We start from the raw sequence: 66,810 nt of genomic DNA, 5'->3' as shown, positions 1-66,810 counted from the left end.
CCAAAAGATACACCCAGTCCTGTGTCACATCTCTGACAAAAGCAGCAAAAGATAACTGTTCACGTGCGTAATTTATCTTTCACGGGAAGTAATACTTGAAGATATGCTGATGTTTATTAAAAGAAGACAACGAGTTCTGGGAAATGCCTGAAAATGACCTTCTTACCAAGTTCGCCTGCGAAGACTAATATGAATTCAAAATCGAAAGTGCTTAGCTCTTACCAGAGATAACCAAGTAAATTATGATGTAATATTTGTGGTGGAACAATTATATTTTAACCTTTCTGGAGAGAAGAGGAAGCAAATGAATCCACCATGAATCTGCTTTACTTTAGAAAGAGAATCCAAGACAACACTGAATATTAGTTAGAAAAAAGGGAGCAATTTAAAACGTTCACTAGAAGACAATTTTGAATTATTCCTTCTATTAAGCACCTACCATGTTTCAAGAAATTTTCATAAATGATTCCATTTAATCTTACAACAATCCTATGATGTTTTTAATCTTCTTCTCAAAAAAGATTAAGTAACACTTGCCAAAAAATTTACAAACAATAAGTGGCTGAGCCAGGATCTGAATCATACATGTGCTTTCCACTCTAACCCAGTACTTTTAAAATAATGTATATAACTGTCAAAAAATAGATAACTAGATAGAGACAAAAAAGGTATTAAAATGAGGCTAAGATCTAGAAAGCAGAAGGCTCTTTCTTCCAAATAGTGAAAGGACATAATCAAGAGCTTACTGAATAAATGAATACTGACATTGACAGAATCCACTGATCTTATTCAAATTTTTATACTGGTGTGTACACTTGTGAGTGCACTCAGTTCTGTATAGTTTTATCACATGTGTAGTTTTGTGTATCCACCACCACAGTCAAGATACAGAACGGTTCCATTTCCACAAGGATCCCTTGTGTCACCTTTTTATAACCACTCCCACCTACGTCCTACCCATCTCCCCATCCCTAACCCCTGGCAACCACTAATGTGGTTTCCATTTCTAAAATTTTGTCACTTCAAAAGTGTTCTATACATAGAATTATACAGTATGTAAGCTTTGGGATTAGATTTTTTTTCACTCAGCATAATTGCTTCCATATCCATTCAAGTTTTTGTACATGTCAACAGTCTAGGCCTTTTAATTGCAGAATAGTATTCCACGGTATGTACGTACCACAGTGAGTTTAACCATTCACCTATTGAGGGAAATCTGGACTATTTATCATTTTTAAGTAGTATGAATAAAAGTGATATGAACATTCATGTACAGGTTTTTGTGTGAATACAAGTTTTCATGCCTCTGGGATAAGCAACAGGAATGCAATTGGTAGGTCATGTGACAGTTGCATATTTACATTTTTAAGAAACCACCAAATGATTTCCAGACAGGCTGTACCATTTTACATTAGTACTAGCATGTATAAATAACTCAGTTTCTCCACATCCTTACCAGCATTTGATGATGTCACTATGTTTTTATTTTAGCCATTCTAATAGGTGTGTAGTGATATCTCACAGTTTGAATTTGCATTTCCTTAATGGTTAATGATGTTCAACATCTTGTCATGTGCTTATTTACCATTTGTATATTCTCTTCAGTAAAATATCTGTTCATGATTTTTGCCCATTTTCTAACTGGATTGTTTTGTTACTGTTGATTTTGGAGAGTTCTTTATTCTAGATATTAGTATTTTGTTTGATGTATGGTTTGAAAATATTTTCTCCCAGACCATAGCTTATCTTTTATCCTCTTCATGGGGAATTTTGCAGAGAAAAATTTTTAGCTTTAATGAGGTTCAACTTATCGATTTTTTATGAATTGTGTTTTTGGTGTCAAGTCTAAAACCCTTCACCTAGGGCTATGTCCCAAGGTCTTCTCCTATGTTTTGTTTCTAAAAGTATTATAGTTTTACACTTTACATCTAAGTCTTAGGTCCCATAAAGTTTCTCCTGTGCTTCTTTCTAGAAGTGTTTTGATTTTATGTTTTGCATTTAAGTCCAGGATTCATTTTGAGTTAATTTTTATATGAGATGTGAGGTTTAGATCAAGATTCATTTTTTTGCCTGTAGATGTCCAGTTGTTCCAGCACTATTTGTCAAAAAGGTTACCCTTTCTCCAGTGATTTGCTTTTTCTTTCATTAAAGATCAGTTGAACATATTTGTATGTAGAAGTATTTTAACCATCTAGCGTGAGCTCCCAATTCAACAAGTATTTATTGAGCCCCTACTATGAGCCAAGCACTATTCTAGGTGCTGAGGATGCAGCACTTCCCAAAGCAGACAAAATTTCCCATACGCATAAAGCTTATAGTCTAGTGAGGAAGAAACATACAAGCAAAAAAATATAAATTGATGCATAAGGTCAGAAATAGAAGTACTATGAAAATAAAATAATGCAGAGCAAAGTGGTAGACAGTAATGTGTGAGCTGGGGTAGGCCCTATTAAGTAATAGGGTCAAGGAAGTCCTTTCTGAATGATTGACATTTGAGCAAAGATTTGAATTAAGTATGGGAGTAAACCATGCAAATATCCGGGAGAAACTTTCCCTGAAGAGAGAACATGTCCTGCAGGCTTAGAAGACTGAACAGTGGGGCCGGCCCCGTGGCTGAGTGGTTAAGTTCGCGCACTCTGCTTCAGTGGCCCAGGGTTTCACCGGTTCGGATCGTGGGCACGGACATGGCATCACTCATCAGGCCATGCTGAGGCGGCGTCCCACATGGCACAACCAGAGGCACTCACAACTAGAATATACAACTATGTACTGGGGGGGTCAGGGGCCGCTTTGGGGAGAAGAATTTTAAAAAGTAGGGTTGGCAACAGTTGTTAGCTCAGGTGCCAATCTTTAAAAAATAATTTAAAAAAAGACTGAACATGAGTAAGAGTATGGAGAGTTCTGTTTTCAGTATAGCTGTGTAAGTTTCTATGGTCCTATCTTCCCACATATAATAATTATAAACTCTGGACAAGATATAGGGAGGTCTACCTGAAGGGAACAGAGAGTGAACCAAAACAGATACGTTCTAGAATAGCAATAACTCTTGGAAGAAAGGAACACCAATGAGTAAATTTCTCATTTGTTATGACTGTTAATCTGAGAGAAAATTAATAGTTGGCGTGGTGTGGGATGATTAAAACTTTAGTAGAAAACCAGCAGTCTTTCTGGCCTGAAGCAATAGAAATGGAGTTTGGGGCAACAACAGTGACCGGAAGATGAAGGAGTACCTGGAAATTGAAGAGCCAGAGAGAAAGGGAGCCCATGTTATGTATAAACTCTGCCCAGATCTGTGGCTCATCTCAGAATCACTCATTTGTGGGACAGACTAAAAGCAGCCCAGCTAAGGATAAAAGAACTGAACTCAGATTTGAGCTAAGACAGAATTTTCAGTTTGAGTCTAAGTTTATTGCATGCTTAAACAAACAAACAAAAACCTTCTGTTTTGACGGAATACAACAGAACCCACTCAAAATATCCAGGATATAATCCAAAATTACTCGACATATGAAGAAACTATAACACCCGAACCATTCTTAAGGAGAAAGAAAATCAACAGATTATCCTCAAGATGATCCAAACGTAGGAATTCGCAGACAGGGATTTTAAAACAGCTATTATAACTATGCTCAGTGATTCAGAGGAATATACGCTTATTAATGAATGGAAATATAAGAAAGTTCAGTAGAAAAATAAGAACTATAAAAAAAAAAAAACACCAAAAGGAAATTCTAAAACTCAAACATACAGTCTCTGAAATAAAAATATCACTGGAGAAACTTAACAGCAGAATGGAAACGACAAAGGAAAGAGTCAATAAACTTGAGGATAAATTAATAGAAATTATCCAATCTTAAGAAGAGAGAGAAAAAAATATTTATATAAAAAAACAGAACCTCAGGGCCTTATGGAATAATATCAAAAGATTTAAATATACATGTAATTGGAGTCCCATAAAGATAGAAAAGAAAAATGGGTTGGAAAAATTGCTTGAAAAAACAATGATCAAAAATTTCTCAAATTTGAGGAAAGAGGTGCATTTCCAGATTCAAGATATTTGGTGAGACTGAAGCAGGATGAATATGAAGAAAATCATTCCTAGGCACATGATATTTAAACCACTGAAAACCAAAGATAAAAAGAAAATCTTGAAAGCATCTAGAGAAGAACATTGTTTGCATACAGAGAATACTTTGAATGACTGCTAACTTCTCATGAGAAATAACATAAATCAGAAGACAATATAGCAAGATCTTTCAAGTGCTGAAAGAGAGTGAGCATAGAAGAAAAAAACACATAAGCCCAGCATGGCTAGCACTGTGTGAGCAGTGCCAAGAATGGTAGATGATGTTGGAGTGATAAGCAGAGATTAGATCACGTAGGGCTTTGCAGGCCCTGATAAGGACTTTGGAATTTAGTCTGTGAGGGGAAACTAATGAAGACTTTGAGCAGAGGAATGACCACGTAACATCTGTGCCAATCTTCCTTTATTTTGTATGTGGCACTCAGCCAAGCCTGGCTTGACGAGCAATGTGTGGGTCCACGCCCAGGATCTGAACCCACAAATCCCTGGCCACCGAAGCAGAGCATGTGAACCCAACCACTACACCACCAGGCTGGCCCCTCTTTACTCTTTCTTGAACATACTTGTTTGAAAAGACTTCCAACCTTGCTAAGTCAAAAAGGAGGCGGAGAATGACGGTAAGTAAAACAGTAAAAAACTGGAGATCCATTTGAGATCAAAGAACTGTTGGAATTGGAGTAACAAATAAAAGATAGATCCATATTATAGACAAATTCTCATAATTCAAACAAATATTTTTTCCATTCTCTCGAAAACTTTTCAAATTTAGAAGCAACTGAATTACATGATTGATTAGATGGAGAGTGCAAAGGAAAAGGAAGAGGTGAAGAAAACTGTGATCCTCAGTCTCAGAGAGAATGATACTGTTTAAGAGAAATGCAATGACTCAGGTGGAGAGAGTAATTGTAGAATAGGCCTTAATGACCTATTAGTTTGATTTCAAGAGATGTCTGAGTAATTAACCCTTGTTCCGTCTCAGGAATGAATTAGGGGTTGGCTGTGTTAGCTAGGCAGGATGAGTCTTTATACCTGTAGCCATTTTGTCTATTGATGAGGTACACCTGGCCCAAATGCAGGCTCAGTATATATCAAAAGTAGCCAGTGCGTAGAACTTCTCCAATGGTATAAGGCAAGTTTGGACACTTGACTTCTACCTAATCTGGAAAATGTGACTGATCTCTCTGCCCTGTGTCCAGACCTTGATGACTTCCTGTAGTATTTCTGTATCTTTTACATAAGCAAATGATTTGATTTACCCAAGCATTTGATCTTCTCATCAATCTGAGCTTCCTCTTGACATTTATCTATACTGTAAATACTATTGTTGAGTAGATGAGTGATAACAGTGGGGTTGATGCAAAGTCTCATACCCGTTATGTCTATATCTCTGTGAGGAAAAAGTTGGGATAATGAAGGGGAGAGGTATGATGTTTGTGAAGTCCAGGCTTTCTTACCGTCCATAGTTTGAGATACCTAAAGCCCTGAGATATATAATAGGAGGTAGAACTTACCAGCGGGCCATAAAAGCCGCACCCTTAACTCCCCAGGATTTGGTCTAGTGGAACAATCTGGAGAACAACAGGGACAAAATCTAATACCCTGGCTATTTTTTAGCGCACTGGTGAAAATCATGAGCCAGTAGAGGGAGCCAAAACAGCACAGATGAAACTTCCGGATGCTGGGACTTATTCACAGCATCCCACAAAACTGATAACATAGTAACCTCGGGGATATCAGGTGTAGCTGTAAAAGGGTGAAAAGTGGCAGCCAATAAAAACGTTGAAAAGGTGAATTCTATTGTGAGAAAAATAGAAATTTCTCCTGATCTGATTATTGGTAAGAATATTCCAAGTAACTGGGAAAATCTGCCGTTAACCTCCGGATCACTAGGGTATGGAAGAGCCACTCTCTTTCCAATTTATTTAGTTTTTCTTTCTTTCTTTTTTTTTTTTTTTTTTGAGGAAGATTAGCCTTGAGCTAACATCTGCTGCCAATCCTCCTCTTTTTGCTGAGGAAGACGGGCCCTGAGCTCACATCCATGTCCATCTTCTTCTACTTTATATGTGGGACGCCTAAAACAGCATGGCGTGCCAAGTGGTACCATGTCCGCACCTGGGATCTGAACCGGCGAATCCCAGGCTACCGAAGTTGAACATGCAAACTTTAACTGCTGCGCCACCGGGCCGGCCCTTTATTTAGTTTTTATTGAAATATATTATACATCCAAAAAAGTGAAGAATCTTAAATATAGAGCTAGTTGACTTTTCACACACTGAATCACACCCATGTAACATCACCCAGATGAAGAAACAAAATATTACCAGAACCTGCATAGCCCTCCTCATGCCCCCTTCCCCAAAGAGGTTGCTCTTCTGACTTTGAACACTATGGATTCGTTTAGCCTGTTTTTGTACGTTACATAAATGAAATAAAGCTGTACGTACTATTCTGTGTCTGGCATCTTTCACTAAACATTTTATGTTTTGCATTATCCATACAAACATTCATACCATTGTTGTGGTATATTTCATCGTGTGATATACCACAGTTAATTTATCCCCCCTACTGCATATGAGCATTTTGGCAGTTTCCAGTTTTGAGCTAATGCAGATAGGGCTGCTACAAACATTCTAACACATGTCTATTGTTGAACAGATGGATACATTTCCGAGGGGTAACACCTTGGGGTGGAATGGTTAGATCATAGAGTATGCATACGCTCAGCCTTAGTAGTTACTGCCAAAGAATTTTCCAAGGCAGTTGGATGAATGGACACTTTCACCAGCAGTTTTGCAGAGTTACGGTTGCAATACCTTCTTACTAACACTCGGTATTTTATCATTTTAGCAGTTCTTCTGGGTATGTAGTGAAATTGCACTGTTTGTTTCTATTATAGTTCCTCTTTTATTGCTGCTAGTACAAGACCAATTTACCTTCTCAGTACATAAGGACTATATCTATACTTGAAATTTCTTATGAAAGAGACAGCCTGATCCCTTGTGTATTTGTGAACGGTCTGTGTGTTTCCTTGACCCACTTTAACTTTCAGGAAAATCAACAACCACTTAAAATATCCGATCAAGTTTTTCTTTCCAACTTTCCCCTCTCAGAAACAAAATTCAGCTGCTGCTACTTCACTTCCGCAACGTTCTGTTATACTTAAAATTCATAGTTGAATGGGCAAATGCATTTCTAGAAAGAGCTAACTTGTCTTCTGGAATTTTTGTGCAATATAGTACACTGAAATATTATTCTTTTGCTGTACGCATACATATTTATAAGGAAAACATTTCATCAATTTAGATGAAATATAGCATACACTTTCATATTAAAGGAATTTTAAAAATTGTTTTATTTTATTTTATTTATTTTTAATTTATTCAATTTATTTAAACTACAAGAAAAGCAAAAACACCTTTCCCACCCTCTCCCTCTGGCAACCACTAATCTGTTCTCTGTATCTATGAGCTTAGTTATATATATATATATATATATATATATACACACACATGTATTTTTAGATTCCCCATGTAAGAGAGATCATATCGTGTTTATCTTTCTCTGTCTGATTCATTGCACTTAACATAATGCCTTCAGGGTCCATCCATGTTGTGGTCCAACCATGCACTGTGGTTTTAATTTTAATTTCCCTGATGACTAATGAAGTTGATCATCTTTTCATATGTCTATAGGCCAGTTGGATATCCTTTTTTTGTGAAGGCTCTTCAGGTCTTTTGTCCATTTGTTTGGTGGGTTGATTATATTTTTCTTATTTATTTGTAAGAGTTCTTTATGTATTTTAGATATGAGTCCTTACATAGATATTGCAAATATCACTTCTCAGCTTGCCATTTCACTCCCTTAATGGTGTCTATATTAGTGTAGAAAGGCTGCCATAACAAAATATCACAGATTGGGTAGCTTAAACAACAGAGATTTATTTTTTCACAGTTTTGGGGACTGGAAGTCTGAGATCAAAGTGTCAGCAGGTTTAGTTTCTTATGAGGGCTGGGAGGGAGAATCCATTCCAGGTCTCTCCTTGGCTTTCAGATGGCTCTCTTCTCACTGTGTCTTTGCATGGCCATCCCTCTGCACACGCATGTGTCTGATACTGCTCTCTCTTTGTGTCCAAATTTCCTCTTCCTATAAGGACACCCGTCAAATTGGATTAGGGCTCACCCTAAAGGCCTCATTTTAACTTAATCACCTTTTTAAAGACCTTATCTCCAAATATAGTTACTTGAACATAGAAATTTGTGGGGGACAAAATTCAGCCTAATTCAGTGACTTTTTTTTGAGAGATAATTGATGTACCACAGAGTTCACCATTTTACAGTGTACAATTCATAAAGTTGTGCAATCATCAGCACTATCTAATTCCAGAACCTTTTTGTCATCCCCAAAAGAAACCCTATACCCTTTAGCAGTCACTCTTCATTCCTTCTCTCCCTCTATTCCCTGGAAACTGCTAATTTATTTTCCGTCTCTATAGATTTGCCTATTCTGGACATTTCATATAAATTAGATCCTATAGTATGTGGTCTTTTGTCTCTGGCTTCTGTCACTTAGCACAATGTTTTCTAGGTTCATTCATGTTGTAGCATGTATCAGTACTTCATCCCTTTTTATGGCTGAATAATATTCCATTGTATGGATACACCACATTTTGTTTATCCATTGATCATTGGGTTGTTTCTACTTTTTGGCTATTATGAATAATGCCACTGTGAACATTCACATGCATGTGTTTGTATGAAGGTGTGTTTTCAATTCTCTCAGGTGTACAGCTAGGAGTGAACTGCTGTATCATATGGTAACTCTAATTTTTCACAGCAGCTACAGCATTTTGCATTCCTACCAGCAATGTATGAATGTTCCAATTTTTCCACATCCTCCCCAACATTGGTTATTTTCAATTTTTTAAAAAATATATAGTCATCCTAGTGTGTGGGAAGTGGTATGCCATTGTGGTTTTGATTTGTGCTACCCTAATGACTAATGATGTTGAGAATCTTTTCATGTGCTTATTGACCATTTGTAAATCTTCAATGGATAATCTTAATGATGTCTTTAAATGAACAGAGTCCTTATTTTAATATTAAACAATTTATAAGTTTCTTCACAATGCTTTTTATGTTGTTGTATATAAGAAATATTTGCCTACTTCAAGATCATGAACATATTCCCCTATGTGTGTTATTTATTTTTTTTGTCTTTCACATATAGGTCTATAATCCACTTTGGATTTCTTTTGGGTAGATGTAAATTAAGGGTCAAGATATAATTTTTCCATGTAGCTCTATGATTGACCTGGGACATATATATATCGCAAAAAATATCCTTCCTTTACATTGAAGAGTCAAATTTGTCACAATTAAGATAAATATATTAAGCTAAATATAAATTATATATATTCTGGATTCTATATTCAGCTGCATAGTCAGCTTCATACTAATTATACCAATACCACACTGTCTTAATTAATATAGATTTGTAATCAGTCTTGAAACCTAGGAGGATTAGTCCTCCAGCTTTGTTCTGTTTCAAGATTATCTTGGCTATTCCTAGCCTTTCTCATGGCCCTGGGATCTCCATTAAATGCAGAAAAGGAACAGATCACTTGTTTTTGGTTTGTGGCATCATAGAAGGAATTACATTCAGCAGAGAGTTTTAAAAATTGATCTTTCGTACAAAGTTTTAGCTCATGGAACTTCAAATTCCTTTTATGAATGATTATTGAACACATTGTGAACCAAGCCCACAAATGAAATGGTAAGTGTAGTATACAGCAAAGGTTAGTTCTTCCTTCAGTGGGTAGTGGTCAAAGATACTGAATAGAATCAAAGTACTATAAATGATGTAATATAAAAATAATAGTATGTAGATAGAGGTTGACAGCTGGAAAGGGCAGTGAAGTAGAACATAAACTTAGAAGCACTCATTTATTCATTTTACATAGTCCATATAAGTAGTAGAAACTCAAGATAAATACTAAGGTTGATAGATCAATAGGGAGGGGATTCCAGAAATCTTCTCAGGAGGCATCGAGCACCCTCAGAGAAAAGACTTGGAGATATATGTCCCATTTAAAAATAAAACAAACATAAAAACAGTTAACTGTGTTGATCCCCATCATTCCACAAAGAAGTTCACCATTAGAGAAACCTTGCTCATACGTATAGATATGTCAATCAATATTTTAGGGTCCCATTCCTTCATATGAGCAGAGACCAAGGAATGTTTCCCAAACCCCACCCTATAATTAATATTTTCAGAGACAGAAAAAATGATATTGCATCAATGAAGAAAGAACAGGATACTACTTAAAAGGAACATATAGAGAACAAGAACAAGCTATTGGAAATTAAAATATGATGAATGCATTTTAAACTTCGATAAAAATCTTAAAATACAAAGTCAAGAAAATCTCCTAAAAAGCAAAACACAAAGAACAAGATATGGTAAGTAGGACAGAAAAGAGAGGTTAGTTAAAACAATATCTTACTAAAGAGAGTTCCTAGGGAAAACAAAACAAATATGACAAAACAAAACAAAAACAGAAAGTAACAAAAAAAAAAATTCTAAAAATTTTCCCTGATCTGAAACACATGCATTTCCAGATAAAAAGTCCCAGCAAGTACCCAGGTCAATGCATGAAAAACATCCTACAGCAGGGCGGCAAGGATAAAGACAAGATACTAAAATCTCCCAGAGAGAAAGAGAGAAAAAAACAGATCAATAACTTTGTATCGATGATTGGAATATTGTGCATTATTCCATAGCAGCACTGGAAAGCACATGGCAATGAAGGAATGGCTTCAAAATTTTGAGAGTCCAGACTTCTACATATGAGCAGTCTATCAATTAACTGTAAGGGTAGCCAAAAAATATATTTTGAGACATGTAAAGGCTCAAAAATTTACTTCCCAGGCACCCTGTCTTAGGCACCTTCTGAAGGATCTGCTCCAGCAGAAATGAGGAAATAAACCAAAACTCATGAAGATTTGGAATCAAAGTAATAAAAAGAACAGCGAAGGGAAGACCTAAGATTTAAAAGTAAACAGTTCATTTCAGAACCAGTGAACAGAGGGCCTGGGAAAGAAGTCTGTTGGAGTGGTGGTGGGGAAGTGTGTGGAGTTAAAACAGGATGTGACGTGTCTGAGCATTAGGAAATATATTGCTAGTTTATGATAGATCTTTGGAGCATGTAGCAAGAATCAGCAAGAGGAACATAGAAAACTAAACCAAAAAACAAGAGAAGTTATTAATGCCATAAAAGTTAAAGAGTTGTCTTATAAGGAAACGTGTTCATAGATACTGCTTGGCTTACCTTGGCTTAGCAAAGATCAAGATTTGCATATCATAATAATGTGAATGTTGAATACTAATTTAACAAGGAGCAGGATATAACAACACTGTGAGGAAACATGATGCTGTAAAGGACCTAAACTCTTATTCTCTCTTAAAGCAGGTCAGTATATAATTAAAAATAGTAAATAAACATAAATGGCATGAAAATATTATTTGGAAATATATAGATAAAACTGATAAGAAAGAGCTAAAGGAGTTGAAAGTGGTTATTTTGGGGGAATAAGACCAAAGGGTGGGATTGAGTGGGTCAGAATACCAGAATTTTCACTATAAATCTTTTGGGATTGTATGACTTTTTAATTATCTACTTGTATTACTTTAATAAAATAGTAAGTTATTAAAAATAAAGTTGTGTAAGTAAAAGAAGTTAAGTACATTATTTAAAGCCATAAAGATAGGTAATTAATAAAAGAATATAAAACTGACTGAGGGAGAGTGGAGGGGGAAAGTAGGAGCTAGACTGATTATTTGTAGCAAGAAATCAAAACATATGGTTTAGAAATAAAATGTCAAATGATATATTGTGTGCATCCTCTTTAGAGTGATTAAGGTCATTAGCAGAAAAACTCAAGTTAGAGTAGGACTGAGGCAGAGACGATAATTTTATTTTTAGTTTTTATAAATCCCTTTGTAAGGTTTGAATTCTTGTTTTCATATGCATACATTACTTCCATAATTATAATTATGTGTAATTAATTTAGAATTAACAAATAAAAAGATCATGACATGATTCACTTAAGTGCGAAAATGTCTGCACACTGTGCCCCATAGAGACCACAGGGAAGGAAATACGGAAAGACTCATATTTCAGAGATTCTCCTGAATCTTCTCTATAGCTTGGTGCCCACACCTGGAATGGATGGCCCTTTATTTATCTAAGTACATTCATGAATTTTTGGACATAAAAGCCCCGAGACTAGAGAAAGACAGGGAGCTAAAATGCTTTCCCTAATAAAGTGAAGGGAAATGGTTGAGGGGCAGTAGGGGCAAGAATGGGTGAAGTGTGACAAGGGGAGATTTGAGAAGGGAAAGTGTCAGACCAGAAAAGCCTAGAGGCTGGTAGTGTCTTGCAGAGAAAGTCAGCTAGAAGATGTTCCTGGTGGCAGGGAAAGGCAATGGTCTTTTAAGATCACAGTTACATAACATTCAATGTGAAAGTCCAGTCTTGCGTCAGATAAGCCCTGAGGAGCTCTGGCCAGCCCCCTCAGATCCTTTTGCCGTTTCTGTGCAGCCCTCTGCAGGCTTATGTGTGCTTTGTTTTCTCATGGTCATATCTTCTAATCTCTTGGGAGGACTCCCCTCCAGCTTCTAGACAGCTTTGCCCTCACACACAGATAACTGGATGCCCTGAGGGCTCGTGTGCCCCCAGAGTGGCCCCTCACCAATAATTGTTGGTACAGCAGAAGGAAAGACCGGTTCCTTTACCTGGAATTGGGGCGAAATTTAAACAAATTCATAATCCAGACTTCCCTCTTAGGACAAAGCTATGCCACCCTCCGTAGGACTTTGCTTGATGGCCCCGCTAGGTTCCTTCCCTGTCCTGTCATGCTCACCCTACTCCTTTTCCCATTTCTCCTTGGAACACTTCCTTAATAAATTACTTGCATGTGGATCTTTTTCTCAGGGTCTGCTTCTGAGGAATCTGATCTAAGAGAGACACTAAAGCCGTTTCAATTGAAATATTAAAGAAAAGAGTGATCAGATTGAATTGGAAGACTTTGCATGTTCGGGAGGAATACCCGGGTTATACACAGATCAGGCTTTCAAAGACTTTCAGGCTGGTTATTATTGGGTGGAAGAGATGTCAAGCAAAGTCAAATGTACCTTAAAAAGAAAGAGGAAGTGAGAAGTTGTTCTAGAGAAACACTGGTGATCAAATAGAGAGAGAAAGGAGAAGACTTGGAGGAAGATGTGATGTTTGACCCGGGCACTGAAGGAGGTGAAAATAAAGGGCAAAGACACTTCAGACAAGGCACAACTATGCATTTTCCAGGACCACATATACCTTCCGATACAGTAAAACAGAAAGTTAATCAGAGAAACATTAGGAAGTGATTTATATAGGGCTCTAAGTTTTCATTACACAGGAATCAAAGTGGAAACAAAGACACTGGATTTTTGACTGGTGGTTATTTATATTTGTCATTCCACCAAACCCTGGAAAGCAGAAGCTTAAGCTGAGCTAAGATGTAACTCATCAATAATTCCACATTATCAGTAGCACTATGAATATCAACAGATTCACCTAAAACATAATTTTTTTCAGTAAATAATAGTATTTAAGGAACAGTAAAGTTGCTAATAAGAGAAATGTACCTAATTCGCTATTTTGGGGGAAAAGAAGGAAGAGAAAAATAGATGTATTGATTTCTAACTGGGGTTCCTCTTCAAGTCTCTTGCTCCATCTGTTGAATCTCCAGAGATAGCTTATAGAACTCCAGGGCCATTTTCACATCCTCTGGCCTTGAGAGGCACTGCATGAGTTTACTGCCTGTTAGCACTTGCTGACAGCCCCGAGGGACTTCCTAAAAGAGATAAAAAGATGGATTTTGAGAGGCTTCTCTCCAAACTGTGAAGGCATGAGATTCCTTCAGGATGCCTCCCTGACAGCAAAATTGGAGTATCAAGACCCTCCTCAGGACCGATGGAAGAAATCAAAACATATTTCGTGTTTCAGCAAGGTGTTCACCCTGGGGCCCAGACCCATGCTGCTCTCAGGCAGCAATGAATAACTGTCAAAGCAGGGAGAGAACAGTGCTGCAGAGACCCCAGGGGGCCTCTTCAGAGACAATTGGAGGGATCATTCTGATGGCTATGCAAAAGCATAGCATTAATTGTAGAAAATACAGAGCTGGGGGCCAGGTCACCTGGATCTATGGAACTCTCCTACCCAGTGGCTTGGTCCTTCTTGCTATAAAGTGAGAGAATAAGAACTTGCCTTAACAAGCTCACAAAGTGCTGTGAGGGGAAAGTTGCTGATTCCAAAAGTGATTGAAACAACTCAGAAATGAGTCCTGACAAAAGTCAGGTCTCGTCAATGTTGGCTGACAGTGCTCTAGAGCAGGCTACCACTTTTAGAATGTGATAGAACACCCTGAAATGCATGCCACTTACCCACTCACACTTGGGCACCTCTGGGTACCAGGTGCCCTTCGCTGAGCAGGTGATACTTTGAGAACCAAACACAACATAACCAGAGTCACACTGGACAGCGACATTTTCAGGCTCCACATACTGATCCTTGTCCACAGACAGATTTCCATTTTCTATCTCTGGTTTCCGGCACCGAGCTGTAATGGAAACACAATTTTGATCATCCTGTGATTCTCAGAATAAGATCTTACAATAGTGAAGAATACTGAAGGGGTAAGAAACACTGATAATAAACTATACCTGCATGCTGAGTGTTGTTCTTTATGTCCATTGATTGTATGATTATACCAATAAAATTAATAATAATAATGTTATTGTATATACTACAATAAAACACTATTATGCTGTCCATTTTTCTAGAGAGAAAAATTAGGTATGGATAATTTGTATGACTTTTCTAAGGTTGCATAGCCTTCAGGTGGCATGATTATGATATGAACCTAGGTATTCAGGTCCTAGAATCTGAGTTTTCGAAACTACTATATCTCAAAACCTCATTATTTTCATGATCCTAAGTATGTAATTTTTACTCTCATACCCTTACTACCTTCCTGTGTTAAATGGACTTAATGGTGGGAAATTAGCCCCTTGAGTTGCTATTATCAGTGTGATAAAAAGGCACACCTAATCTTGGTGGTCAACTAGAAATCTACCAGGTCAACTTCATTATAAGAAGGTGGTGGCATGTCTGAGGCTCCAACAGAGGTATCAGTTGCTTCAAGGAGTTTGGAATTTATCCATAAGAGTCTTCATTCAAACTTAAGCAGATATTCACTAAAATTTTCTAAATCCTCACTGATTCTCTCAAATTAAAAATTTTTATCTGTAAGTGCAGAAACAGAACCATACGTACACGAACACTTGAATTATGATGAGGGTAGCACTGCACAGCAGTGTGGAAACTATGGTCCGTTTAATAAGTGGTACATGGTTCACTGAATATCCGTTGGGGAAAAACAAAGTTTGACCCCTACTATCCACCATAAACATATAAGAATTCCAAGTAGATTGGAGATATCAATGTGAAAGGGAAAATAATAAAGCTCTTAGAGATAACATAGGAGAATATTTTTGTGAAATGTAGGCAAATATTTCTTCAATAGGACACAAAAGCCTCCAAAATGAAGGAAAAGGTTGATAAATTGAACTAAATTGAAATTTAGAACTTCTGTTTATCAAGACTAGAACATTCATACATTACTGGTGCAAATCTAAATTGTTACCATCACTTTTGAACAAAAGTTGGCATCATCTACTAAAGGTGAGCATGTGTATGCTCTATGGAACAGCAACTCTACTCCTAAGCTTATTCCTTACAGAAATGTTTACATATTTGTACCAAGAGACATGCAAAAGAATGTTCATAAGAACGTTATTCATAGTAGCCTAAAACATGAAAAGCTCAAACTTCTATAAGATATGTAAACTATGGTATATTCATCCAAAGGAATATTATAAAGCAATGAAAATAAATAAACTATCTCTACATAAAAGAAGACAAATGATTTTCCAAAACATAATGTTGAGGAAAGAAGCCAGGTGCAAAAGAGTATATGCATGATTTCCTTTACACAAAGTTAAAAAGTTGGCAAAACTAAATCCATGGAGTTAGACTAGTGACCTCCTTCGAGGAGGAGAGTCAGGAGTGACTGGCAGAGGATATGTGGAACACTTGTGGAGTTCTGGCAGTGGTAATACTTCTTGACCTGAGTGATAATTTCATGGATGGTTTCACTTTGTGATCGTTGTTGACTTGTACACCTAAGATTTGTACACAGTTCTGTAGTATATTATATTTAAATTAAAACAAAGCAAAAAATGGCCCTCTAGATTACCTCCCAAAACACACACATTTGTAAAAGTGGTTACTTCAAGAGTGCTAAACTGGGTGATGGTTCAGACTTTTAAAATATTGTACCATATGTATGTATTAACTACATGAAATGAATAAATAAACAAAGCACACATTTCTAAGTGCTGCCTTTGGCTGGGAGTGAGGAGACCCAGCTGTCAGCACTTTCATGGAGGTTCTACTTTCTTAGCAAGGGGCATCAGTAAAACTGCAGTTACCTTTACACTGAGGGGCTGGAGACGACCAGCGTGAATTTTTGCAGGTGATTTTAGCTTCTCCAACCAGAACATATCCTTCATCACATTCATACTGCACCACAGTAGTAAAGGAAAAAAGTAGACTCACATCTTTACGGGATCCATGGGCTATGATGGGAGGCATTCTGCAATCTTGAATGGTGAAAGAGAAGGGTGGAAGAGAATGAGTTGGCATTTAATGCAATGCACAATTCAGAGTGTGGGACTGTTTCCATTTTAGAGAAATAAGTCGTTTAATTATTCTGCTGAGGTATATTTCATTTCCTTACAAAATAACTAGGAATGATTTATTGAGTTCTTGACCATTTGCTAGACACTGTGTTAATCATTTTATATATGTTATGCCATTTAATCCTCACATAACTCTCTGGCAGTATGAACATCATACTCATTTTAGAGAGAAGAAAACACAAACTTAGAGGGGTCAAATATTCTACATAAGGTCACAGCTAGCAAGTGCCAGTAACATGAATCAAACTTAGGGATTAAACTCAGGTTTGTATCAGTTCAAAGTTTGCTGCTACTTTCTGGAATATTGCTATTTTCTGCTTTCTGTAACAATCATTGAATACTTACTTTATGTGGCACCAGTGGATATTTAAAGGCCATAAAATCGAAGATTTGGCTGAAGAACAATACTCTTCTTGTTACTTGCAAAGTCCAGTAACACCCCATAACTGATGAAGTATGTAGCTCAGAACCAATTAGAAAACTCTTAACACTCTCATCCAAATCAAAGACATTAAAAGGTCAGGAACTAAAACATTTTTAAGAATAATATTTGGAGAAGTATTTTTTTTAAAGATTGGCCCTGAGGTAACATCTGTTGCCAATCTTCTTTTCTTTCTTACTTCTTCTCCCCAAAGCCCCCAGGTACATAGTTGTATATTCTAGCTGTAGGTCCTTCTGGTTGTGCTATGTGGGTCACTGCCTCAGCATGGCCTGATGAGCAGTGCTAGGTCTGTGCCCAGGATCTGAACTGGAGAAACCCTTGGCCACCAAAGTGGAGCATGCAAACTTAACCACTCAGCCACAGGTGGCACCCTAGAGAAGTAGATTTTTATAGAGCTTTTGATATCCTGTGGACACTATCCTCACTCCTAGATGAAGCACATGTGTTGGTGTCTTTCTCCTTCACACTGAGAGTAGGGCTCTAAGGAGACCACTGAGAAAGCTTAATATGTTTCCCTTCAGTTTGGAGGGACATTAGACACAGTGGACTAGTGTCGAACTCCTGCCTGAGAAATCTAAAATGCAAAAGATGGGCTGTCTAGTGTCTCTGATGGTGAGAGTGGACAGATTTGTGCTGCCTTGAGATTGGCCTGTACTACACACATCACTCAGAACACAGGGTGAGCAAGTACTTCCAGGGGATTAGAAATGGGTTGCAGAAGAAAGACAGCCTTGGTAGAATTGTCTTGGGCCAGTCCAAAAGGACCACCTGAGGAGAGAGGAAGGCCTCAGTAAAAAAAAAAAAAATCCTCTAGGAGTCACTAGGTATCTAGAAGATAGGAAAGAGTAAGTGATCAACCAGAATTGGAGATGGATCCCGGGATCAACCAGATTCCAGGAACTGCAGTTAGCAGATCCCTCAGTGATGATGAAAGACTCATCAAAAGAAACCCAAACAAACAAACAAACAAACAACAACTCACAAAAGGGAGAGCAAGATCTGAACACCCATGAGGCCAAGAATGAGCTCAGGTGGAGCACTGTTTCCCTTACCTCTGCTCCTCCCAAAGTTTCAACTTTGGGGAGCCGGCAGTGGGGGGGGGGGGGGCGGGGGGCGGGGGGAAGTTCAGAAAGCAGAGTAACAGTAATTCCAAAGTAAATTGTTTTAGTAGTGAGGAAAAGAAATTCAACTGTGTATAAGTCATCTCATTTAAGGCTTCCATATAGCCTTTCTTAAACTTTAGATTAAGCACCTCCATAGAAATGTAAAAAATAGCTCTTAATTTTTATGAATAAACATATTGATGGAGTTCTGTAGTAGGCTTTTTGGGTAATATTAAGGGGGCATGATTGCAATGTACTTAAAAAGATAAGACGTAGCCATATAAATAGTTATACCACACCAGTCACTCCAGTGCCAGCAGATTAGGACAGGAAATGAGTTCTATAGGAGAAGGTGTTGACAGAACTGAGGACTGGAGTATTGAGGGAAGGTGTCCAGGAATAAGTAGGAGATACACCTTGAAGGATGAGTAGAAGTTGAGTAGCTGATAAGATAGGAGAAGCAGATCAATACTGAGGCGATGAGCAAAGTCTCTGGCATCACAAGGTTGTTTCTGTCAGAGAAGGGGGAGGCAGAATCAGAAAGGGAGATTCAGGTCAGAGTTGACAGACATTAAGTGCCATTTCAGGGGGTTGGGGCCATCGGTAATGGGAAGATTTGAAGGAAAAGAAGAGAAGGGGAGAGGGAAACAGAAACATAATAAATAATAGAAAGACTTGTTGACAAATCTGATAAGATCTTTCTCTACTACCTCAGACTCTAAGAGAGGGGAACTCAGAGATGAACCTGGAAGACCGAAAATTCTCTGAGCTTAAAGTTCTTTATCCTGTACTGACGCCATAGGCTAAATTAATACTCTCCCCCAATAATTTTCTTGCATCTGATGTGAAAAATCATCTTCAAAATACAGATGCTTCCTTAATAAATCCACGCTTTCCTCCGGCCACTCTCAGTGATGAAGAAAGTATGGCTTCCACACTTTTAAATCAATCTGCTAGCTCACATAAGAATATTCAGCTATTATTTTAGGGTCAGGATTTTCCCTCTAAGCTATCCCAAATCCTCCATTTGTATGCCTTGACAGCTGTTTCAGGGAATATGTTTATAAATATCTTTATTTTATTATGAAAATTAATTCTTTCAGATAAAAAATGTTAGCTAATAAAAGAGAAAAGTATCAATTTGTTTAAAGGATGTTTCCATTTAAATAATATAACAACAAATTTATTTCCATACAAAGAGATCTCCAACTAGATCTGGTAAGTTCTCTCAAGCACTTTCATTTCTCATTCATTTGTAAAAATGTCCCTATACTTCAACAATAATGCTTTGCATTTATATAACAGTTTAAGTTTTCAAAGTGCCCTATATTTTACTCTGAAAATTTACTTAGTATTTGTCATAAAAGACAATATTTTTGTTTTATTGTTGGAAATTTTTTTCTAATCAATCAGTAACTAAGATCCTAGACAGCATAATTAGCTCATATGGAAAGTAAATGTGTTTTTAAGTATTTTGGAGTGTTTAAATATAAGAAATTAATTTGAAAATTAAAGATTATTCCTTGCTAAAGGAGGCTCACAAAGATTTTTGCACATCAACACTTTGTTATTCTAGACATAATAATAACCCCTATCTAGAACAATTTCTTTTCTATTTTAAAATTCTTCATTTTTATTAATAACATAGTTCAGTGTACTCTCTCAAAAAGGTTATGAATTTCTCCTATTTGACTTTATTTGATTAATTTTTAATTGGGCATTTTTCTCCATATCTTAGAGAAACTTCTCCCTTTTCTCCATAACTACTGTATTCACCACACAGGCCAGAAGGGCACAGTGGTAGGGTCAAGACCCCAAAGAAGTACAATGCTTGGAAAATGCTCTGCAATGTGGGGGGCATGGTGCAGAGTCTCAGAGGTGCTGCCCTGGGGTTCAGCATTCTCAGACACCTTGAATCAAGAGGAAGAACAGTTCTCTAAGTAACAGTTAAAATGGTCCCTAAGCCAAGGAACTGTGCCTTGGCAAAGTCCCAGTTATGTGTCACTAAAGCGGAGGGGTAGGGGCAGTGGCTAGAAGACTAGGTGCTGAGCATAGCTCTGATAGGGGCAAGCTGATAAGGCCCCCTTCTTGAGGAGAGTCTGGGGCTTCATGTGAGAGCTCTCTGGGATATTATGTATTTGCCATTGTAACCCCAAGACTTCCTTGCTGTTCAGATAGCGCATATAATGAGTTCCTTTCTGGATGCATACACGCTTCCTCTGTGAGTAAACAAGAGCAAAAGGCAGAAGGGACTGCAGCTCATGAAGCACAGTGTATGTGGTACACTCTGCAGGAATTAGAAGTCATAGCACGAAAAAAATAAAATGTCTGAGAAGCAGTGTCTGTCCAGGGAAGTGGTTTCTTTAATCAGGGGTATAAATTGCCCATAGAAGAGTGGGTTTGTAAAAATATAGAAAATTAAACTTCTTTCTAGGTAGCTTATGGTCTAGCCAGAACAGAGAAATACAAGTCTCTAAGTGTGAAAATACTCAAGAATCCAGTCCAAACAATAATTATTCTTATGATCCTTCAGTGGGAACTTTTCCCTAATTCCTGGGTTTTCTGATGTACATAAAACACTAAATGATTCACTCTGTGAAACTAGTCTAGTGTGGAACTATTTCACGCTGTGTTTTGAGACCAAAAAAAGCATGCACTGAAAGTTAAATGATTGAGGATGATGAATTAAGAAGAAAGGAAGATTTATTATGACTTTCAGAATATCTGAACGATGCTGGATCTGAGTGAAAACCAGCATTTTGTCCTTAAGCACTAAAAGACAAGTGGATGGAAGGCACATTTGTTATTCTTCATAGATTGTTAACCCCAAGATTAAGTTTTCTTTAACCATCTGGGACTGCCTGGATATTCACCCAGATCATTTCCTAAATTTAGTCTCCTTAAGTGGGACACAAGAAATTACCAACCAGGATTCTATATTTTGCCCACCAACTGTGGATATCTGTTCCTGGAAGAGACAAAGATAGCTGTCCAAACAAAAGAGTAAGCTCTGGAAACTGTCTAATGCCATCTTCACTACTCAGCAGAGCTGGAATGACAGCTATAGACCAACAATAGCCAAAATGCTTATCTGTCAAATATAAATGAGAAGAATTACCAAATATAACTGAGGAAAGTTCTTTGGAATGTTGAGGAAAGCATAATTAAATAACTTCCTAGAGAGAAAGGAAAACAAATAAATCCACTGAACTGCTGCTTCCTTTAGAAAGAGGAACCACAATAGAGTTGTTTAAATGATTAACTAGAAAGTTTTGTTAACCTTCTAATCTTTAAGCATGTAGTGTACCAGAACTTTACATAGATTATCATAAGTAACCCTCTAAAAAACCTTGTGACATGGCTTTTACCTTCCTCATTGCGTCAATGAGGAAACAGGTTCAGATAGATTAAGTAAACTGCCCGCAAAATTCTCAGATAATTAGTAGCTAAGCCAAATTCTGAACCGAAGACTGATTCTAAAATCCAAGATTTTCCTTTATACTGAAATAATTTTCACTTTTTGACCAATAATGGTTTCCTGTCAGGACCTGAACCAGCCATTTTGGAGTAAAATCAACACTGTTGACCTTTACCCAATGGTGTGCCCGTCTTATAGATGCTGCTCGTGCTGCAGTTAATGGCTTAGACCTGCGACCTTCTCCACAGAATGTGCTGAGATGACAAGAGCCACCTCATCCTGATGTACCTAGGAAATTATACCCTGCCTCCCAGGAGCAACCAATGCCCAATTGATACTCGGATGCAAAAGCCCTGATTCCTTCTCTCAAGTCTGGACAACTCTGTGGTGCAATTTACACTTTAAAACCCGCCATCAATCAGGTGAAAGCTACACTTAACCTGAGAACACATTCTTGCTCAACTCCTTTCCCTCCCTATCCTGCTGCTTCATTCCCTTATGGATTTTTTCTTTTCTTTTTTTTTTTCCTGGATAGCACCCTCAAAAATTCACATGCATCTGAATCCCTTCTGGACAAACTAACCAAAGACAGTTTGTACCACTAGTGGACCCAGAAAGCAAACTCTAAGAATAGAATTATTGAATTGGATCATCCACCAGCCAACTGGCCATTGAGACTCCACCACTGGAGAGAGGTGGAGTATTGATAGTCCTGGCTTGCTGTAGCATTGCATCTATGAACATTTTCACTTGATAAATTGTCATGGGACATAGATGAAAGGAAATGTATTGGCTTGTACAATATCTCTGACACTTGAGAGGCGCAGTGGAAATAGCAATAACAAGCATTGTGAAATTAGGTGGCTGAGTACTCTTGATGCAGGCTCAGCACCCCTTACTGGAAATAAAAGCTTAAGGCAGTCAATCACAATTCAAATCCAAGTGTCAAAGCCAGAAGACCTCCTTCTTAGTTTTTAAAGAAACTCTTATCTCAGGTAGGTGGGAAGCTAATCATGCTAAGGATCAGGCTCAAGATATAGTCATAAACGAATAGTAGAACTTCAGTAAAGTATGAATTCTTAGCCCCGGCAAGTCTCCTACTAAGTAAGGGCCCTTATGGAAGAAGTAGTACCTTTAGACTTGGTGTGAGGATATCTGGGTAGATGTACTACAGAACCTTGAACCCCAGATTTCCCTAAACCCAAAAAGCCTTTATAATTGGCTCGCTTCGCCTTGTTATAAGACAGTGCTCCTATTGCTTGAAGGCCATGCAAAGGAATCAAATGCAGCAGGTATCCTATAAGACCATAATCTCCCCTCTCAAGATCTGCCCCTACCTCCACTTCAGACATCAGACCAACAGCCAGAGTCAAATCTCAGCATGAACTGACTAAGGACATGCTGGGCCTGCTAAGAGAAGAGAGAGGAGAGGAATCATGTGCAGGATCTGTGACCTGGCTGGCATGTGTTAGGACTTGGGAGAGTATGCCCAGAAGGGGATCCTAAAGCTGATGAGGGAGAGTTTGTCAAGATGGGGACACTCTCCTAAGGGTTTAATCCTGGCAAGTGCCCTGGGTGTCAGTTCTTATATGCTTCTGGAAGCTTAAGAAAAATGATGGTCAATATTAAAGGGTATAGAGATGCTAGAACTGCCCTTTGCTGACTAAATAAGAAGTAATCAAAGGCTCAGAGAAATACGCGTGTTAGAATGATCTATTTTATAAAACCAGAAAACTCACAAGCTATTTTCTTTATTAGAGGCCTGAAGATATACCATGTATCAGGGCAAGAAGAAATAAGGACAGGGACCAATATTACAGAGAAACTCAATCGTGGCTGACCCTCTGTAGGCTGCATCTGATGATAAGAGATGCTCTTGTCAAACATGGCTGCCTGGTAGCAGTGGTGATTATAGAATACCAGGATAGCAAAGCTAAGTGGCAGCATTTAACCTTTAGAAGCAAGCTGGGTAAAAAATATTGGAGGGCCAGGACTAGGGTGATGCAAGAGATGAGCCTAGAATGCAAAATTAAAGAAGGCACTTATTTTTAGGGTTGTGGAAATGCTGACCCTATGAGTGAGTGCCTCCTTAAGAGTGAGGCATGTAGGGCAGCAAGGTTGGGATGCAGCCAGGGGAGAGGACATCCTGACCTGCAGGAATCTATGAAGAGAGTTAATCGTTCCTTAGCGTAAGGGTCAGCCGACATAGGTATTGCTCGATATGTAATCAAAGAGATTAAGGATGAATGATCCAAAGACTGAGGTAAGCCACTTTAATAGAAAGTCATGGTCTCTTGCCCAGTGACCTTTTTTTTCCCCTTTGGCAATTTTCTCGTCAATTCTCAGACTGAAAGTGAGGACAGATCCCTTTGAGGAAGGACCATACAACGTCACAGCAAGTATCTATAGTAGTACTTCTGTGGTCCTTCCCCAAAGGAGCCTTCAGTAATTTATTTATGTAATTGTGCACTAGAATCTTTAGAGACCTGTTGGATCTGAGCCATCTCTGATACCTGGAAACAGAAAATCTCACCGTGACCCCTTTTAAAATAGGAGCTACAGGGGCCAGGCAATAAAAGGATTCCTAGTTCATGTTTATCTCACAGTGATACACTGGGTTTATAGATCCACCTGGTGGTCATTCCTATGGTTTTCAAGTATATAGCAGTTTGTATAATCCTCACATTAGTTATCTGACTTTTGGAATGAGAGCTATCAAAGTAAGGAAACCAATGTAAAAACTCCTAGAAATAATATCATTTAATGTGGCAATACTGAATGCTTTTCCCTTAAGATTAGAAATCAAAGCAGGGATATCTATTTTCATCATTCCTGTTTAGCAATATATTGAAGGTACAAGTGCAATAAGGCAAGAAGAGCAAATAAAAGGCATATGGTTTGGAAAAGTAGAAATAAAACTATGTTTACTTGCAGAAAACATGATTGTTTACTTAGTAAATTCCAAAGAATTTATAGAAAACTTGCTAGTACTAATGAGAAAATTTAATAAGATCACAATATACGTGGTCAATATATAAAAATCAATTGTATTTCTATATACTAACATTGAAAAATTGTAAATTTAAATGTAAAAAGTACCTACATCTCAAGGGCAATATACTGAGTGACAAAAGCCATTTTAAAAAGATTACACACTGTATGATTCCATTTGTAAAACATTATCAAAGTGACAAAGTGATAGAGATGGAGAACAGATTAGTAGTTACCAGTGTTAGAGATGGTGAGCTAGGGAAGAGAGCTGAGTGTGACTCTAAAAGGAATAGTTCAGGGGGAGTCTTTGTGGTGATGAAATAACTGTATCTTGATTGCTGGGACAGTTTCGGAAGTCCACACTGTGATAAAATAGCATATAACTATGCACGCACACTGAACCAATGTCAATTCCCTGATATTATTGATAGTATTACAGTTCTCTAAGATATCACCATTGGGAGAAACTGGGTGATGGCTACATGGGACCTCTCTGTAATATGTTTGCAACTTTCTGGAAATCTATAATTATTTCAAAATAAAAAGTTTTTAAAAAGACGCAAGCTCTATATGGTGCCTGGCAACAGAAAACTCCAAAACATTTATCAAAAGAAACAAAAAACCCTAATTAAATGGAGTGATATACGATGATCATGGATTGGAAGACTCAACATCACTAAGACATCAGTTCTCCTCAAATTGTTCTAAAGATTCAAAACATTCTAATCCGAATCCAAGCAGAGGTTTTGTAGAAATTGAAGAGCTATTTCTAGAATGCACGTGGATAAGTGAAGGACCTAAAATAGCCAAAACAATTAAAAGAATGAAAAGTTGAAAGACTCATACTTCTTGATTTCGAGACTTACTATAAAGCTACAATGACCAACGTATTGTGGTATTAGTATAAGAATGGACTTGTAGATCAATAGAAAAAAATAGAGTCAAGAAATACACTAACATATATATGGTTAATTTATTGTGGACACAGATGCCAAGGTAATTCAATGGAGAATGGGTAGTCTTTTCAACAAATGGTCCCAGAACAATTGGACATCCATATGCAAAAAAAAAAAAAAAAAGAATCTTGACTCTTTCACCAGATGAAAAACTTCACTCAAAATGGATTACAGACAAATGTAAAATTAGCTAATTTTGGAACTACTAGTTTAAAAGACACTATTCATTCATTCCTCTATGTATTCCAGGGTCTAATCATCGTTATAAGCTTAGATTTCTAGCACCTATGTGCCTGGACCTCAGTAGCTTAACTCCTTGCTAAAGTGTCAATGCTGACTCATGTTTTCCTGTATCATTTCAATTTCATAAAGAGATGATATATTTGGCTTTTTGAAAAACTCATGAACTGAGATTGAAGGCCTTATCTATTATGTTATTCACTGTTCCTTGTGAAGTAACTCCTGCAATAAATTTATTTTCTATTTTCATAACAGACAAAAAAAGCTTATCCTTTAGAAATAATGTTTCTTTTTACTAGACAATGTAAACCTTTGATCCATTATATTTCCCATTTTAGTTTGACTGAAAATAAACTCAATCAAAATTACTATATAAATTGAATTTTAGTAAATTTACTTCTACTTCTTATGTGATTTTGATTTTTCATATTTATTTTAGTAAGTTTAGATTATGCATATTTACTATAAATATGCTAAAAATTTCTTTGAAATTATTAGGTTTGTACTGGGTACTGAGATAGAAAAGAAAGAAAAACTTAAGAAAATTCTTTAGCAAGAAAAATTTTCAGTTATATAAATACGCATCACTTGTTATGTATAATATTCATAATGAATGATAATTCATCTTATCTTTAAATGTAAAAATATGTATCAGAAAGTTGGTGATTTGCTAAAAATAATGGGAACACAGGATTAGGAGCTATTCACTGGCCTGTTTGTAGAGAAGAAGAATTTTTGGAAAACCATGTTCCTTTTCTGACTCTGCTTCCCACATTACAAAACGGCACCTCAATCCATACTGTCCACTCACAGATAATTTTTCTTCTGAAAGTCTCTGATTCACCAACTTCCTTCTCCCCAGGCTCTCTCATTCAACCAGGAGAGAGAATGAAGTACATGCTTAAAGTTTGTTTCCTTGTAGTCAGAGAACGATATTTAGCAGCAGAAAATTTTAATTGATCTTTTGTTGGGTTATATTAATACCAAACTAGCATCTCATGTAGCTTTACATACTCTTTATTTGTGATATAATTATTCAGCACATACTATGGGCAAATCTCGGAGGAAAATACAAAGATGAACTTATAGAGGAAGGAAAAATATTCCACATAAAACAAGGAGACGAATGCAACTGTTCTACTTTCTGGGGATGGGAGCAATCATTTCAAGAAAGAAAGTAAATGCTATCAATGCCGACAGTGAAAAAATAACGTTTCAGTGAAAATAGCCTGAGGTCTTAGGAAGAAGGAGAGAAGCAGTAATTTCTTCATCTTGAATAGTAGAAATTCAAGTTAATAAGGAAGCAGGCAGGAGACTGGAGGATCCTTCTTGGAAGAAACTGGACAGCAACAGAGAAGACACCAATAAACACTGATATTTGGGGATTCCTCTGAATTTGTTAGGGTATAAATTAAGCTACTGAAACTGAGGTAGAAGTTTGTATCTCTCTCATGCAACAGTCCAGAGGCAGAAGTTTGTACATTGGGTCCCTTCCTCTTTGTTTCTCCACCATCCCCTAGGGTGTTGTCCTCAACAGCATGGTGGAAGCTGGCTCACCAGCACCCTGTCAGCATTTCAGCCCTCTTAGGGCAAAAGAGGAAGTCGGAGGTAAGCAGCTTCCTTTTTAAGAAAGCAACTGGACAGTTGCACCCGTCCGGAGGTCGCTCCAAGGGAGATTCTAGCTGAGGAGCCATGTGCCCTGCTGATATTTAAAGGGGTAAGAGTAGTTTTCTCTTACTTAAAAGAGGTAGGAGAAAATGGATACTGGGAAACAATTAGCAGCCTCTGCTATAGCTGCCAATAAGAAAAAAATAGCTCACTGTCTGCTCTCTCCACGTACATACAACTTAAATCAGCTCATGTGGGTCTCACCCTGAAAAATGAACGTATAATATAGAATCATCATCAATAGAAGTTTGCAGAGACTAGAACTTCCAAATAAACGATTAGTAACATCCTCTGAGATACAGAAGTAGTCATTATATCCACAAAGAACAGGACAACTTTTTTAATAAAGGGAACATTTTATAAAATTAATAAAACAGAATACAAAGTCAATGAAATATCCCCAAAGAATGTGGGGGAGAGGTGAGACAGAGATGATAGCATAGGAAACAGAAGGAAAAATATAAGAAAATTATAGGATTGACAAACAGGTCCAACATCTGACCAGTAAGATATCCATTAAGAAGAAAGAAAAAATAAAGGAGAGAAAATTACTGAAGATACTATGACAAGAAAATTTCCCAGAATAAGGGAATATGAGTTTCCTTCTAGAAGAACAGTGATAAAGAAAAAGTTCTATGTCATCAGTAATAAAAATGGCTGCTGACTTCTCAATTGCAGTAGCGGAAACCATCAAAGACGATATTCTTTAAAAGTTCTGAAAGAAAATTATTTGTAACCCAGTTTTTTACACTCAGCCGAATTATCAATCAAGTAAGTATTCAGATAAAGACGGTTTCAAACAGACAAGAGCTCAATATTTTACTTTCTGTGTATCATTTTGTAGGCAGCTCCTTGAGAATGTATTCCAGTAAAATGAGGAAATAAATCAAGAAAGGGGAGAACATAAGCCCAAGAAGCAAAGACAGAGCAGGAAAGTGAGTATAAAGATATGAGAACATCCGCTCATGTTGAAGTATATGGCAGACACTGTCAAATTGCTGTCAATATCACCAGGGCTCTATCACTTTGGCACACTCTGCACAACTTCCAAAACCCAGCATCTGCTTATTTTGCTAAAGCTTTTTCCAGAGCCATTGAAGGCTACTCTGATGACTTGCACAGCAAGTCAAAAATACCAAGTAATTAACACCTCCCAGAAGCAGATCTTAAGATCCATAAGTGATGGAAGTTGTTTTATCAATACTGCAACTCTCTTGCCCTTTGAGTGGGACAACTCTCAGGTATGTGTTTGACACCCCTTCATAGTTTCCTCATGAGTTTAGTTTCCAGTCACACACGCAGACATGTGGCTTGACAATGCGCTTCTTCAATTCAATAATGTCGGTGTATAGGTCTTCCACCTTTTTGGTTAAATTTATTTCTAGATACTTTATTCTTTTTGTTGCAGTTGTAAATAGGATTGTATTCTTGACTTCTCTTTCTGCCAGTTCGTTATTAGTGTTTAGAAATGCAAGTGATTTTTGTAAGTTAATTTTGTACCCTGAACTTTGCTGTAGTTGATTATTTCTAATAGTTTTCTGATGAATTCTTTAGGATTTTCTATATATAGAATCACATCATCTGCAAACAGTGAGAGTTTCATTTCTTCCCTTCCTATCTGGATTCCTTTTATTTCTTTTTCTTGCCTAATTGCTCTATGTTGAATAGGAGTGGTGAGAGTGGGCACCCTGGTCTTATTCCTGTTTTCAGAGGGATGGCTTTCAATTTTTTACCATTAAGTATGATGTTGGCTATGGGTTTGTCATATATAGACTTTATTATGTTGAGATATTTTCCTTCTATACCTATTTTATTGGGAGTTTTTATCATAAGTGGATGTTGGATCTTGTCAGATGCTTTCTCTGCATCTATTGAGATGATCATGTGATTTTTATTCCTCCTTCTGTTAATGTGGTGTATCACATTGATTGATTTGTGGGTGTTGAACCATCTCTGTGTCCCTGGTATAAATCCCACTTGATCATGCTGTATGATCCTTTTCATGTATTGCTGTATTTGGTTTGCCAGTATTTTGTCGAAGATTTTTGCATCTATGTTCATTAGTGATATTGGTCTGTAATTTCCTTTCTTTGTCTTGTCCTTGTCTGGTGTTGATACCAGGGTAATGTTGGCCTCATAGAATGAGTTAGGAGCATTCTATCTTCTTCAGTTTTCTGGAATGGTTTGAGAAGGCTACATATTATATCTTCTTTGAATGTTTGGTGGAATTCTCCAGAGAAGCCCCTGGTCCAGGACTTTTGCTTTTGGGGAGGTTTTTGATTACTGTTTCAATCTCTTTACTAGTGATTGGTCTATTCAGATTGTCTATTTCTTCTTGATTCAGTTTTGGGAGGTTGTGTGAGTCTAAGAATTTATCCATTTCTTCTAGGCTATCCAATTTGTGGGCATATAGTTTTTCATAGTATTCTCTCACAATCCTTTGCATTTGTGCAGTAAGCAATGTAATTTCTCCTCTTTCATTTCTAATTTTATTTATCTCAGCCTTTTATCTTTTTTTCTTGGTGAATCTGACTAAGGGTTTGTCAACTTTGTTTATCTTCTCAAAGAACCAATTCTTAGTTTCACTGATCCTTTCTACTGTTTCTCTAGTCTCTATTTCATTTATTTCTACTCTAATTTTTATTATTTCCCTCTTTCTGCTGACTTTGGGCTTTGTTTGTTCTTCTTTTTCTAATTCTGTTAGGTGTAGTTTAAAATTACTTTTTTGAAATTTTTTTTGTTTGGTGAGGTGGGCCTGTATTGCTATGAACGTCCCTCTTAGAACTGCTTTTGCTGCATCCCATAAGAGTTGGTATGTTGTATTTTCATTTTCATTTGTCTCCAGGTATTTTTTAATTTCTCCTTTGATTTCTTCTTTGATCTAGTGTTTGTTCAGTTGCATGTTGTTTATTCTCCACATATTTGTCACTTTCCAGCTTTTTTCTGGTAGTTGATTTCTAATTTCATAGCATTGTGATGGGAAAGATGTTTAATATGATTTCCATCTCCTTAAATTTATTAAAGATTGCCTTGTTTCCCAACATATGGTCACTCTTTGAGCATGTTCCATGTACACTTGAGAAGAATGTATATTCTTCTGTTTTGGGATGGAATGCTCTCTATATATCTATTGAGTCCATCCAATAAACTGTATCATTTAAATCCACTATGTCCTTGTTGACTTTCTGTCTGGATGATCCATCTGTTGATGTAAGTGGGGTGTTGCGGTCCCCTAATATTATTGTAATAGCACCTATATTGGTGCTGTTAATTTCTCCCTTTAGGTCTGTTAAGAGTTGTTTTATGTATTTTGGTGCTCCTGTTTTAGGTGCATATATATTCATAAGTGTTATGTCCTCTTGGTGGAAAGTTCCTTTTAGCATTATATACTGCCACTATTTCTCTCTCATTGTCTTTTTTGTCTTGAAGTCTGCTGTGTCTGATGTAAGTAAAGCAACACCTGCTTTGTTTTCTTTGCCATCAGCTTGGAATATCATCTTCCATCCCTTCACTCTGAGCCTATGTTTGTCTTTAGAGCTGAGATGTGTTTCCTGGAAGCAGCATATTGTTGGGTCTTGTTTCTTTTTTTTTAAGTTTTTTTGCTGAGAGATTTGAGTAGAGAGAGACTGATAGACCAGAATAAATGTCAACAGAGAGTCCAAGAAAAGGCAACTGTAGAAGAAGCCATCTGTGCTCTGCCCGTTATCTCTACCCCTGCAAGCAGCCCCATAGTGCCACCCGCTACCAGTGTCCTTGTCCTCAGAAGTCTTCTCAGCTGACCAGAAGTGACTGTCAGATGTCCTGGGAGTCAATGCTGCTGGAGCAAGCCTCTACCAGTGAGGAAAGAGAGTTGGTGAATAAGTACCCCAGGTCCTCATCCTCAGGAAGACAAATCAGAATTGTATTACATATGCTTTCAGAAGGCAGCCAGCATAATTGAGCTCCTGTTAGCAACAACAATAATCCCCTCAATAATGCTCCCTCTTTAAGCTGTCCTTCCTTCATCTTCTTACCACCCTCTCACTAACCATGCTTTCTGGTGCTGCCAACCAAGGAAACTAGTTACCCACAAATCTTTGTCCCAGGGAAACCCAAATAAATATCAACCAAAATCAATTCCTAGTAGCAGGAGCAGGTAATGGCTTTTAAGACCATGGATAGATACCTTCCATGTTAAATAGGTTTCTCTAACAGTTCAAGCCCCTCTGTTATGTCTTAAGTTTAGTGAAAGCCTGCAACATGCTATTGCCTCTTCTGAGTATGTTTGGGGAAATTAAATGAAAGAGGGTCATTGTTAGCATAGGGTTCTGGGTTCTAGGGAAAGATGAGAAAGCCAGCGGAGCTGAAACATGAGTGAGAAAGAGATTTCAGAGTAAGCAGAGATGGAGGAAGTGGAGAGTGGAAGGAATAAAAGCCTCCAGAATACTCCAAGGTATAAAAGTGATTGATATGGGGTTTCTTCTAATGTGTGGGATAGTTTCTCAAGCCACTTTACTTTTCTATTAAGGGAAATAAGGACCAAATCATATGGAGGGCTTGGGAATACACAGGTGGCTGCCATGTGGCTTTCACATTTATGAGTCTTTCAGAGTTTGTTTTCTAAGGGTGGAATAAAGAGGTCAGGCATGAACATAAATCCCCTTTGTGTAAGGTAGAAGTCAAGAAGTAGCATTAGTGAGGCAAAGGTCAAGTGCATGGGGATTTAGAAAAGGGCATGACTCCTTTCAAATGGGGAAGAATGGACAAAGCTTTTTGGGTATGTTGACATTTAATCTGAGTTTTTAAGGACATGACTGATTTGGACATGTAGAGCTCTGGAATAAAGTTTTCAAGGGGAATATATTGGTGTATATGCAAATATGTATTTTCAAGGTCTTCACAGTAAAATAAAAGTATTAACTTAATGTAATGAGCTTGTTTAGGATCTTCATTTGGTGAGATCCTAAATGATCATGGAGACAAATAGTTTTGATATGTGAATATTTATTACAATGAATTTTGGTGCCAAAGGGATGGCAAGGTTGATAAACTGAAGTGATCAATACAGAATTGAAGGCAGCAAGTTACCTTTTTCTCCCTTTTTTGGGGAAAAATTACACTGATGTCTCCAGAGTGGATTTCCTTGCTTTGTCTGTTTCTAGTTCTGGCAGTTAAGTCTCCAGAGATTGGGTCATTTTCACATCCTCCAGGGTTGAGAGATAATGCATGAGTTTTCTGCCTGCTAACACTTGCTCACAGACTTCAGGGACCTCCTAAAAGTGATATGGGTGGTGAATGGGATTGAAAGCTCTCTCTCCAAATCACAAAGAGGGGTGCATACTGACAATGGCAGGACTACAGGATCATGTCCAAGACCAACTCCAACTGGTGGGTGAGCAGGAAAACTATAAAACACTTTGGGTCCCACCATAGTCTTCCCTAGATGGATATAGATTTGTTCTGAGACAGCTTCCCAGAAAGCCTCCATGGAGACATAGGCTATTTCTTCCCCCAAAATGGAACAACAGTATATTATATAGTCTAGAAAATTTAAAATTAGAAAGCAGTACTCTCAGGTCTATGAGACCCTCTTCTCCTTATGGGGCTCAGTTTTTTCTGCTGTCAAGTGAGAGCAGAGAAAATTGCTGCTCTTAACATATCAGAGTTCTTCAAGGAAAAAAAAGGAGAATTCCTTTGAATGATAAATGAATCCTGACAAGTCAGATCTCAACGTTGCTGGTTAAGACAGTGCTTTGGGGAAGGCACCATTTTTAGGGTTTCATAGCATAGGGACTCCTTTGGATTATGACATTCATCTACTCACACTTGGGCACCTTGGGGTACCAGGATCTGTTCTCTGAGCAAGTGATACTTTGGGGACCAACCATACCACAGCCAGAGTCACACTAGATGATGACATTTTCAGGTTCAATATATTGATCCTTATCCACAGAGAGCTTTCTATTTTCCATCTGTGATTTTAGACATAGCTACAATGGAAACACAATTTTAAGCAATCTGTAAATCTAAGAAAAAAAAATGAGTCTAGGTTAATAAAAATGAACTATATTTAAGTGCTGCAGTTTTTTCTTTCATTTTGATAAAAATATTCATTAACATATTTATTGAGCACTGAGTATGTATTAGACTTTGGGCTGGAATTTTACGTGATTGCCTCATTTAAGTCTCACTCAGCTCTTTGAAATGAGCACTGTTACTATTTCCATTCTACCTAGGAGAAATCTAGGAGAAAATGAGATGAAGAGAGGTCAAGAAACTTGTCAAGGTTATAAAATTTTTAATAATATGACAAGAAATTAAAAAGGCATGTGACCCCAGATTCTCAGCTATCAAAGCAACTATCCTTCATATCTTGATTCTAGTATGAAATTTTCCCTCTTGCCTATTATCCTTCTGTGTGTAATGGAGACAATGCTGGCAGGTAATCCATGGAGTTGTTGATGGCAAAGTGATATTAAATTTGTGTGCATGTAAAAATCAGACCTCATCTTGAGTCCTTCTGTCCTCATAACAGATTGGCAAACTAAGAGTCCCCCACCACACGCCTATATCATATCATGGGCAGGTGGTGCCCTGCACAGGGATTTGATGGAAATACCTGTCACTTCATGATGTTTGGAATTAGCCCCTGAGAGCCTACATTCATGCTAGAGCAAGTTTCCATGAAAATTTTCCTATAGGCCACAGCTACCATCACATAAATTGTACCACTTATAGAATATTTCTGGAAATATATACAAGAAAGTGGGAATAGGGGACACCTTAAGAAAGCTTAATTTTGTGCCGGAGAGAAAGAAGTAGGAGAGAGATGACTGCTTCTGTATGCCATTTGTATTATTTGCATTGGGTACCATCTGACTATAGTAATTACTCTAAATAAATCTAGTCAAATCAAATGTTTTCATGTTGCCACTGGTAGCAAAGAAACTTTACACTCAGTCCCCTCATGGCAGTTCCACACACTAAGCCATGAAATGAAAAGGGAGCTGGGGTTACTTTTACATTGAGGGAGTTCAGGTGCTTAGCACAAAGAACTGTAGGAGAGTCTGGTCTGTCTAACCAGAGCGTATCCTTTCTCACATTCATATATTGCCTCCTTTCTGAATAAAGCATATGACTGTGTTTGTGTAGGATGTCCATGGGCAACAATAGGAGGGAAACAGCAACCTTGACAGTGAGACATAAAAGTGAGAGTGTGTGAGCTTGCAGAATATAAAAAATAACACATCCCAGGATCTGCGTGGTTTGTAGGAGGCTTAATTCTGTCCTTTCATCTTCTCTGCCCATAGGATCACTTAGCCAAAGCCGAGATCTGTGCTGCCCTCCTGTAAGCCTCAGGCTAAGGAACTGTAGATAGTGCAAGTGGAATTACAAGAACTCAGATTTTGCTTCATTTCATTGACAAGTTCACTAACCTTTACACTGTTTAGGGACCATTTGGCATGAAGGCTAGATCAAACCCAAAGTCACACTGTACTAATGGTACACTCCATCGATTTAAGGCTAAACGCAGAGAAGTGCATCTGTGAGAAACTGTAAAGACGCTAAATAAATCCACAATCTCTGAGTCATAGCTTCCAGTCAAAACTGTCCATCCATCTTCACCAAGAATATACTTACTTTATCATAAAATATTTTAGAAAAGAGCTAATAGAAAGAATAAATATGATGACTTCCATGTTGAAATAATAGACATGATATGGTGCAGAGCACCTCTCTGAAAGGGAACGCTGTCAAGTTCCACAAACATGGCATAAGAAATTTAAATAAAACAGATCATCAAGAATGTCAGGTAAAATACTATACTGATGGACTACAGCAGTTACAAGTACTATCCTAAGATGCCTCCTACAGGCATGGAAAACATGCTGGCTTACTGTGGTAAGCAAGACTGAAATGTTGGAATTGCCATGGGAGATGGTAAAAGGAAGGATTAAATGACTCAGGAAAGTGAGCATACTGGAGTGGATATTCTATATATGCTGGAAAATCATATAACATAATCATAAATTATAATAACTTATAATCATAATTTGTGATTATGTTATATGAGAGGGCCTGAAGGATACACTTACCAAGGGCATAAGGGATTTTCAACAAGAGGAGTACCAATATCAAAGGCCAAAGCTGATGATAGGAAGACCATAAAAGAACAAGTTCTACTCTTAGTAATAGAGGTGCTCCATATGCTTTAGAAGCTAAGTAAGTGTAATCATCATGAGTGGCAAGGTAGACAACCAGAAGTGTCTAACAGTTATGAAGATGGTTAATAGAACATGGCGTTCATAGGGATGAAAATAGATGAGAAGCAGACAAAGATATTGCTCAAGTTATACCATAAAATAAAAACTCACAATCTCTTACTCAGTTTCTGAACCTGTGCCAGTTGTCAGATCTGGAGATCATTGAAGAAAAAGGCAGTTCCCAGGAGAAAGACACTACAACACCTTGGAAAGTATGTGCAGTAATGAGTCTTCCAGTCTTCCAAAAGAACCTATGTTATTTACATAGTTAACTGTGCATTGGTGAAAGGTGCAAACTAATCCAAGGATTAATGGACGTAGAGCCTGAGTTGACACTGATGGCTCCCCCATTAGACCACTTGGTGGTTACTTCCATTATCTTTGAAAGTATAATCAGAATAGACAAAACTGGTAGTTGGCACAACCCCCATATTGGGTCTTTGGCCTATGGGAAGAGAACTATCATATCCAAGAAGGCAAGTAGAAACCATTGATACTTCCGCTTTCCCCTTGAGGCAAAGAAGGTAAATTAAAAAAAGATATCAGGTGCTGAAGGGTAGGAGAAAAGGAGAAATTAGTGTTACTCTTAAAGAACTAAAGATGCATCCCCAGCATAACCCTATCTACTTCACCACTCTGTCTACTACAAAAATTAGGATTCTGGAGAATTATGGTAGACTATAGAAAACTCAACATTTTAGCCCCTATTGCAGCCACTGTACCGGATGTGGTATTGTTGCTAGAAAAGATTAATGTGTCTTTGGGTAAATGAGGCAACTGATTTATCAGAGGCCTTCTTTTCCGTCCCTATCAGAAAAGAAGGTCAGAAACAGTCTGCACACACATGAAAGGGTCAGAATCATACATTTGCCATTTTAGCCCTGGGTGATGGTAACTCACCTGCGCCTATATACTAGAGTCTGAAGATATCATGACCATTGGGACAGCCACAGAATATCACATTGACCCTGGATATCAATGGCATCATATTAATTCTACTGAATAAGCAAAAAGTAGCTAGCATGATGATGCTCCAGAGTACAGGAAGTAGAGAAGGAAGATAGGAAGTAAGTTCAGAAATGCAGATTCAAATAGATTTGGGTGTGTCTGTACTGCAGACTAAGGCATATGAACAAAAGGAAGGGAGAAAGAATAAATACCAAGAAACACAGGGTAATAACTCAAAAGTCTAGTTGATCTATTAGACGTGGCCTATTTTCACTGATTCAGAAAATGAAAGGAAACCAGGAATGTCAAGAGAATGAGAACAAACAATGGGGAAAAAAGAGAAGGTTGGAACTGAGGCAGTGCTTTTTAACAAGTTTGTCCACTCCAAGAATCATGCAAGGTATACAGATTCTTTTACCTAATTTGAAACCTTCCCTTAATACTCTCCATCACTTTGATATGAAAAAAATTCTAAAATAACGTAATTCCATAAGCTCTTACTCTGATCAGATGTTGGGGTTTTGGGGACTCCACATGCCATTTCCTTAGGGCAGCTGGCTTCAAACTTACATTTCTCATAACATGTATATGAAACCATGTCTCTGTAGGAAGAGACACAGCTATTGCCAGAACCACTTTTTCTCCCTTGAGTGATTTTGCCATTCTTCGGCTCTGCTATTGAGTAACATATCTCTGAAAAATAAAAAGTGAGGCTAATGGCTAGCAGAATCACCCTGAGGAGGCTCCTATGGCTGACAATCTCATTTCCATCTTTGGAAGATGTGACCACCAAAGAGAAACTGGGAAAACAGTGTCCCGAGACACTTGGAGTCTGCTCTCCCTGTCCCTGATTTGCTAAAGTACTCCAACCAGGTCATCTTCCTCCAACTAAAGAATTTCATAGGAGCCTCCAAAATGAGAGGTAGAATTAAACCTATACGAAAAGGTAAATTTTCAAAATTATTTAAAAGCAGTGACAAATAGCATCCATCTTCTTTCGGCTTCATTAAGACTGAAACCAAGTAATGAAGTTTCAGAATTGTATACTTTTTAGAAATAAAAGTTTAAAAACATTTATAACCCATAGATATTTAGAAGACTTTTTCCTGGCCTTTCTTACGGATATTTCAACCTTGACTATCACTATTTTCTTATATGAACCCTCTTCTGTAAGATAATTAATCCATCTAGCCAAATATGCCACTCACATCTCTATGTCTGCACCTGTACCAGTATCCTTTCTCCTACCTAGAATGTTACCCTTTTTCTCTATTTGCTACTAAAGACCCACTTGGTCTGTGAAGGCTTCTCTTACTGCCCAGCAAATAGTTATCATTTATTTCTCTGAGCTTCTACAGCAGTTATTATGAAGAGATTATATATCCTATCCAACTATTTATTGAGATCTTACTATAATCTAGACATTGTGTATACATTATTTATGTATACTATGACACAATGTACACCATACATAGTATATGTATACTATGTATCCTGTAGATAGTATGTATACACAATCTAGACTTTTCATATATCATCTCAACACCAATCATCACAACACCCCTGAAAGACACACATTATCATCTTCCTCACTTTTTCTATCAGGAGATAGACCCTTGGAGAGGTTAAGTATCTTGTTCCAAGTCAGGCAGCTACTGAGTGGCACAGACAACTGAGATCTCTCTTGCTCAAAAGTCCATATTCTCTGTAGCTTCAATCTACATTCTCTAGCAATTATTTAACAGCTAATTTATACTATTTATATTTATGTTTTTTTCCCTTTCGAGAGCAGGGAACATGTCTCAAGTATCTTTGTGTCTTCACTGTTGACATTACAGGTCCAAAATAAATGTCCCCTGTCTAGGGTTGGAAAATGAAATTTTCTAAGCTCCAGATCAAAACACATCATTAGAAAATGCCCTTTTATGAATTAACGTAACAAACATTTATGTAAATTGATACCTGTAAGGCTATTCAGCATTATTTAGAATATGAGGCTATTCAGGCTATTCAGAATATGAGGATTATTCTTTCAATACTGTAAGGAAAATGTCACAACCACATGAACAGCAAAACCACAATATCAATCAGTTTATAATTAAGTATTCAAAGACAAGGAATGCCAACAAGACAGGTATAAAAAAGAAGGAAAGAGAAAACCAAGACAGAAAGGATAAGATACATCCTAGAGGGGACTGGAAGCATATTTTAAGGTTTGGATAAACATTTCTTTGACGGGTGAGATACTGGCAGGCATTTTGTCTTGGAGTGATGATTTGAACAAAGGCTTAGAGGCAGCAGAAAATTGTTACTGAAGGATGAAAAAAAGGCAAGCTCAGAAACCGGAGTGAGACATATTTGGGCATATCTTATGCTGAACAAGGACCACAGGTAAGGTGGGAATGGAAGAAGAAGGGATAAATACAAAGAAGCCTGAAGGAACCATGACAAGTTTCTGTGACTGGTTGGATATAATCTACCTTCACTGCCTCATAAAGGAAGAGGAGATCTGGAAGGCCACAGAAGGCAATGAGAGTGTTGGGATGGCGTAGAGCTTTGGAAGAATAACAGATTTAGCCATTTCAATTCTTAAGAGAGGAGATTGACCCAGGATATATGAATTCTCTCACCTAATCTTAAAATTTCCCCTAAAATATCCATCATTATGATGCAAAAACTTCCAAAGTAAAATATTTTTGTACCTCTCTTAGTAAAACAAAACTGAAGTCACTCTGTGATTTTAAGAAAATTCATAAAGCCTGAATAGCATGAAGTCATTCTGGGGACTTAGAAATTAATCTTGACACAGGAGGACAGGGTAGCATTTTGGGACTCCACATTCCGTCTGCTTGGCATGTAATCCTTATATTGTCAGAATTGGGAAAATACCCGATATCACATGAATAAGAAACAGTCTCCATTGAAATAGACATAGCTGTTGGTGAAATCTCTTCTCTGTTGCATGATTTTGTCATTCTGTGCAAAATTCTCTATGTTAAATGCTCTGACAGTGGTATAAGGGATATGTACGTATACATTTAAAAAATAGTCTTAGAAATTCCTTCCTTTAAGGAAGAAATCATACCAGCAAATCAATAAGAAATGTCACTTTTATCGCCATATTTCCATTTATCAACTAAAACAATTACTCTTATCTGCATTTATAAACAGCTCTACTCTAGAGTGGGCTGCAAGTTCTTGCAAACCCTCTCAGTGCTCATTGGTTAGCGACAAGTATAACCTAATTTGAAATACAATACCTTACACTTATATAATATTTTCAGTTTATACAGAGCTTTGTAATTTTACTCTAACAAATTCACTCATTATTTGTAATAACATAAAATTTTACTTTCTGGATGGCAAAGTTTTCTACTCAATCATTAATGCAATAGGAAAGTAAGTAAACCTATAGAAGAATTAATTCTTTAAGAATTTAGGAGTATCCATTTAAATATAATACATTAATATAAAAATTAGAAGGATTTTTTTTTTGTGGCTAGATCAGCTCCTCATATTTTGGTTTCCAAGTAATTATAATCTACATCAGAAGGAGTAAAACTATTCAAATATCTTTCTTGATAAAATACTTCATTGCACTTCCCCAAAGTTGTACTGAATTATTGCCATTTGTTTATATATCAGGAATTCTTCTGCATACCTTGGCTTAAACTCTCCCCTCTTTTCTATCACCTCTGTACTCACCACACAGGACAGGTGGGCATTGCAGTAGAGACAAGACCCCAAGGAGGCACAATGCAGGGTAAGTTCTCTGCATCTTGAGGGACATGGTGAATAGTCTCAGAGATGTAGCACTGTGGCTCAGCGCTTAGCTCTCAAAAATAAAGAGGAACACTTCCCAGAAAGTAGTGGCTGGATTCCTCTGTAATACTGATGACAACACAATTAAATTTCAACTTTCCTGAAGAGGAAGGAAAGCAAATAAACACACCATGTGGTTGCTTAATTTTATAAAGAGGAACTAAAATAAAATCTGAGTAGGTCAGATAAAAGAGATAATTTAAGTGATTTAACAGAACATTATTTTTTTAAAAAATTTCTGCTTATTAACGATATTCCAAACTTTTATATAAATCATTGCATTTAATTTCTTAAAGCAAACCCAAACATAGGTATTACAGCCACACTTTACAGATGAAGAAAGTGATTCAGAAAGACTGAGCATATGTCCCAAAACGTTTCTCAGCAGTAGCCACATCAGATTCTGAACCCAAGTCTGATCCAAATCTCAAGCTCTTTCCACTATAACAAACTAATTTCCATTTAATGAACTCAGACTACAAAGGTTTCTTGTGCAGGATCCTGAACCTATCATTTAGGAGACCATGCCTGAGAACATTCTGCTTTTTACTATTATTGAAAAGACCCCAGATGACCTGCTCTATAGGGAGACCAAATCTCTATATGATCTACTGAGAATTAGCCCCGTGGCTTAGCCACAGTTCTCAATAACTCAGGCCTCAGTCTCCACATATGTTTAAATAAGGGTTTGAGACTAGAATGAGTTCTGATATTTTCAGTTCAGAAATTCTAAGTTTGTGCAATAATTGAGAAAAAGTGAAAAAATAGGTATTTATTGTCTTAAATATACAGGAAGGGCAGGAATAAGGTTAAAATCTTAAGTGATGAAACTCTATTCCTATGGCCCAATTCACCATGAAAAGATCACATCAACATCTATTGAATGAACCAAATGCCTGAGTGAATAAGAACTCGCTATTTGCCTTAGCCTGCCAAGAAGCAGTCCTTAAGATAAAGATTTGAGTGCAAGAAATCTATCTGAGAGATGCTCCTAGAATGCGTCATTAAAGGAATAGGGACATTAAGATTGAAGGGAAGAAAATGAATACAGCTTGCATTAGTGAGCAGGTTACCTCTGTGGGCAACTGAGGCTGGATCTCTTAGGGAACCTGAGGTGGTGAGTGTAGAACACGCCTCAGACATATCCTACCTGGAACAAGAAAGCTGGCATTTTTATCTACCAATGTGCATATGTCAGGGAGGCCAGCAGAACATTTGACTTCCCATAATGGAGGACACAGTGATTTGCCTATCAGCAGTAGATTCTTGTCTGGATTCAGAGTTATCATCCTGCGGCCAGGCTTCTACCAGCCAAATCACCTGTGGACTTATTGACTGCCTTATTTTCTGTCACGGTAGGACATGCAACACTGCTTCTGATCAAGAAATGTATTTGATAGTGAAAAGTAAGTCAATGGACTGATGCTCCTGAAATTCACTGGTCCTACCTTGTATCCCATCCCACAGAAACAGCTGACCTTATAAAAAAGTAGAGTGTTCTATTGAATGCTCCATCAGAGGAGAAAGAATACCTTATGAATTTGGGATATTGATCTATAGAATATAGTATGTCTTCTAAAGTAGTGGCTGATAATTGGAGCTACCCTCAGTGGCCAGACTAGTGAGACCAAGGACAGACATCATGCAAAGACAGACACACCAGAGGAGCCCCAGCCATTCTAACCTCCAGCTGATTGACTCTTCCCAGGTCAGGTACTAGACATGTGAGTAAGCAAACCTTCAGATGACTCCATCTCACAGTCTTTGAGTCACCCTAGCTGATACTGAGTAGAGCAAAGTTGTCCTCAGAGAGTCTTTCCCAGATTGCAGCTTTATGAACAAATCAATTCTGTCATTTTAAGCCACTAAATTTTGGGGTGGTTTTTTATGCAGTTACAAATAACAGTAGAGCATTCTCTACATTAATGGGAAAAAATGTTTTTCGTAGCCTCAGTAGATGCAGAAAAAGCACTTGGTAGAATTCCACTTCCATTTGCCATTGAACTGCAGGTCCTATTCACGGAAATAAGGTATCAATAATTTGATAACTAGATACATAGACAGATAAATAGATAGATAAATAGGAGGCATGGAAAGGAAGGCAAACTGTTACTATTCACAGGTGGCATAATTAAGAAATTAGAATTAGCAAGTTGCCAAATACAAGGTCAATAATAAAATCCAATTTTGATATATACAGTCAACAAAGTTATTTAAAAAGACATTTTTGTAGAGATATAATTTAAAATTCTAGGTGCCTAGGAATAAATCTAATGAAAGATGCATAAGAGCTCTTCACTGAAAGCTAAGGAGATAAATAGATCTAAATAAATATAGAGAAATACCATATTTATAGATTGGAAGGCACAGTGTCATATAGATGTCAGTCCCTCTCAAACTGACCTATGGATAAGATGCATCCTAATAAAAATTTCAGTAAGACTTTGATGGAAATTGACAAGTTGATTCTAAAATTCATATGGAATATGAAGGATCCAAAGATCTAAAAACAATCTCTAAGAAGATGAAGGAAGAGATGGAGGAGGAATAAGGAGGAGAGGAACAAAATTGGAGAAACTACACTGCCAGATAACAAGATTTATTTATAAAGCTATAGTAAATAAGAGATTGTGGTATTGGTGTAACATAGTCAAATAGATGAAAGGTTAACAATTGAGAGTCAAGCAACAAACCCCAAATATGCATGGTTAATTGACTTATGACAAAGTGATGCTACAGAGCAATGAGGGAAAGGGAGGTCTTTTCAGTAAAAGCTGCCAGGTCCATTGGATATCTATATGGTAAAAAAACGAATCTTAGTTCTTTACTTCACACCATAAAAGTTTCTAGTGAATCATAGATCTAATGTGAAAGTAAAGTTACAAATCTCCTAAAAGAAAACATAGTCCAAAAAAATTGAAAACAACCCAAATTCCATTATCAGAGAACACGATAAGTAAATTGTGGTATATTGATACAATGACGGACTACTTAACAGAAATGAAAATGAATGAACCTCAACTACACACAACATGCATAAATATCACAAATATAATGTTTAGGGAAACAAAGACATGAAAGAAAGAACGCGTAAACCATGATTCCATTTCTATAAATTTAGACAACTTAAAACCAATCTGTGCTATTAAAAGTGGGGATAGTGGAATTCTTTCCAGGGTTAGAGTGTTGAGTCAGCAACTAAGTGAAGGGGACACCACAGGGCTTCTGAACTTTAGGTAGAGTTCTTTTTTCTCACTCTAGTTTCTAGTTACAGAAGTGTGCTTACTTTGAGAATCCAAGGAGTTTTGTGCCCTTTTCTGTAGATAAACAGTGGGTAGGTTTTGGATATGCTGAGCTGTAGACTAAAAGCATTCAGGCAAAGACAGCAGTGTAAACATATTTTGAATTTCCTGGCTTATATTCTTTCTGAGATACAAAAAGAGGGGGAATTTAACTGCAGACCTGTAGATTTGTGTCTTAGATATGTCACATTCTGCGTGACATATTGACCAAGATGACAAGAGACAATCTAATATTTGATAGATGATTATTTAATTAACCAGCACCTTGAGTCCAGGGAAGCAAACTCTTGAACCACAAAACTCTAGATGGTTTGGGTACAAACCACTCATTTTCTGTAGCAATAACCATAATCCAGCTCTTCTACCCAGACGTTCATTACATTGAGTGATGCTGCTTAAGGAACAATCGGATCTCTGTAAACAGTCTTTTGGGTGACCTACTCAGGAAGAACTGCAGTGGCAAAGAGGGATCAGTGTAGTGGCTACTGCACACCATGACCCCCTCGAAGACGTGGACTTCCTGCCTCCCCTCTGTCTCGACCACAACATCTCATTGGTCAGTGGAAGATGAGTCCTAATGCTTTTTCCCACTGCACACCTTTGAGGGAAACAAAAAATTCTTAATCTTAATGAAGCGACCATTTTTAAACTTCCACCATTTTCCACAACTTAAAGAACAGATGACTCATACCTCCTACCTGGGGTAGGACCTAGCACCTAATTCTCTATTGGAAATCTTCAGAAATTTTCTCATGGGCCTTTTATAGTTGCCTATTTGAGAATATTGAGAATAAGGCTGTGGGTGCATAGGACAACAAATGCACCTAATTTATTAAATTACTACACATGCCCCCAAATGTGACTAAAGAAGTAGAATTGGAACACATGTCCATGGTGTTCTAGGTGTGTGACTCTGCCTTTTCTCCTAAGAGTCACACGGAAGAGCTAAAACGATGTCAGCCTCATATGGAAATTGTGTTGATCACCCAAATGAGAACAGACACTGCTTTGATAGTCACGGACTCCATAGTGAATAGTGTGGTTATGATAGACCCAATCTATTGGGTTATGAATCCCCTCAGTCCTCAGTGGTGGTGAGCTCTGTCCTGGGACTGCTGGCTCTCCCAGGTCAATCACATCACACTGTGAGCAGCCTCATATGTTCATGATAGTTGATGTATGCCATGAACTAAAAATGTTTGGGAAGCACTAGTATACGACATTTGTGTACACTCAAACCAGATTTAGCATATATTGTCATTTTGCTATGTTTGTTTTGGAATTCCTTTTTGAAGGAATAAAACATCACAGCGACAGCTAAAGCTACACCTCCCCCATCCCACCCCTTTCCCACCCTCCCCAAAGGTAACCACTATCCTGGAAGTGGTGTGTATGCTTCCTATGCATGCAGAAGCAGAACGCTATAGTTACACATGTATGTCCACTCAGCAATCCACACTATCATGTGCATGTAATTTTTACCTAAGTAATCTCACACTGTAAGTGTTCTTTCACAGTTTTTTTTTTAATTAGGCATATTCTTGAGGTTTTTATGGTTGGATTCACTCACATTTATTAGGGTTACTGATATATTATGATCTATTGCTACTCTAGTAGACTGTGTTTCCTATTAACCTTGTCTTTTCTTAGTTCTCTCTTCCTCCTTTACCTTTCCAATAGACTTAATGCATTTTTTTTTTACTGTCTTCTTTCCTTCAACTGATTTGTTGTTAGTGCTGTGGAGTCAATTCTGACTCCCAGTGACCCAGTGTACAGCAGAGCAGAACCCTGCCCAGTCTTTTTGCGACACCCTCTCATCTTCCAGTGCTATATCAGACTATGCCTCGCTGCTATTCATATCGTTTTCATGACCAATTTTTTGGAAGTGGGTGGCCAGGTCCTTCTTTCTAGTCTATCTTAGTCTGGAAGCTCTGCTGAAACCTGTCCACCATGAGTGACAATGTTGGTATTTGAAATACCACTGGCATAGTTTTCAGCATCACAGTAACACACAGCAGCTACAGTATGACAACCAACAGACAGGTGGCGTGGTTCCCTGATGGGGAAAGGAACCCAAGCCTCAGCAGCTGTACCTTAACCACTAGACCACCATTCAACTGATTAGGAAGTTGTATATTTTATGTCTATTCTGTTACTGATCCCTCTTAAATTTTAACTTGCGTACCTGATTAACCATGATGGTTAATGAATAACATAAGAACCTCAGAATACTTTAATTCCAATCACTACTCATCCTCTTACATTTCACTTATTCTCAGTTACTGTTGTCTGGTATTTCATTCCTATCATCTTAAACTATCCCCAACTAATCATAATTGTTATTATTAATTTTTGTACAGTTGATGATTCTTTAAAATTACCCATTTTTTAAATCAATGTTGTGTGCCCTGTTGCTTCTTATACTGTTGCTTCCAGTTCAGTTTCCTTAAATAGTTTGTTAACGCTTTAACAGTGTCTACAGAAAGGATCAGTGAGTGGTAACCTCTGTGACTGGTAAGTTCTCAATCTTTGTAAAAAAAAAAACAAAACGAAAAACCAAATAGGCTTTATTTTGTCCTCTTGAGTTATAGTCCAGTTGGATACAGAATTTTTAAGCTTAGAGTTGTTTTCCCTTAGCCCTCTGAAGATTATTTTTCTGGTTTCTTTTGTTGCTGATAAGAAATCTGTCCGGATAATTATTTATTTGAAAATTAATTAATTAATTTTTATTTATTATGAAAAAGTGTTTCCAACCCCCTGAGTGTTTTAAAATATTTTCTGTTTCTCTTTGATGTTATGCAGTTTCATGGTAATATATGTAAGTGGAATTTATTTAAAAACTTACTTTGCTCAGAACTCTTCAATAAGAACTCTTATCAGCCTTCAAATCTGTAAAATTCTCAGCCATTCTCTCTTTGAACATTGCCTCTCTGCCATTTTTTTTATTCCTCCTTTCTGTAACTTCTATTAGACATATGTTGGATTTCATTGTACTAATCCTTTGTGTCCTAACTTCTTTTTAAAAGTATTTTCCAGCACCTCATCTCTCTATATTGCATTCTGAATAATCTCCTCTGATGTATATTTCAGTCCCCTAATACCCTTTTGCAAGCTTTATTTAGTCTAATTTCTGTGACTATATTTATCGTATCTAGAAATTCTTTTCATTTGTTCTTTTCATGGTCTTTTTCTTATGATTATAGTCCTTCTTTTATCTCTTTAATTATTTAAAACTTACTTTATATTACTTTGATATTGTTCTTTTTATTAAAGTATTTTTCTTACATTAGAAATGGTTGTTATCTCAAATGTGTGGGGAGCTAGTCATCCTATTTTTTGTGTCTGTTGACATTGTCTCATCTTGCATCATTTCCATGTGTATGGTTTATAATTTTTTATTGTGGTCTCATCTTCAGTGGTGATTTTTTTCTTCCGTGGGAGTCTCATGCAACCTGAAGTGTAGAAGAGAAGCTTTACATCTGCTTCTTCCAGGTACTCTAGCAATTTTATGGTCTTTAAATCTCTTGCTTTGGGAATTTACACAACGTGCATGTAGTGTAAATTTGAACTCCACACCTATGTGTATCAAATGCCTAGTGTTCCTATTTCTCATGGAAGCCTATTTTTTATCACTCAAAATCCCAGGAAAAGATAAGCCTCCTCTGATGTTTGCCTACGGCATAGGTCAAAATTATTTAGTTACTGCTTTACTGAGAGGATAGCTCTTTTAAGGTCCTGGCTCTATGCAGGGGTCTTACTTTGAGATCCCCATGCCTTGTGGTCCTTGCACTCAGTTTGGTTTTAAAATTCCAGCCCGTGGCCTGTAAGATCTGTTCAACCTAATGTCTCCTCTGGCCATCTTGACATCAGATTGTGACCTTACTACTCGGGCTTTAAGTTCCCTCTTCATTTCTGAATCCAGGAACTTCCCAACTTTATTTGAATTTACTTTATATTGTTATTGTTATATATTTTTGAAGGGGGTGAATGGTTGTGCATATTAACTCAGTCTACTAAATTGTTGGAAATAGAAATCTCTCAAGCCTAGTAATTTTTAGAACCCAGAGACTTTTGATAATCTCTACAGATCCTCTTTTATTTATGTATTAGTAATTAAGGTATCCTTAATCATACATGTATATATACACACACATATAAATATATATATACATATGTATATAAATATATGTGTGCATATATATATAACTGGATGACTCTACGTGTGTGTTTATGTCTGTGTGTACAGAATGACGTTGGTTTCCCTCCATAAATAAGAAAGGAAAAATCAAGGAGGAGGAATGTGATGCTTGGAGGATCCTTTCATGAGGCTCTCTATGAAGACATAGAAGGGCACACTAATGAGGACAGCTCCTGAACTAATCCAAGACAACTCCACCTGCACCAGCCAGCTGGATCCCAGAAACATGTAGTAGCCATGACCTTGAGACCATGAAAGCCAGGACCCCTGGGAGCCCTTGAGGTATGAAAAGATGTCCATCAGATAGATGATATTCAGAGAACTCAATGGCTGGGAGGCAGATAGACACACAGCAAGGTCTAATGTCTGCTGGCTGCTCTAACACCTTACCATGGGCACTTACCTTACTCTAGCAAGGACTCATTTGGAGAGTTTGGTTTTAAAGCTCTCTTTTCTTTGTCCTCTTCCTTTGATAGTAATTCCTCGTAGTGTGCCAAGTGTTTACATATTTCATTATCCCATAAAATTCCATACTCAAGGGGCCAGTCCCGTGGCCGAGTGGTTAAATTTACGTGCTCTGCTCCAGCGGCCCAGCGTTTTGCCAGTTTGGATCCTGGACATGGACATGGCACTGCTCATCAGGCCATGCTGAGGCAGCTTCCCACATAGCACAACCAGAGGCACTCACAGCTAGAATATACAACTATGTATATCGTTGCTTTGTATGTATATAGGGGCTTTGAGGAGAAGAAGGAAAAAAAAAAAAGAAGATTGGCAACAGATGTTAGCTCAGGTGCCAACCTTAAAAATAATTCCATGCTCAAGAAAGGATCTGATACCTCTTTATGCTAATATGTATCTATCACTTTGATTTCTCTATTACCTCTTGCAGAGATCTTTGTTTTCAAACATAGGGGTTATAGAGAAAGGAAAGTAATATTTATTGAGCTTCCAAATAGGCCAGACATGATGCTAAGTGCTAGGCTTTTCCTTCATTTATGAAAATACAACAAAGGTAGCTATTTTTCATAATGGTTTTGGATCTCTTAAGTCTAAATATGTGAAGGAGTTATAGCTATGATTTGCTTATAACTATGACTATGATTAGTAGTCTAGTCTAGTTATAGATTAGGATTTGGATAAATCCTAATATGTTCTAATGACCAACAAGAAAAACTATTATTAAATGTAAAATTTAAATTTAATTCAACTCAATAATGGATGGTGTAATTATATGCCAGGAGATAATAAATTTGCTTCTTGCTCTAAGAAAGCTTCCTTAAAGAGAGAGAGAAACATTGTTTTATGATATTCCCTTGGAATTTGGTATTTACTAGCCGTAAGATTCCCTAGAAATTCTCAGAAGGGACAAGAAAGGCAGGAGAAGGGTGTCAGAAGTCAATGCTGTGACATAAGAACCTGAAGTACCCTAGCACTGTCTCCAAAACGAACTACAATGTTTGGTGGATAAAAAGTTGGGGCAAACCTGGGGATGATTCAGGTCTCCATTCATATTCTAAGGGTTCTTTCCAAAGAGTAGGACATGGCAGCTAGTGGTTGTAGGACGTCAAGACTCAAATTCAGATGAGCATGTGAGAAAATAGCTCTGCGTTCATACAACCATCTGTTGGGACCAGGCATTGATCTAATTTGGAGACCTGAGGAATAGACATCAGCTTCTGGGGATATGCTCCAGGCAGAATGTCAGAGGTTCAGTTAATGGAATTTAGGCAAGTCTCTACTTCTTGTGGGTTATTCAAATGCTGAGAAAGAAATCGAAGCATATTCCTTCTGTATAGTTCAGTAGTCACTTTTTGAGCCCCACCATGTGATAGACATTGGAGGCAGGCATTGAGGTAGAAATACGAATAAGATGCAGTCCTTAGCCACAAGGAGTTTGCTTTTAGTGGCAAAGAAAGACATACAAATAAATATTATACCATGATAAAAGTCTAGCAAGGTGCTCTTCTGGGAGGGAGGGATAATGGAGGGTGGCAGTTTTGGCGACTGGGGAAGTACATTTTATATGTTTTTAGTCACTATTATTGTTGGAAGTAGCAAGCATCTCTGAGTTTCAGAACTTAGTACAACCAACTGGCTCAGAGCTTTTTCAGAACAATTCCTTGACTGATATCTTTTCCATCTTAACTTTTGGTTATTGGTCTAGTCACATTTTTTACTCTTTCTTGTTAAAATTTTGGAAATTTATATTTTCTAGGAAAATCACCACCCTTAATTAAGATTTTAAGTATATTAATGATAAGAATAGTCATATAACTTTTTTATTTTCTCAGTATCTGTTTTTATGTCCTTTTCCTCTCAATTTTGTGTTTCTCTCATTTTGTACAGAAGAACTTTATTTTTAGAATATCCAATACTTTATTTAACGTCTCTTCCAGAGTCTACATTGTTTTTCATCCATAGGGATGCTTGTGTTTGGCATCTTTTACTGAAAAGATTCCTGTATTTTGTTTATCTTTCTCCCTCCAGCTTGTGAATTTGTGGAAGCTGGGGCCACTCTGCCTTGCTCCCTGTGGTACCCGGGTGCCTAGGACAGCACTCAGCATAGAACTCCCAGCACAGGACAAGGACTCATCTCATAGGCCCCTCTTTACACACATGCTTTGATCTTGAAAATTTAAAATAAGAGACCAAAACAGTACAAATAAACCAATTAAAGCAAGAAAAATTTTAAAATAGACATTACAGAAGCAAAGGCAAAATAAAGTTTAAACTAGAGTTAATTGGTGAGTTGTTGCTCACCAACAAAGCCTTAAGTTTAAAAAGAAGCAACGTAGTAATCAAGAAAATAGTGAATCAGGAGATAGAAAAACAGTAGAATTAATTTATAATGCTAAAATATTATTCTTTAAAAACAATGACAACAACAACAACAAAAAGCAAATCTCTTCAAGAGTGATGGATGTAATAGTGCTAACTAGTCTTTCCTGATTGTGTTTTCTTCCTGACCTGCCCACACTCACAGGCCCTTGGAATAAGGCGTGGGCTGCTCAGGGATGTGGTAGGAGGGCCCTAGAATTCAGAAAAGATTGTTCAATGCTCTGCTGTATGAAGGGATTTCTTATGACTTTGTCAGTTATAGGTAAAAATTTGAGCCAGACTTGAAATGCTGTCTTGCTAGCGGATCTCACGTGGCTGTGCAAGGACATTTCCTAAATGTCTATAGACTAGAGCAGATTTTTGCCCTTTAAAAATGCTATTTCAGGACTGCAAAGGCCATGACTCCTATAAAGGATCACCTTTATATAATCTTTATCACAGCATTCAGTGAGCGAATCGAGAGCATAATAAATGCTCATTAAATTAAAATATAATAACGATAGATACTGTGATCACACCCTCTTTCTCATTCAGTATCTGAATTCTTTTGGCTAAAACCCAAGATAGGCTTTCTTACACTTAATTCTTGAACAAATAAACACTTGCAGTTAAAGATATTTGCATTTTATGTGGTTCCTCCTAACTACGTGTCTTTATTTTATACTTGGATTAAAGTTTTTGAGCGTGTTTTTTACCACCCTATTAGATCAGAAAAAGCCAAGAGCTGTGGTCTTAGATGTTGTCTATTTTTAAATATCCTTGCAGAGAATTAGAGCAGTAAACTTACCTGTATGCATAGCATTCATTTAATAAATATATCATTATTGGTTGATTCTAAAATTAAAGTTTGCTATGACCCAAACCTCAGAAAAAGCTGCTGAGGACTTTAAAAATACTCCTTTATCTGTGTCCTATATTGGAGCCTGTTGAATATGGACAACCACATCTTAGCTCCCAATACATTTGTGAAGTAGAGGTGTTTTCAGAGGAGAGTTTTTCTGAGGTAACCAGGCTTAAATTCTCTGACCACATACAATATACACCACAGGTTATTTTTTAATTTTATTTTTTATTCTGCAATCACATAAACCTTCTCATTATTATTTGTTTCCTCAAATGCAGCCCTGCTTATCTTTGCTTTAGAGGGATGGATGGAATATGAAATGTCATTGGCATTTGAATTGAAGCTACTCTTAGACTTCTGATTCTGATATCTGGATACTGATGGCTATGCTTTTTAGGCTTTCATTTGATTTTCTTATGCCTGGTATCTTTACACAAGTATACATTATGTTTGGTAAGCAAGTGGAGGTTTCAGGTCCTATTGAGTAACTGAGAGACCTAGGAAAATGACCTTCTAACTCTTTGATAATCTTATTCCTGAAACAGAAACGTCTCATCTTAAAAGTCTTTGGGAACGCTATGAATCATCTTTGGTAAGAGTGGCATGACACAATGACTTGATAATCAAATTAAGTAGAGCTGTATAATGCTTGAATAATAACTTAGGCCATGCATTTAATTGTGGCTGACCTTGTTTTTATACTATGTGCTTGTCAGTCAAAATGCACACTGCACAGCAAAAAATTGATGTGTAAGTTTCACTCAATGTCAAAGATGAGCTAGAATCCTGAACAGCTTCCCTCAACTTTGAAATGTGTTTATTTCCATATTTTATAAGTGAAAATGTCTTTTCTATCTATAACCCATAAGCTCATTGAAAAACTAAAGCAATACAGAAATATATAAAGTAGAAAATCAAGATAAAATTTTTGGTTAAACTCATATATGCAGTTATGTGCCACATGACAACGTTCTTTGGTCAATGACCGACTGCATATGCAATGGTGGCCTCAAGATTAGTACCAGATACCAGTAGGTAGTAGGCTATACCATTCAGGTTTGTGTAAGTGCACTCTATGCTGTTTGCACAACAGTGAAATCACCTAACGATGCGTTTCTCAGAACATATCCCTATTGTTAAGTGACACATGAATGTATATGATTTATAAAAATGGGGTTATTTATAATATTGTTTCCCATTTAACAATATATTATGGATCCTTTTTTTATCCCATTATTTTTTTGACTAGGTAATGGATGTTCATGGTAGAAAATTCAGAAGGTACAGAAGGATATAACTTCAAAAGTAAGCCACCTGGTTCTCCTCTCTAGTACCAGGCAACCTCTGGTACTAGTTGCTTCAGTAACGAGAAATCATATATAACTTTATTTACATATTCTTTTTGTTTTTTCACAAGTTTTAGCATACTCTACACACTGCACATTACTTTTTTTTGAACCTATTTGTATCTTTCGGTGATGACAGAAGTGAGGGAGTGGTACTCCCCTAGGACTAATGTGGCAGACTTCAAAAAGAAGCTCAACTTGGAGCACTTAAAATTGGATGACTGATGAAAGCATCAATATTGAATTGGTCTGGAAGTTTGTAACATCTGATGAATGAATCTACTTGTTAATGGCTAAGAGTGACCAGAAAAGCTTTGAGATTTGTCTGAGATTTCATACAAGTTTTAGTTGACACGATGGATTTAAAGGGTCACCTACTCAAGGAGGCCACTTTTATCAGACTCCTTTGGTGTCTGATGAAATTCATATCCTCTCTGCTTCATCTCTAGCTCTAGCTACAGCTGTAGTGGACAGTATGTATGGGCTTCATCTAATCTCAGGCTGATAGTATGTGCCTGAAGCTCATCCATCAAGGCATTCACCTTGTGTCTAGGGATTTCTTCAATGCTTAGCACTCTGGTGTGACCTCACTTAGCCTACATACATGCAGCTTGGAAGTGCTGAGGAGTAACACTCCCGTGGACAACCCTTAGTCAATGATGGATGGGAGCCAATGGATAAATTCTCTTGCTTCCTGTCCTTCATGCAGAAAATGCTGAGTGGAATCAAACCCCTGTTGCCCTTGGCAACAATGATACACACTTTCATTGGCTTCTTTCTCCTTCCTTGTCTTCTTTCTCTGTTCCATCCCTCCTGTTCTCTGGAATCACCTCCTAGATAAGCCACCTGGACACAAACTTTCATCTCAGGCTCTGTTTTTTCAGTGAACTCAGTAAGACATCTTCCCTAACCACCTCATCTAAAACTACATCCTGTTCTGCCTGTCCTTACATTACTTTGTTTATATCCTTATCATGTATTACTATCTGACATCATACCATATATTTACATGTTTATATATTTAAAGACTCTCTCAATTGCACATTTTGTTTTATTTTTTCATTGTAGGACCTCAGTGCCTAGAAAATCATGGACATACATCCTTTTGATGGAATGTTTAGACACATGTTTTGTAATTTTTGATTGTCAGATTATCTTATGTGAAACTTATTTATAGCTTTTTTTTAAGAGTCCTGTGTGTCCTGGATTGCTGGTGCTTTCATCCACACTGGTTTTATATTTGGCTTTGTCAGACTTTCTAGGGATATTATTAATTATAGACCATGACATAGTGAAAGGCAGCCACTGGTAATGGGTGTTAGTTAGGTTTCTCTTGATTTCTAACTTATTTTACCTTATATATTGACATGAAATTTTTGAGCATAAAGGTTCATAGCTATTACTAACCCATGTGAATTGTACTGTTTGATCAACAGAAATTGTTTAATTTTTTTCCTTAAGTTCTTTTTGATATGATTTTAATATAGTAAACTCTGCTTTTTTCACATTTGCTTGATATATCATGGATAATTATTTTAATCTTAATCTTTCAGGTAATTTTGTTTTAGATGTTTCTTTTAAACAACCTGGAGTTGGATTTTGCATTTTAACCCAATATGAGAGGTTTTTTTGTGAATGTGGAAGTTTAATTTACTTACCTTAATTTATATAATTTGTGTTTCTTGAGTCATCTTGTTAAGTTTTCTTTCTCTTGTGCTTTAAAATTTTTTCTTATTTTGCATTATATGCTATGATTTTTTTTTTTGAAAGAAGTCATAAGTCTTCCATTAGCGGCCACATTGAAATGTTTCAGAAGTATTTTTTAAACTACATTTTTCTAAGTTTCTTCGAAGCAAGTGAAATTGCACTTTAAAGTCTTTCTCTCACTTTGTAACCCTTAAACTGTCACTTACTTCACTATCAGTTACCTCTCGTAGAGAAAGTCAGGACTTGGGAAGAAGGAAGAGGCCAGAGCAAAAATGGAAATACTGATTGTGCAGCGTCATCTTGGTTTGCCTATAGCTGTCAAAGCAGCAGAGCTGCTGGGTCTCCTGGTGTATTGAGAGGAACGCTTGAAATATGTAGCGTTCACTACATCAAAGTTCTAACACTAGCACGACTGTGGCTTTGTGCTGCTATCAAAACTCCCTTTTCATCTTGTCTTTTTTTGGAGAGTATTTTTGCTTTGAGAGTAAGGACAAAACAGCAGTGGCCTGAAAATCAACTCTAATCCATTAAAATTATCTGGAGACTTTCACTGGGCAGTGGGAACATTGCAGTTAGCAAAGAAAGTATGAACTAGGCATTTTACGTAGACACGGATACCTAAATACGACTACAGATGTAAAAAATTCTGCTAAGGAAAATGCATCTTATATGTTAAATCATCCTACAGTGATGGAATATGGCTAGACTTCAATGATTCCTACAGATTTTTTAAGCTCTCTGAGAAAATTTTAAAGGAAATTTGTAATTTGGCTACTAATACATCAACTTTTAATTATTTGATATCAGACTAGTGAATTTTGACTATGTTTACACTGACCATCTATTAGATTTTGCTTTTCTTTTTGATGGTTTTTATTGATTATTAAAGGTACGTATTATTAATAGTAGTAAAAAAGACCTTTACTTTGTCTTTCAAAGCTCTTCCCAAGAGAAATAAACATGTAGAGACATCTGAAATGGTTTAGATGAGACCTGCTAGGGGCTAGGGAATAAATTTCCAGAGCTTTATCATATTCCATGGTTTCTCAATTTTGAGTAATTATTATAAAAATAGAATCACAAGGTTATTTGCCCTAGATTGTAAGCTTGTTGAGAGCAGAGGTCATGTCTTATTCATCTTTATACCACAGGACCAAGGACAGTGTCTGGAATATTGTGGGCCCACAATTATAAATATTGAAAGAATTTAATGCTTTAAAGTTAAACATACTCTAGTATTTTCTGATCATCTTTTAGTGCCAACTTTTAAAAAATTACAAAGCCCTAGAAATAAAGTTTAACTGAGATTTAACTGACATAAATTCCATTCAGTAGGTTTAAGCTCAAATTTATTTTTAGCTTACTTTTGAAAGAGCCAAGAAGCTAATTATCTGTAATATTTATGCCTTGATTTAAGTCCTACCTTCATAGTTAGCAAACTGTGCTATACGAAGAATTTCTATCTGCTTGTGAAATCTGTTTTGTCTTCATTACTTCTTTGTCAGCTACACCTTGAGTTATTAAATATTACGTTACTCAGTCAAAGCTGTCAGGCTGTCTCTGTGAGGCTCCTGGGATTATGGTTGTAGACTTTTATAGACAGAGGATTTACTTCTGCAGGAAAGAGAGAGTGACAAATTGCAAGATTAGGTTAACCTCACAGTAGGAAAATGTAAACAGTCATCAGCAGTGAAAAGAAATATTCTTGTCACATTATAAAACCACCAAAATCACCACATTATTTTGAAGCAGTTACACAGCCCTTCCTACCTGTCAGAGAGTACTCAACATTGACAAATTATACCTGGCTGATAGAGCATTTTAGAAAATATGTCCCCAATATGACTTTACTCAGCGGGGTTCATTTTACTTTCATCCGTTTAGCGATTCTAATCCTGCTTCTTATAACTCCCCTTTGTGGCTGGAATTATTTTCCTTCACCAAGGTAATGTTTATAGAGTACCCACTATGTGCTGCTTACTTTTCTAGGTGGTGTGGACAAAAAGAGGAAAAGACATGGTCTCTGCCTTGGAGTGGATAGCAGAAAACAGCCTGACAAGATACTGTGAGATTTTATTCTAGAGCAGTGCAGAAAGGAGGGGCACCTGTTCTAAGTGGGAGAGTTAGCCCATCAAATTATAAAATGGCTACTATATCTGTCTTTTATAAAGTCAGTCACAGGGCCAGCCCCATGGCTGAGTGGTTGAAGTTCTGTGTGCTCTGGCTTCAGAAGCCTGGGTTCGCGATTTCGGATCCTGAGTGTGGACCTACTCCACTCATCAGCCATGCTGTGGAGGCATCCCATTTATGAAGTACAGGAAGATTGGTGCAGATGTTAGTTCAGAGTTAATCTTCCTCAAGTGAAAAAAAGAGGAGGATTGGTAACGGATGTCAGCTCAGGGCGAATCTTCCTCACCAAAACCCAAAAGTAAATAAATAAATAAATAAATAATATAAAGTTGATCACTGCCACTTGGGCATAACCAATCACTCTTATTGCAATTCAAGTTGGAAAATTTAGTAAAATATTCTGAAACTATCGTCTGTATAAAACATTACACTACCCCTTTTTCTAGTTTTTAAGTTTCTTTAATCTGTGGCATAGAAATAGTCAAATTCAAAAAACCATAAGCTGAAAGAATATGCTTCCAACATCATATTCTCTGTGGGGCTTGCTCTTAACCCAATATGAAAGAGACTGAGCAGATGTGAAGGTGAGGTCATTACCTCCTATAATTGCAGCATATGCAGGACGGAAAGTTGTTGAGTAAAGAGTGGATTAACCACATGATGTGTGGGTGTTACAGAGGAAGTGTAATGGCCTCTCTTTCGGGTTGAGTTCAGTCAAAAAGCTACCCTGGTTTCTGGGAGCAGAAGAGAGAACACAATGGTTTATAGAGAACATCAGGGTAGCTGGGACAGTGCCCAGAGGAGATAGAGGCAGCTTCAGAATTGTGCTGGTGAAGACAGAAGCCATTCCTAAGGAACTTTGAGGCAGAGATATAGCAGAAGACTTTAGACAAAGAAAGTTAGAAATATAGTTGAACAGCACTTACACTTAACCTGTGAGCAAATGAAAATAGACTAAGAATTTATTGCAATCCTCTTATAAGGAAGTAGTGTTTCCAAGATTTTCCAAAGACAAATCTTCATTTTTGTCTCCGCGTACTGGATACAAATCAGAACCTCCAAGTATTATTTACTGTGAACATTTGGAGAGATCGGTCCAGCTTTCAGTGACTTTCTTAGCTGCCCCCTCTCGATTCATGAGGTGGGCTCCCAGCAGCCATGCAAGTAAAAAATAACTCTACGCTTTCCATAAAGCCATAGTTACTTCATTTAGGGATGAGAATTTGACCCAAGTTGAGGTAGTCCATTCTCTGGAGATTTAGAGCAGGAACTGAGAGACACTTATTCCCCTCATGTTGCTGGACCTGTTAAGCTGGGAAGCAATGGGCAGTCATATTCCACCTTGCAGGCTGGGAGCAGAGGAGGCTGCTCCATGGAGAGAAGGGGGAAGGAGGCAGCTGTCAGAGCAGAGACCTGGGAGGGAGAGGGTCCTGTATGGGTTTTTAGCAGGTTTCCAGTTTCTGGAGCTAATCCTTCTTGAGGCCAGTGTGGCCTATGTTAGAGAGTCCTGCACGTTTATCAAAAAGTCCTCTCTTTAATTCTGTATTACAGAGGACATGAAAAATATGGCATTCATGACTGATTTAACTGTACAATAAATCATCTACTAGTTCTTATTCCAAAATGAGCACTCCATGATTCACAGCTAACTCCTCTATTGTCTTCAAAAAGAACTCATGCGTCATTGTTACAGTCAAATATCTGGGCCAATGGTGCCCAATGATGACCACAGTCATGATTTGGTGCCCAGAGTGGGTAAGGAACACTCTTTATAGAACACTGTTTCTTTTTCACTTTCAGTCTGGGTGTGCTGGGGTTTACATACATATGTGTGTGTGTGTGTGTGTGTGTGTATACACACATATATATATGTATGTATATATATATATATATATATTAAACAATCTGTTCTTAATTTCCACTAGGCTCTGCTGCCACTGTGGAGTCTCCCCGGCTTTCCGTAGCTGGGGTGGGAAGTATTCCACAGGAGATCTCTTTAAGTTTCCAGCTGAAAATTCACTCTGTGGTCCAAGCCACTCCGAAGGCTGTCTTTTCTTCCTGTTCTATTGCCAGTTTAATTTGCACCATTGTTGGCTATTGTTCCTGCTTTTCTTCTCCTCAGTTGTATGGTATCCCTTACTGCAGAGATGCAAGGGCACCCCTGTAGATATCTGGAGAAAGATGAAAGAAATTGCCTTTTGAATCTTCCATACTCCTAAAATCCAAAACCAAAGACCTCAAGACACAATAAAGGAAATACTTTGATGCAGTCTATGTAATCCCCTGAAACAGTCTCAGGCAATATCGTCACAATATTTAGCTTTAACTCAGCTGACCTGGTGGCTGATCCTCCTTGGGCACCTTGACAGGCAACACGCTATTCACTGCAGTCAACCCAAGATTTAAACCTCATTCAGGCTCACATTCATTGATGGGAGAGCCCAGGATCCTCAACAGAGTTTGGTAGCTTTATATAATATATATTATTATATATATAAATACATATTTATGTTTTTCTTTTTTTCTTGAATTTCTGAAACACGTTAACCTACACACTTACTCCGGTAACTTACTGAAGTGTTTCTTAATCTTGGCTAATGCACTCCTTTTATTTTTGTTTGTAAATTTAGTTTGAAATTTTTAATACATGGAACTTTCATATGGTTCAAAACTCAAAACAATATAACAAGGCACACAATGAGAAGTCTTACTTTTATCCCTGCCCCTGTCCACTCTGTCCTTCCATCTGCTCCCAGATGTACCCACTTTTATTAGTTTCTTAAGTATCCTTCCAGTGTTACTTTAAAACGTAAATGCAAACAAATGTAAAGGTAGATTCTTATTCTTACCCAGTCTTATTCATAAGGTAGTATATTATTTACACTGTTGTGTACTTTTTTCTGCTTAATGAATAACCTAGATTCCTCCATTTCAGTACATAGAGGTTACCTTATGCTTTTTTTCAGTTGTATTGTATTCCATTGTGTGGCTGCATCATACTTATGTAACCAGTGTCCTATAGATAGATGTTTGACATTTGAGCTGCTTCCAATCTTCCAAACTACAAACAATGCTTTAGTAAACAACCTTGGTAGACTTCAAGTGAAAAATAGTTCTTGAGGATCTACAGTGTTGACTTAAATTATTTTAACTATATGGTTACTTTAAATGTACACACATTAAAATCAGATATAAAATTCTTTCTTTTTTTCTTTTTTTTTTTTAGGAAGATTAGCCCTGAGCTAACTGCTGCCAATCCTCCTCTTTTCGCTGAGGAAGCCTGGCCCTGAGCTAACATCTGTGCCCATCTTCCTCTACTTTATATGTGGGATGCCTACCACAGCATGGATTGACAAGCAGTGCCATGCCACACCTGGGATCCGAACCAGCGAACCCTGGGCCACCAAAGCGGAACGTGTGAACTTAACTGCCTGCACCACCAGGCCAGCCCCTAAAACTCTTATATTTATAGATCTTACATAACTCCAAAAGGAAAACCAATTAAAAATTAAATAAAAACAAAACTGTAACATTAATTTAACTTAGTGTTATTTCGATGAAACCTGAAACTAATATAATGTTATCTGTCAATTATATCTCAATTGAAAAACAAGACAACGGGCCATAGCAATACCTTAGTTTATACCACACAACTTCCCCTTACTGCTTTAAGGACATAATAAAAGATAATACTTCTTGCCCATAGTTAAAAAGTATTTAAATGTAATTTTGGCAAAAAATTTGTTGTGCATTTTATTTGTCATTAGTATCCCTTTTTTTCATAATTTCTTTCTTTTTGACTTCTTTATTCATCTAAAGAAGTAATATTTTAATATTTAAGTGTTATAGCAAAAATCTATATAGTATATGACATATCCTAAGTAGCTCTAAGCTGCCCCCCACCTCAGGCCTTCAGTGAATAAAGTTTTATTGGCATTATTCTTGATTCTTTCACATTCAAGTTCCCAAAATGTAAGCAGTGGGAGGGGTCTAGACACACACACTGTTGCTGAAAGACTTAGGCTGACTCAGGTTCAAATCCCAGTGCTACCTCTTATTGTTATGTGATACTGAATCTTGTGTCCTCCTCCATGACATGCTTCAATGAGGACATGGTAAAAACTATTACAGTTCTTTTGGCATTGGCATGACTACATCACTATGTGCTGTGTGACAAGTCGATTCTTTCTCTCTCTCTCTCTTTTTTTGCTTTTCTCTCTTTTTGAACCGCTATAGACATTTTGTTTAGCTTTCACTTGGTTGCTTACTGCTTACACATTAAATTCTCTTCAGTTTTTCTGAGACAATTAAAAACCTGTTCCAATACAGTCATGAACACAAAAAAATTTGGTTTTGATCATCCAAATCATCACAAATATGCTTACATTAACCTTTAAAGAATAGTGCATAAATTCTTTTGGAGAAATATTATAGATTCTTTTATAGAAGGACCGACTATTGGATTGCATGGTGAGAAGAATGTCAGTGCCCATGTAAGCCCTTTACTATGCCTCCAGGAAAGGACTTCCTCAGCATTACTTTTTGGTCACAGTAACACCAGGTTATGACAATTAGCAAGAGTGGAGGCACCACTGTTCTTTGTCCCCAGACCCTCATGGCTTCAAGCCTGACTTCTGCACCTCTAACTTTTTCTTCTCAGATCTTCTGTTTGCACAAGGGCCTGTTGCTCTCCGCAGTTCTCCTATATGCTACCTTCCAACTCGACGTGGGGAAGCCCAGTATTGGATATTACACCACTGTTTTGACCTGGCAGGACCTCCAGAAGGCACCAGTGCTGAGCCAGTCGAATCCTGGATGGGGAGTCTGGCCCAAGTCCCATTTCAACAGTCTCTAGCTCCTGACTTCAGTTTGTTCATACAAAAAAAACAAGACCAAGAATAGCTGGTGAAAATTAATCAGCTTTCCTTGGACATTGTGTAACTTATTTATTTATATAAAGTCCATGTAATCGTCTGTCTCTAGTGAAGATTTTATTGGAAATATTCGATATTTGCTTTGCCTCAGTGTATCGCTTTAGTCCTGCTACGGCATCTGGTTGTTCACTGAAGCGTCTTTAGGGGTCTGTCTTTGACCTGAGTACAGTGGAAAAGGCAGAAGTTCTGGGGAATGAGTTTACAACATTCTGTCACCTCAGAAAGTTCTAAGGCTCTCTCTTGTCCTAGTTTTTGTCCACATGTTTGTGGTTACCCAACTGCCCTGGATTATACTGGAAAGATCAAACTCAATGTCATTAAGAGGGTGTGTTTCGTAATCTTAATTTTGCAAATGCAGCTACAAAAGGGACTTCATTACTTTGTAAAACTGACTCTGTGAGTCAGAATTCTGCCACCAGGTGGAAGTAGTGTACTCTTCTCAGCAATGAAAACAAGTTTCCAGAGAGATTCCGACAACAATGCCTTTTCTACCCACCTGCTGCCTCCCTGGTTTTCTCTTTCCAATTTGGAACAAATTCTGCAGTTTCAAAATTCACAGGCCTCCCCGTTCTGGGAAAAGAAGGAAAAAGCTTTTACCCAAATTACTAGAATATGACAATTTATATTCGGCATGCCTACAGAGCTAGTTTCTCAGATATGTTTTTTTTTGTTTAGTTATATATATATATTTTTATTAAGATTATGATAGATTACAACCTTGCGAGATTTCAGTTGTACATTATTGTTAGTAATGTTGTGGGTACACCACTTCACCCTTTGTGCCCTCCCCCCACCCCCCCTTTTCCCTGGTAACCACCGATCGGTTCTCCATGTCTATATGTTAACTTCCACCTATAAGTGGGGTCATATAGAGTTCATCTTTCTCTGTCTGGCTTATTTCGCTTAACATAATACCCTCAAGGTCCATCCATGTTGATGCGAATGGAAGAATTTGGTCCTTTTTTATGGCTGAGTAGTATTCCATTGTGTATATATACCATATTTTCTTTATCCAGTCGTCAGTTTCTGGGCATTTAGGTTGGTTCCACGTCTTGGCTATTGTAAATAATGCTGCGATGAACATAGGGGTGTGTGGGATTCTTGGGATTGCTGATTTCAGATTCTTAGGATAGATACCCAGTAGTGGGATAGCTGGGTCATAGTGTATTTCTATTTTTAACTTTTTGAGAAATCTCCATACTGTTTTCCATAGTGGCTGCACTAGTTTGCATTCCCACCAACAGTGTATGAGGGTTCCTTTTTCTCTACAACCTCTCCAACATTTGTCGCTCTTGGTTTTGGATGTTTTTGCCAATCTAAAGGGTGCAAGGTGATATCTTAGTGTAGTTTTGATTTGCATTTCCCTGATGATTAGCGATGATGAATATCTTTTCATGTGTCTCTTGGCCATACTTATATCTTCTTTGGAGAAATGTCTGTTCATGTCCTCTGCCCATTTTTTTTTTTTTTTTTAAGATTTTATTTTTTCCTTTTTCTCCCCAAAGCCCCCCGGTACATAGCTGTGTATTCTTCGTTGTGGGTTCCTCTAGTTGTGGCATGTGGGACGCTGCCTCAGCGTGGTCTGACGAGCAGTGCCATGTCCGCGCCCAGGATTCGAACCGACGAAACACTGGGCCGCCTGCAGCGGAGCGCGTGAACTTAACCACTCGGCCACGGGGCCAGCCCCCTCTCTGCCCATTTTTTGATCAGGTTGCTTGTTTTCTTGTTGTTAAGCTGTGTGAGTTCTTTGTATATTATGGCTATTAATCCTTTGTCGGATAAGTAGCTTGTAAATATTTTTTCCCAATTAGTGGGCTGTTTTTTTGTTTCAATCCTGTTTTCCCTTGCTTTGAAGAAACTCTTTAGTCTGATGAAGTCCCATTTGTTTATTCTTTCTATTGCTTCCCTCATCTGAGGAGTCATAGTGTCCGAAAAGATTCTTTTGAAACTGATGTCAAAGAGTGTACTGCCTATATTCTCTTCTAGAAGACTTATTGTTTCAGGCCTAATCTTTAAGTCTTTGATCCATTTTGAGTTTATTTTTGTGAATGGTGAAAAAGAATGGTCGATTTTCATTCTTTTACATGTGGCTGTCCAGTTTTCCCAGCACCATTTGTTGAAGAGACTTTCTTTTCTCCATTGTAGGCCCTCAGCTCCTTTGTCGAAGATTAGCTGTCCATAGATGTGTGGTTTTATCTCTGGGCTTTCAATTCTGTTCCATTGATCTGTGGACCTGTTTTTGTACCAGTACCATGCTGTTTTGATCATTGTAGCTTTGTAGTATGTTTTGAAATCGGGGATTGTGATGCCTCCGGCTTTGTTTTTCTTACTCAGGATTGCTTTAGCAATTCGCGGTCTTTTGCTGCCCCATATGAATTTTAGGATTCTTTGTTCAATTTCTGTAAAGAATGTCCTTGGGATTCTGATTGGGATAGCGTTGAATCTGTAGATTGCTTTAGGTAGTATGGACATTTTAACTATGTTTATTCTTCCAGTCCATGTGCATGGAATGTCTTTCCATCTCTTTATGTTGTCATCAATTTCTTTCAAGAAAGTCTTGTAGTTTTCATTGTATAAATCTTTCACTTCCTTGGTTAAATTTATCCCAAGGTATTTTATTCTTTTCGTTGTGATTGTGAATGGGATTGAGTTCTTGAGTTCTTTTTCTGTTGGTTCATTGTTTGTGTATAGAAATGCTACTGATTTATGTATGTTGATTTTATACCCTGCAACTTTGCTGTAGCTGTTGATTGTTTCTAATAGTTTTCCTATGGATTCTTTGGAGTTTTCTATATATAAGATCATGTCGTCTGCAAACAGCAAGAGTTTTACTTCTTCATTGCCTATTTGTATTCCTTTTATTTCTTTTTCCTGCCGAATTGCTCTGGCTAACACCTCCAGTACTATGTTGAATAGGATTGGTGAAAGTGGGCACCCTTGTCTTGTTCCTGTCCTCAGAGGGATGGCTTTCAGTTTTTGTCCTCTCAGATATGTTTTAATCAAATACTCTGGTTTATATTATTTACACATTTATTTCCAACTTTGAAAAAGTTTGTATGTTTAGTTGAACTTGGAACTGTTCATCCTTACCTGAAAAAACTCCAGATAGCTATATTTTATAAGGTTTTTCTTTTTTCTTTTTTTTTCAGAGTAGAGGGGGAGAGTGAACAGAATAAATCTTTCCTAGAAAGCTAAGTTCCAAAATAACCAGGAAGGGAATTTTGAAGGTTACCCAAACAAGAAGGCACATAAGGCAACCACAGAGATGGGGCTAGGGTCTATAAATAAAGGCCAATAAATAAATATAGTAGTAAGAACTCCTAAGTGGGGAACAAAATGGGGGGTGGAGAGATTGGGGTGACAGCCAGTGAGTTGGCTCCTTAAAGAGATGAGCAGGAAGTACCCCTCTTCCTTTAGACTTTCTATCATAGGTGTAGCTGAATCCTGGCTTCCTTAAGAGCCTGGGTTCATTAAGGGAGGATGCAGTGGCCAGGCTCCCAGGCCTCTTCTTTCAGCTCATACCTTCACCATCTGTACCAAGTAATAGAATGCATTGTGTTCCAGTGGGAACTCGGTACTTCTTGTGCTATGTATCTAGTTCACCTTCTCCAGTTTTCAAAGCTGGGGTGCAGATGAGCAGTAAAGGGTATGTCAGAGAGTGGATGGAACGTGGGATAGATCCACATGAAGGCAGAGGTTAGGCAGAGTTAGGTTGCCATGGGGTCAGGAAGGTTCTAAGTGTATTTTGTTATCAGTAAGGGATTTGTCTGTTTAAGGAGAGGAGTCAGATGACGTTTCCTGCTCAGATGTTCTTTTCTGGTTCCTAATGCTGAGAAGAGTAGACCTTGAATTATTTTTTGTGTGTTAGACTGTCTCATAGACTCTCCGTTGATTGTGGAGGTGATGGTGGTGCTTACAGCTTTGGGGAAATAGTAGGGGAGCCCACTGTAAAGGGGTGTTCTTAATGAAGTGCAGTAATTGGCCATGAGCAAACTGCTCAACAGGACAATGATATTTTGGATGTACGATCAACATGTTTCCCAGCCTTTAAGTTTTTTAGTTATTTAAAATCTTCCTTGTCTACTATTCCATATATAAATAATTTTTGGACAACTATTTTTATAAATTCTGATATGTCTGAACAAACTAAAGTCCACCAGTTGATGGGTCACTGATACAAATTATGGAAGTTTATAACAAAGTAGGTACGGTATGTTCCAATTTTCCCACAAAAACTGTTTGGGTATTTATATGCACCAAGAAGAATGGGGGACAGTCCTGGTGGCCTAGTGGTTAAATTTGGTGTGCTCCACTTTGGTGGCCCTTGTTCGGTTCCCAGGCGCGGATGTGCACCACTCATCTGTTCACAGCCTTGCTGTGGCAGTGGCTCACATAAAAAAGAACAAAAGAGGAAGACTGGCAATGAATGTTAGCTCAGGGCTAAACTTCTTCAGCAAAAAAAGGAAAAAGAAGAATGAGAAAGACACAATTAGTAGTTGTTTCCTTCACTTCATTCAGGTCTCTACTGAAATGTTCTTCCTCTGAGAGTCCTCCCCTGACCATTCTATTTAAAAAGCAGCCCTTCCCGCTCCCCCTACCCCACCCCAAGGTCACCTTCTGTTCCCTTCCCTTGCTTTAATTTTCTTCCTGGTCTTTGCCCTCCTTGGCATCGTGTTTATCTATCTGCTTAGTATTTGTCTCCCCCTAGACTATGTAGTTCCACAAGGGC

General features: G+C 37.5%; 1 protein-coding gene across 1 annotated transcript; it reads right to left on the bottom strand.

The window, feature by feature from the left end:
- Positions 1-10,012: 10,012 nt before the first annotated feature.
- Positions 10,013-40,867, bottom strand: LOC106835776 (apolipoprotein R-like). Its single transcript, XM_044758385.2, has 4 exons — positions 40,663-40,867; positions 16,679-16,849; positions 14,570-14,745; positions 10,013-13,980 (listed from the first exon to the last, which is right to left on the bottom strand). The coding sequence occupies exons 1-4, from the start codon at positions 40,745-40,747 to the stop codon at positions 13,843-13,845; spliced, it is 570 nt and encodes a 189-aa protein (XP_044614320.2). The 5' UTR covers positions 40,748-40,867; the 3' UTR covers positions 10,013-13,842.
- Positions 40,868-66,810: the final 25,943 nt, after the last annotated feature.

The sequence above is a fragment of the Equus asinus genome, chromosome 25 (assembly GCF_041296235.1).
Source record: "Equus asinus isolate D_3611 breed Donkey chromosome 25, EquAss-T2T_v2, whole genome shotgun sequence".
In the NCBI taxonomy this organism is placed as follows: Eukaryota; Metazoa; Chordata; class Mammalia; order Perissodactyla; family Equidae; genus Equus; species Equus asinus.
This window is presented reverse-complemented; position numbering and strand designations above follow the sequence as displayed.

What these genes read in the sequence shown, in the direction of transcription:
- LOC106835776 (XM_044758385.2), bottom strand. Translation starts at nt 40,747, where the DNA reads ATGTCCCTCAAGATGCAGAGAACTTACCCTGCATTGTGCCTCCTTGGG. An exon ending in TCCAGCCCCTCAGTGTAAAG is followed by an intron (nt 14,746 to 16,678) that starts GTAACTGCAGTT and finishes TTTCCATTACAG; the next exon opens with CTCGGTGCCGGAAACCAGAG. An exon ending in AGGTGCCCAAGTGTGAGTGG is followed by an intron (nt 13,981 to 14,569) that starts GTAAGTGGCATG and finishes TATCTCTTTTAG; the next exon opens with GAAGTCCCTCGGGGCTGTCA.